This window comes from Tiliqua scincoides, chromosome 8 (genome assembly GCF_035046505.1).
Source record: "Tiliqua scincoides isolate rTilSci1 chromosome 8, rTilSci1.hap2, whole genome shotgun sequence".
Taxonomy (NCBI): Eukaryota; Metazoa; Chordata; class Lepidosauria; order Squamata; family Scincidae; genus Tiliqua; species Tiliqua scincoides.
In genome coordinates this window covers 8,692,878-8,759,214 of record NC_089828.1, presented here as the reverse complement: position 1 = coordinate 8,759,214, position 66,337 = coordinate 8,692,878, and the positions used below count along the sequence as shown (strand labels likewise).

Sequence of the window (66,337 nt, the reverse complement as noted above, 5' to 3'; positions counted from 1 at the left end):
TCTCCAGTGGCAGATGCAGGCTGCCAGTTCTGACCAAAGCCATTCCTGGAGATTTCTTTCCAGAGTGACATAATGCAGAAAATTCTTGGAGGCCCTGCGGAAAACTCCAGGGTTGCTTTCAGGAGTCACCTGGAGGCTGATATCAATTCCTAGAGACTTCAGGCCAGTCCTGAAGGATTGGCAGTGCTGGTTGTGGCTGTCAGGTTGCAACAGCCTGCAGAGCTGCCTTCACTTCCTCTTTCATTCGAGAACAGAACAGAGGTTGCAAAAGAAGTGACCACATGGAATTTCGTGAACCTTGTTGGTTCTGGCCACAGCACTCCCTGGTACTTCAGCACAGAACACCCTGGGCTGGCCTTGTGATTGCTCCTTCCTCCATGAGGCTGAGGCCCGGATTGGGTGCCCCCCAAAATGTTTGTTTTGTTTTCATGGTGGGTTTTGCTTTGCTTTCATGGTGGTGCTTGGTTTGGATGGTGAGCCTCCTTGGGTCTCCTTGCAAAGTGGAGGGAATCAAACACTTATGAATAAGAAAAGAAAGACAGTTGCGTTTTTCGGGCCCTGAGTCTGTCTTTCTGCAGGCTTGGTTGGGAGCATTTCTGGCTTGGCTGTGCTCAGTCAGCCGCACCTGCCCTGCCTGTAACGTGGATCTGGTCCCAGGTCAAATATTGTTGTGTTTGCACTTCCTGGAACCAGCCAGCCCGTTGCAAGCTTTGCAAGGAGAGGGGTGTGGTTCGCAGCTCATGGTTGGAAGCTGCACATGCACACATTTAGCTTCACCTTTTTACCAGAACCGGGAAATTATTATTCTGACCAAACTTGCTTTTCAGATTCATGAAAGGAGAAATCCTGAAAATGTGGGCAACACCCTGTCTGGTTTCCCTTCTTTCCCCATCTGGGGAGAGAGAGAGAGAGAGAGAGAGAGAGAGAGTCAAGTCTTCTCATTACAAATATATTTCATTGAACTGAATTTTGGTGACTCAGGGTTATTATTTGTGTCTGTTTTGCTTTGATTCTCCAGGTATTTTGTCCTGAAATTGTTTCCGTAGATACCATATGGTTTTTCAGAAGTCAGTGGCCTGGAGTCCAGCTTCTCTAGATTCCGAACCTGGAACTTAGGGCTGTGCTGAGATTCACGCCACCCTCCACTACATTCTCACTAAGCAGGGAGTGGCAGAAAGATTGGCAGGATCCACCCCAACACTGAATGGGGTGAAACAAGTCATGTGACAAACAGGGGGGGGCAGTTTCTTTGCTCAACCAAAGAAAGACCACTTATTTTGCATGCAGAATGTCTCAGGTTCAGTCTCTGCCAGCAATGGTAGGCAGGGCCTGGAAAGTCCTCTACTTGAGCCCCTGGCCAGAGTGTAGCTCCTGTAGCTCAGACTCCATAGCTGGTGGCTTCCTACATCAATGAGAGTTTAGAGCAGGGGTGTTCAATAGGTGGATTGCGATCTACCGGTATTTCGCGAGGCAAAATGAGTAGATCGCGGAGTGCCGACCCCCCCCTTCAGGTGCCTCTGGGAGGAAACACCGGGAGTAAGGCCCATTGTACTCAATGGGGCTTACTCCCAGGTAAGTGTGGCTAGGATTGCAGCCTCACAGCCTAATCCTAGACATGTCTACTCAGGAGTAAGTCCTGTTATACTCAGTGGGGCTCAAGGTACACCAACATACATTGTACACATAAATGTTATATGTTATGATGGCGCGAACATTGTAAAAAAAACTCTGGTAGATCTCCGGGCCTTGCTGGGTTTCAAAGTAGCTCTCGAGCCAAAAAACTGTGAGCACCCCTGGTTTAGAGGTTGGGCACATGCTTTGCATACAGAAGTCCCAGATTCATCCTTCAGGCAGACTCATCCTTTAGGCAGGAAGATCTTCATCTGAAGCCCTCCAGAGTGGCTGCCAGTCTGCCATAAGCCAGGTGGACTGGAGGGTGGTGGTGGCAGTGGTGGTCTAGCTCAGAGGTTCCTAACCTACCTTCAAAAGAACCTCCAGTGGAGGCAGCAATTTTCAACTTATTATGGCACATTGACCTCTATGGTCTTCCCTCTGGTCTTCACCTCTTGTAATATCACTTCCAGTTGATTCCTCCAAGTTCTGTAGCTCTGTTTCTAAGGCAGCTGCCTGCAGTAACTGTCAGTCCCTCTTCCCATGCCAGCTCAGTGGGACAGACTTGTTACTACAGACAGTTGCTCTAGAAACTTGGCCTTTGTGGGGGCTGCTTCTCACACACACCATCCACACAGGAAGGTGGCTGGTGCTGCGGGCAAGTTGCATGAATGAGTCCTGCTGGCCAGAGAATTTGCCAGAGGTGGCAAGAATGGCAACCTCTGCCCAGACACTGCAGCTAGTTGGGTGGGTCCTTCTACTGGACAGCTGGTTTGCCTGAAACTGGAGGAGGCCATTCCAGGGGTTCAGGTTACAGTCCCAAGCATGACAACTGTGCTTGGAGAGCAGCCCCGCTGGACTTGAGGAGACCCACTTCAGAGTCAGAGACTTTGGACCACCAGCTCTCAGTTGGCAGCTCCAGACAGAAGAGCCAGGAGAAGACATGGGGGAGAGGAGCGAGGATTGCCCAGAGACCAGCAGGGTTCTTGAGCAAGACCTCTGGGTGAGGGGTCTCTGTCTATGAGAGGGGCTCTGTGGCCCCTGAGGGAAGCTTTGAGCTTCTGCACCCTCAGACTGGTTAGAAGGGCTGGGAAAGCAGAGTAAGGGTCCAAACCTATCCAACTTTCCAGCACTGGTGCAGCCGCAATGCAGCCCCGAGGTAAGGGAACAAATTTCCCCTATCTCAAGGAAGCTCCTGTGACTGCCTCCCCACCACAGGATGCCATGTATGCCCTATTGCCATGGAAAAATGGACAGGATTCAGCCCTGAAGCTGGCAGGAGTAAGAGTGGGGAAGGACCCTTGTCGATGCACAAGCGCACTGAGACCTGCGCACCCTCATTCCCCTGCATGGATGCCCTTGCATAGCCTGGTGTCCAACTCCGCCTGAGTCACTCTAGGAAGGTCAAAGGTGGTTGTTGGAGAGGCCAAGGAGATGGCAGGAGCTGCCTGGGCAGAAGTTTGAAGGCAGGACAGAGTGATGCTCCAATGCTCAGGCTCCTCCCACTCCCCCCACTGTTCCTGTTCCTGGCCTGGTGTATTCCTTGCTTCTCGGTTGGGCCTGGCTGGCCAGAGTCCTTCTCACGGGGAGGAGGGTGGGTGGAACACACATCTTTCTGGAGAACAAATGACTGTGCGCTGCTGCAGCAGGGGCAGGCCAGGCTGAGCATCCCCTCCTATCCCACTTGCCAGTGCAGGTGCAGCTGCAGTGTGGTAAAGAGCGTTCCCTGATCTTGAGGAGGCCTCCATGACTGCCCCCCTGCTGCAGGATGCAGTGTTCACCCTGTTGGCATGGCTGCACCAGCACTGCAGCATTGAACATAAGAACATAAGAAGAGCCCTGCTGGATCAGGCCAAAGGCCCATCTAGCCCACCTTCCTGTATCTCAAATGCCACCACCACCAAATGCCCCAGGGAGCACACCAAATAATAAGAGACCTGCATCCTGGTGCCCTCCCCTGCATCTGGCAGTCAGAGGCAGCCTGCCTCTAAAATCAGGAGCTTGCACAGACCTATCATGACTTGTAACCCGTGATGAACTTTTCCTCCAGAAATTTGTCCAGTCTCCTCTTAAAGGCATCCAGGCAAGATGCCATCACCCCTTTCTGTGGCAAGGAGTTCCACAGACTACAGGCTGGGTCAAGAAATATTTTCCTTTTGTTTCCCAGCACTCGGTTTTAGTGGACTGGGTAGGGCTGGACCCTGCGAGGTAAGGTTCCTCACTTGGGAGTCTCTGCCCCCAGGAGCCTCCAGTTGGGAAAAGGGGGGAAGGGGCAAGCGTCCTGCTCCCCCCACCTCTCACTCCCTGGGCGGCTCTGCCCCCCCAAGGAGAGGGCGGGAGACGGGGGAGGGGAGTTCCCTTGGACGTCAGATGGAATCAAATGAATATTTAGCCCTGGCGCGTCCTTCCTCCTCCTCCTCCCCTCCCAGTGCAGGCTCCTTCCCACCACATGGTACTGACAGACTGTTTGAGCTGCGGGGAGAAGCCATTCGGAGCTAATTAAGCGGCCCTTCCAAGCAGGATTTGCAAGCGCCAGCCTGAGAAAAGCAACCTATTTGTCAGCGCTCGGCCGGCAGCCCCGCGTGGCTTTGACGGACAGCCGCCCGGCCGGAGTGGCAGCCGCGGCCCCACTCGGCCAATGGGGGAGCGCGGCAGGCCTCGTCGCCTCGGATTGGTCCAACCGCCCTTCGTCTCGCTCGGCCGCGCGGCTTTGCTCCTCCCCCTCCCGAGCCGCTTCACGGGTCCCACGTGGGGCGCAGAATGGAAGGGCGTCGCGGGTGTGACGTCAGAGGGGCGAGCGCAAGAGAAGCCATTTTGCGCTCAAGAGGCGCTGCTGGGAGGGGCGTGCGCGTGAACGCGCCCAGCCGGTGCAGCAGCAGCCCCGTGCAAGTCGAGCAGCAGGCAGGACCCGGGAGGCCTTCCCTCGCGCGCCCGGCAGAGGAGGCTGCCCGGACCCCGCCCGTGCGGGGCAAACGCAGGCCGCTATAGCGACCGTGGCGCCCTCGCCCTCCATCAGCCCCGCTCCGCGTGTGAGCGTGCACAGGCGCAGGGACGCGAGTGGGGGCGGGGAGGCAGTGCCTCCCGGTGTCCTGGAGAAGCTCTGCCTGCGGGGTGCACTGCCTGCCCTGCCCCCCACCCTCCGCCTTCCTGTCTCCGGGGCTGGACCGGCGCCCCGGCACTTGAGCGGCCTCCCTCTGCGGAGCCAAAAAAGTGATTCCGTTTGCCTCATCGGGGCACTTCGCAGTCGAGGCGGCCAGGCCCTGGGGGGGCCCCGCCGGCGAAGGGAGGCGCAGGCGGGAGCTTGCAACCCGCGGCCCAGGGGGCCTTGGCTGTTGCGAAACTCTTCTTGCCAAGCAGGCTGCGAGGCGCAAGTGAACCACCAAACACAGCGGAAGTTGCTTCTTGGCGGGCCAGCCTTGCGGCCCAGCTTCCCACGGGCTGCGGGCAAGCGGGGCTGGAGGCGGCCACGGAGGTGCGGGTCTAGCTTCGGCCCGGCACCTAGGGTGCAGCTGGAGCCACGGAGCCCACCTAAAGCGCCCGCCCTCGAGCAGGCCCGGCGGCTGCAGCGGTGCCTCCTGCCGAGCACGTGTCTGCAGGATGGCAGGCGCGGTGGCCAGAGCGACTTTCGCGCGTCGCTCCCTGAAGCAGTGGCGTAGCCAGAGGGGTGTAGAGCGCTGCCTGCAGGGAGCCTCGCCGCAGCGCTCAAGCGGTCCGCCTTGACTGCCCAGCGCTCCGTCCCGCACCCGCGCGGGAGGGCTCCGAGGGCGAGGCTCAAGCTGGAGCTTCGTCCCTCTAGCTACGCCACCGATCACGGGCGCACGAGGCGCTCTGGAGCCCGGGAGCGACGGCCGAGGCGGCCTCGTCTTTGCCGATACAAGGCGGCGGAGGAGACGAGCAGAGGCTTCCGGGCAGGCGGTGGCAGCCCCTCCCCCCGCGTCCAGAGTGTCGGTCGGAGGCGGCCCCTTCCCCGACCACGGCGGTGACGACCGCCAGGGGGCGCCGCGACGCCCTCCCGCCCCAGCCGGGACCAATCGGCGCGCGAGCTGCTCGGCCCCCACGTGGGAGCAACGCGCGGCGATTGGTGCGGAGCCCGCCAGCAGCGCCCTCCCCATTCAGCTTCTCGCCTGCCCGCCCGGCTGGGTCCCTCCGGTTCGGCTCCACTCACTCGGCGGCCTCCCCGGCGTGGAGCGCTCGACGCGGCCCAGGCACTCTCCGGCGACGGCGCGGAGCCCGTCGGGCAGGGAGCGCGCCCCGCTCGGGTCCCCTGCGCCTTCGAGGATCGCCTTTGAAGCGCCGCCCGCTCCAGGCTCGCCGCCTCCGCTCCGCCGCGACCCGCCTGGCTCGCCCCTTGGTGCCGGCCTGGGAAGGCTCCCCGCCTCGGTGGAGGCTCGACCGTCGCCTGGCTGGCTGGGCGCCCGCGGAGGACCGTCGGGGCCGCCGGGTCACCCGCTTGGCCCGCGAAGCTGCTCGCCCGCCGCGGAGCCGGAGGCGCCTCTCGGGGCTCGTGCTGAGCGGCGCAGCCCTCCTCGCGGCCTGCGGGGGTAGGATGCCCGGGAGGGGCGGCTTCAGCCTGCCCGCCGCCCGCCCGGGAGAAGCCCGGCCGTCGCCGCTCCCGCTGCCGCTGCGCCCGGAGGAGGAGGGAGCGGGGGAGGCGCGCCAGGTTGCTGCCGCTGCCGGCGGCGGCCACTGTCGCTGCTGCCGCTGAAGCTTCCTTTGTCCCGGCGCCGGAGGACTCCGCGGCTCCCCTCGGCCGGCCGGCCCGGCCATGTATCCCCAAGGGCGGCACCCGGTGAGTTGCGGCGGCTTCGAGCGGAGCTCGGAAGGGGCGGCGGAGCACTTCGGGCTCGAAACCAGGAACCCCTTCCCCTTCTGCCTCCCGGAGTTTCATCGCTGGAAGTACCCGGGGGGGGCTGACCCCCGCTCCGAAGACCCCCCCCCCACTGCCCCTTCCAGCCACTCGCTGTACTGGGGGTATCGGGGGCGGCGGAGAAGAAACAGTGGCCAGGAGTTCCGCCGGCCCCCCGCACCTGTTTGTTTTCTGGCTTCCCAACGGAGCTGGTTCCCTGCAGAAACTTGCGGGGGGCTGTTTAATCAGTGCCGAGGGGCGGTCTCTGGGGAGAGGGAGGGGCGTCCATTGCCGTCTGTGTGGAGCTGGGCTGGACCGAGGGCGTCCGCGTGTTTTTGTGTTCCCTCTGGAGACTTGGGGGCGGGCGGGGTTTGGGGGCTCCCCTCCTTCTGGTGGGGCGTTTCCCAGTGCCTGCTGAGGAGGGGGAGCTGGCCTGGAGCTTGAGGCTCCCCCTCACGGCTGTCTCCCCTCCAGGCGCCCCACCAGCCTGGCCAGCCAGGCTTCAAGTTCACCGTTGCGGAGTCCTGCGACCGGATTAAAGACGAGTTCCAGTTTCTGCAGGCTCAGTACCACAGGTAAGCCCCCAGCAGCTCCTCCTGATCCAGCCCAGGTGAGCGAGGGGGGGCAGCCCTTCCCAGCAGCGTCTGGTGACTCCTCCTCCTCCTCCTCTGGTTCCTTTAAGAGAGGAAGATGCCTTGGCCAGGCCAGAGAGGAGTGTGGGCCACACGCCCCCCCTTCCGTCTCTTGTTAGTTTCCTGCCAACCATCTCCTGTCTACAGCTTTTCAGTTTACAGGAAATGTAGCTCTCCTTTCCCCCCCCCCCTTCCAAGCTGTTTGCCGTCAGATCCTGGGGAGGGGTGTTAATGGGGCTGTCCAATATCTTGAGGGGGTCTAATAGCTTAACCCTACCCATGTTTTCTTGGGAAAATAAACAAAATTGTTGGTAATGGGGCTGGCCCATTTAGGGGTGGGGAATCTGAAAGTCACCATAGGCTTTCACCAATGCCTTTGTTAAGAGTGGTGGAAATGTCTTTATTTTGTGATGCTTTAATTGGCCCTCATAGAGGAGTTGGATGTGATCTTGGGCATAACCCCCTGGAGTGCATCAGTGGGGTTTACTTCCAGGTAAGCCGTTGTGATTTGCAGCCTTGCTAGATGAACCAGGCACTTTATGCTTGATGCCAGTACTGGTTGCACATCGTTTAGTCTTTCACTTGCTGCCTTGGTACTCTGTGTATGCTCAGATGCATACTTTCTAGTCATTACAGTGGGGCAGGTGCAGTAGACAGACAAAGCAGCTCATTCTTTCCCCCCCACTGCAATTAACCACCTTGATTTTGACACACTGAGGGCCCATTCCTATCCAACTTTCCAGCACCGATGCAGCTGCAATGCAGCCCCGGGGTAAGGGAACAAATGTTTTCTTACCTTGAAGCAGTCTCTGTGACTGCCTCCCCACCAAAGGATGCAGTGTACACCCCATTGGTACATCTGCACTGGAAAATTGGATAGGATTGGGCCCTAAAAGTTAGAATCCCAGAATGGGTCCAGCATTGATGAAGTTCTTTCATGGAACCCACCAACTTCATGTTTGTGTGTATAAATCCCAAATAAACTCAAGAAAATATCTTTGTTACTTGGTAAAATGTTAAAAAGCTTTCCTGAATCCAAGAGCCACCTTTCCCTCAGAATAGGTTAGAGTTTTCTAAATGGTAAATGGACAAGTGCCAGCAGTTCTAACCCCTGCACATTGCGTGGCTTGAAATCCTCAGAATTTGGGACGAGACATTGCAGATATTTGAAATTCTCTCCAGTGCCCCCGTCTCTTCTAACGAGGGCATAATTTGAGCTGTGTTCAGCCTCTGTGCTTGTTTTGAATGTTGGAGCTCATCTTGGAAAACTGTGTAGACAGAGTGCTTCTGAGCATGATCTGAATGCCTTCTGTTTTCCATTAAGCTTGTCTAACCATGTGTATGTGGAATGAGAGGGCAGGGAGGGAGGAAGGGAAGGAAAGGCAGGCTTCTTGTTCAGATGTCGGCACACTTGACCTCCCTCTCCCTCTCTTGCCATCTTTGAAAATGGCTAATTAGCACCTTGAGAGCTGGTGGGGCTGTGATGGGTGGCCTGCCTGTCTTCTCACAGTCTCCCCTCCGCTTTTCTCTTTCAGTCTCAAAGTGGAGTACGACAAGCTTGCTAGTGAAAAGACCGAGATGCAGCGCCATTACGTGATGGTAAGCGACTCTTATGGGTGATGCTTGCAGGTGCCTTTGGGTAGAGTCGAGCTTCAAAGGGGCCGGAATGGAGGGTGGTGGCCACGATGTGAATTACAGGAGGGCAGGCACTGTTTGCTTATCGCTTGTGAACTTGCTTGGCTCCTTTGGAGATCTGGAGCTTAGAGCTGAGCCCAATTTACATAGACGTGGGCCCACCTGGCAGCGGCTGGCTGTACTGCCTCCGCCCTTTGGAAAAAAGAGTGGGTTTGAGGCTTCCATCCCTGGCCACTAGCTGTCTCTCTGTCCGTCCACCCTCCTGCCACTGCCCCCCCCCCACTCTGCCCTCAGGCTTTTCTGCCGTCGGGCCAGAGAAGTTTTGTTCCCTCCGTACAGACTGCCATTACTTCTGCATCTAGAAAAGGTTCTATGTTGACATCGCAAAGCGCGGCTGTGTTTATCAGCCCGGAGAACACTTTTTCCTGCACAAAGCACTTGCGTTGTACTTTTCGCACTGGGGAAACTCTCAGCAAAAGTGCAGCATGTGAGAGGCTGGCTTTGGCGGAGGCCTGCCTGGTGGAGCCCTCACACAGCCGCTCATCCGGCTCAGTGGAGTGGCACGGAGGCCTGGTGTTGTGCAAGTGCTCACTCCCAGCGGGCTGTGGTTGCACCCTTGCTCAGGGCAGGCCTTCCTTCCTCCATCACCACAGCCATCACTGCGGTGGTTGTGGCAGTTCTGTAAATGTTCTGGGCCAAACTTATAGCTATCTGGTGTTTACTGGCTGTGAGAGGCGCTCGCTGAGGATGGGCAGGTGTGGACAGCTTAAGGCAGGGGTGTCAAACATAAGGCCCAGGGGCCGGATGTGGCCCGTGGAAGCTTCTTTTCCAGCCCTCAGGCACTGAGCAGTGCTGAGATGTTACTGCTGAAAGAGTAGCCCACATGAAAATTGGTCTCTCCCATATTTTGAATATTTTGTCAAGGTTTGAGTATTTTCTCTTTTGTTATTTGCAGCTAATGAGTTCCTAAGTAAAAAAAAAAAAAGTGTTTATTTTTGGTTATGACCTGTTTAAAGACATTGCTTCTTGACTAATGACATCACTTCCGGCCCTTAGCAGGCAACATGAATGCTATTCAGCCCTTTGTGTGAAATGAGTTTGACACCCCTGGCTTAAGGGGGGCTGCATGCTCCTTCTGCCAACAGAGGCACTGCCTCTGCTCTCCCTGGCAGCTACACATGAGTAGCATCAGCCCCCTGGCCTTTGGGCTCCAGATAGGAAACCTCACATCATTGTGCCCGGTGGAGTTTGGGCAGTTGAGGACTTGTGGTGTTGAAGGTGTGATGCTCCTCACGGACCCTGCTGGCTTGCTGTCAATGAAAGGAGCAGGTCTTTTTTAGCTCAAGACAGATCCCTAAGTTTGACACCCTTCAGTGAGAAGAAAGCCTCACAGTATGCTTCTGTCAACTCTGGCAACCCCTGCTAATTGGGTAAGAGGCACTTTTTCAAGTGGGTGCTCCTCTTTTTAGCAGGGGGAGAGTAACTGGCCCACCTCACCCCAGCACTGTCTGTTCTAGTGGCTGTCTGCTGGCATTCATTTGCATCTTTTTAGATTGTGAGCCCTTTTGGGACAGGGAGCCATTTAGTTATTTGATTTTTCTCTGTAAACCGCTTTGTGAACTTTTAGTTGAAAAGCGGTATATAAATACTGTTGATTGATTGATTGGCATGGATAGATTGGATGAACTCTAGCAAATCATGCTTGTGTACTCAGGCAGAAGTCCTGCTATGTGAACCGGGGCTTATTCTCAGGTCAGAGTGCATGGGGTGCTCTGTGTGTTGTGTGGGAAAGCTGCAGCCATGCCAGCCACCTGTGATCTGTGCAATGCCTGTCCCTGCAGACACATGTGCAGCAATGGCAAACGTGGCACTTTTTCTGAGTATTTGAAGGCCTAATGATTCTTGTCAGAACCTGACAAGCCTGCCAGCAGCGTTTGAGCCCACCTTTTAGAAGATGGCTTGTTCACCCAGTACCTGCTGTCAGTAGGTCTTGAGCCGGGTCTCCAGGGTCCCGGGCACTCCAGTCCTGTTACTCAGAATTGCTGGCAGGGAAGGACCATAAGTGTGTGGGGAGGGGAGCACCTGCCTTGCATGCAGATTGTTCTGTGCTCAGTCTCCCCCCATCTCCGGGCAGTGCTCTCTGCTTGAGACCCTGCGGAGCAGCTGCCAGTCGGAGGGTGTCATGCAGGGCCCCAATGGTGTGAGACAGAGGATGGAGCCATTGCTCAGTGGCAGAGGCCCTGTGGTGTCCCAGATTCAGCCCCGTCAGTATCTCCAGGCTGGGCTGGGACAGGTCCAGTCAGTGAGGAACTCGAGGACCCCAGGGTTTGGATCTGGCGGAAAGTATTGCATGTATTTGTCTATTTGTGAAAGTGGGAGGTCTCTTGCGTGCCTGTTAAAGGAGAGGCCAATGCCGCATCTCTCAGGCCTGGTGTTGAGCACCATGCAGTGGCAGTTGAAGCACCTGTCTGGGCCATTGCGTGTCCAGGAGACGTGGCACGGATAGGTCACGACCAGCTCTCACCTAGAATGCTTTCAAAGAGAAGGTGGGATTGTGGAAGCGTGACTGTCCTGTGGAAAATCTGTCAAGCAGCTCAAGGATGCCTCAGCTGCTGCGGAGCCTTCACAAGTGGAGTGTTGATCCCCCTGGAAGTCAGGCCTGCGTCGTGGATGGGAACTGCCAGGTGTTTCTTGTGCAATTACTGAAGAGCTTTCCCCATTTTTGTCTTTCAGTACTACGAAATGTCTTATGGGTTGAACATAGAAATGCACAAACAGGTGAGTGACCTGAGCAAAGCGGCATCGTCCAAGTGCTTGTGTGTCCGCCTCCTTTTCTTCCTTGAGGAAGGAGCACTTACCCTGCACTTGCTTGGGTGAATGGTGAGAACCTGCTTCAGGAGAGTATTGCCCACAAACTGGGGCCGTGTTGGCAGCGCTGCCTGCTTGGACTGGACTCACTGTCCCACGATGTGTGTGCCTGCCTGGGACCACGGAGCTGGAACTGTCAGCAGCTTCAGTCTTCTGGTTGATTCTGACAGCCCTTTTTTCTTTTAAAAGTTTGTGCCTTGCTTTTCTTCCCAAAGAAAAACCAAAGTATCTTGAGTTGTAATGAAACAGAATCGCAGGATCAGCCAAAGAGGCCCCCAACACTTGATTCTTGGCGTGTGATGGCATTTGAGGGCTCTGGGCATTGACACGTGGCACTTGTGGCTTTTGTGGATACTTGTGTTTGGCGGCAGCCTCCTCTTCCGCTGCATGGTGCTGGCCGCTGCCACTTGGGTGCCACCACCATCCTTCCACGTCTTGCATGGACAAGGCCAAATCATCCTCTGCTTCTCCAACCAGGCCGAGCCATTTTGTACTGTGCAGCCTGCAGTGCTACTTCCAGCAGGTGACTTGTGAGTGTTGAGTTGGTCGTCCCAAATCTGGCAGGCTTTTTGATCTGGGGATGCTGCCCCACAGGGCATTGTTTGGGTGTGTAGAGAAGGCTCCAAGGACGGGCAGTTCTGTGGGGGAGGTAACAGGTGCCTTGTCCTGTTGGAAGTTTGCAGGGCTTTTTCACTCTCCTGTGTGCAGTGAGGTGAATTTTGTCCCCTTCTGCCAGATTTGGGCCTCTCCTGCCTGTTCCCAGGCCGTGGTACTGAGCTACTTGGCCCTTTCTGGCCCTACAAGGCCCTCTGCCTTGGCCCTTTCCAAGAAAGGCTTGCAAGGAGTTAACCCTTGGGATGTGGCAGCCTGCCTGGGGAGAGGATCTGGTTACAGTTGCAGCTCCACCTGTTTGTCTGGTGAAGAGGCACCTTCTGCCTTCCCTAATGACTACCTCGCCCCAGGGGCAAGACAAGCTGAGCTCTTTTCTCCATGATGAGCTTCCAATGAAGGGAGGAGGCAGCTCCAGCTGGGGCATGTGAGAGCCGCGAAGCGTCAAGGAATGAAGATGTTGTTGAGATCAGACCTGCTGAGTGGTTGTGCTGCATCTTCCTGGCTGGCTTCACCCCCTCTGAGCCATTCTCTGCATGGCCTGCTAGCTAGGTCTGGCTCTGGAATGGGGATGGCTGTGCTGCCTGCAGAGGGGGCTCCCTGGCTCTCCTCCCCCCTCTTAAGCAAGCCTGGCTAAAGAGGGAAGCCTGTGAACATGGCCCAAGGGAGGAGGGCGCTGTTGGGGCGTTGGCGAAGCAGCATTGAGACTGTGGTTCTTGTGGCTGCTCCTTGTAAGTAGCTTTCTAAGCAGGTACACAGTACCCAAGCATGGGGTCTCTTGGTCATGAAAAAGGCCCTGCTCTTTCCTGCTTCTGCTCTAGGGGGACCTTCCTCTTTCGGAACAAAACGGGGCTTTCAGAACGGGGTCTGTGACTTGCTTTAATGCCCTGGGTTCATTTGCCCTTGGAGAGAGTTTAAATTATGTGGTGCAACTTGGTGCTTTGGGGAGCTGTTAGGGCCAACAGACAGAGCCGAGGCCTGTTGGCTTGGCTCAGTGCAGGTGGGTGTTTGTTGCTTTCAGCATTCACTGTTGATTGACCAGAATCTCTCCTTCTTTCCCCTCTGAGGCTGAATATTGTCATATGAAGATAATTAAGAGTCCGGACGGACGTTGCAGAAGGGCTGCGTCCCTTTAAGTGTGCAGCCCTAAAGTGTGCAGAAAATGTGTGTTGTATAGCATTGCTTGTCGGTTAGCTGTGGCTTGCTCCCGCTCTCTGTGCCGGGAGTGTAATGTCTGAACTGGCTTGAGTGTTCTCTTGATCATATTCTTCAAATATGTTAGAACCAGGAAACCTGCCAGAGAAGCAGTTGGCCCTCTGGATGGTGAGGGAGGGAAAGGGGAAATAAAAGGAGACTTCAAGATGGCAGAGAAATTGAATGACTTCTTTGCACTGTCTGCATGGCAGATGACCTCGGGCAGATACTGCTGCCCGAACGGCCCCTCCTGACCAAGGAATTAAGTCAGATAGAGGTTAAAAGTGAAGATGTTTCAGACCTCATTGATAAATTAAAGATCAATAAGTCACCTGGCCCTGATGGCATCCACCCAAGAGTTATTAAGGAATTGAAGAATGGAGTTGCTGATCTCTTGACTAAAATATGCAACTTGTCCCTCAAAACGGCCACAGTGCCAGAGGACTGGAGGATAGCTAATGTCATGCCGATCTTTAAAAAGGGAAAGAGGGGGGACCCGGGAAACTATAGGCCAGTCAGCCTAACATCTATACCAGGTAAGATGGTGGAACGCTTCATCAAAGATAGAATCTCAAAGCACATAGACGAACAGGCCTTGCTGAGGGAGAATCAGCATGGCTTCTGTAAGGGTAAATCTTGCCTCACAAGCCTTTTAGAATTTTTTGTAAAGGTCAACAGGCATGTGGATGCAGGAGAACCCGTGGACATTATATATCTGGACTTTCAGAAGGCGTTCAACACGGTCCCTCAACAAAGGCTACTGAAAAACTCCACAGTCAGGAAATTAGAGGGCAGGTCCTCTCCTGGTTTGGAAACTGGTTGAAGACCAGGAAGCAGAGAGTGGGTGTCAGTGGGCAATTTTCACAATGGAGAGAGGTGAAAAGTGGTGTGCCCTAAGGATCTGTCCTGGGACCGGTGCTCTTCAGCCTCTTCATAAATGACCTGGAGACAGGGGTGAGCAGCGAGGTGGCTAAGTTTGCAGATGACACCAAACTTTTCTGAGTGGTGAAGACCAGAAGTGATTGTGAGGAGCTCCAGAAGGATCTCTTCAAACTGGCAGAATGGGCAGCAAAATGGCAGATGCGTTTCAATGTAAGTAAGTGTAAAGTCATGCACATTGGGGCAAAAAATCAAAACTTCACATAGAGGCTGATGGGTTCTGAGCTGTCTGTGACAGATCAGGAGAGAGATCTTGGGGTGGTGGTGGACAGGTCGATGAAAGTGTCAACCCAATGTGCGGCAGCTGTAAAGAAGGCCAATTCTATGCTTGGGATCATTAGAAAAGGTATTGAGAACAAAACGGCTAATATTATAATGCCATTGTACAAATCGATGGTAAGGCCACACCTGGAGTATTGTGTCCAGTTCTGGTCACCACATCTCAAAAAGAACATAGTGGAAACTGAAAAGGTGCAAAAGAGAGCGACTAAAATGATTACAGGGCTGGGGCACCTTCCTTATGAGGAAAGGCTACGGCGTTTGGGCCTCTTCAGCCTTTACTCAGGGTGTGGTCGGTCTGTGGAACTCCTTGCCACAGGATGTGGTGATGGCATCTGACCTGGATACCTTTAAAAGGGGATTGGACAAGTTTCTGGAGGAAAAATCCATTACGGGTTACAAGCCATGATGTGTTTGTGCAACCTCCTGATTTTAGAAATGGGCTGTGTCAGATGCAAGGGAGGGCACCAGGATGAGGTCTCTTGTTACCTGGTGTGCTCCCTTGGGCATTTGGTGGGGCCGCTGTGAGATACAGGAAGCTGGACTAGATGGGCCTGTGGCCTGTTCCAGTGGGGCTGTTCTTATGTTCTTATTGATCAGATGCCAGGGTTCAAGTGGGAAAAACAGTGAGACTTTTGTGTTTTAATTGCCCTGTTGCAGTGTGTGTTGGTGGGTGTTATCCTGCTTGTGAATCTGAGAAAGAGAGAGAGAGGTGCTGTTTTACTTCACTGCTAGAGGGGAGCAACTCCTTCCTGAAGCTGCAGTGTAAGAACATTGAAGGAAGCATCAATCTGGCCTTGCTTGTGAGTGAGCCTTTGTGGGTGGGGGTTTGTCTTGGAGTGGACTAAGGAAGGGGGTAGGCAGGTGTCTTGGAAGGGCTGGGGGAGAGAGGGTATTGTCTTTTGGCTTTCATGGGCAGATTGATGTTGCTTGTTGGATAACAGGAGAACCAGTCCCCCCCCCCATGTGTAGTTCAGTCCCTAGCAGCCCCTCCAGGTATGGGTGGGGAAGACCCCCATTAGAGAGTCACTGTGAGCTAGTGCAAGCAATACAGAACTCAGGAGGAGGGACCCCATGCTCTTGTACGTCTGGACTGCCGAAACGTTGAGGCATATCTCATTATAGCGCACGCTTAAAAAAAAAAATCAGTTTCCAGTCCTGGTGATTGGGCTTGGTGTGGTTCACTGAGAGGGGGACCCTCCTTCACGGAAGCTCCTGGTGAGGCTTGGGGATTCTGCTCCTCCAGCAGCTGGAGCACTGGGTTCCAATGCAGTTCGTTGTAGCTTCCACTGCCCAGCCAAACACGGCCACTTGGGGTGGTCTGCCTTGACCAAAGGTACCCAGGGATTGTGTGGAAGAGTGACCAAGGAAGTAAGTGCTCTGCACTTGCTTGGAGAGTTGTGAGGCCTGGAGAGCTGGGAGTTAGTGGTCAGAACTTTCTTAGCAAGCAGCTATGCTTGGCTCTAGGATTTGGAGTCAGCTCTGCTGGTGTGAGGCTGGGTGTGCTTCCAGGCACTCTTAAGAAACCTTCCAAGTACTCAAGGTGCCTCCAGGCGCTTGGCCCATTCACAAGCCTCCCCCCATCCCACATCTGTGGACTGTCCCAGCTTGGGGATCTCCTTTGTCGCTTGCAGCTCAGCACATTTGCCTTGTGCTGTTGGTAAATCCTTAATAACCAGTTTTGTGCACGCACACACATAGCCCTCCCCGAATTAAATTGAATTTAATTCTCATCAGTTGCACTCTCCCTGCTTGCTAATCGTGATTTGCAGCCACAAATAGCTTTCAACGCGCCGTTGAGAGTCTGGCTGAAGAGAGCACTTGAGCAAGTGCTAGACAGCTGGAAGTGCCCCTGATTGTTTCCCGAGTGAGAACCACGATGCTCAAGGACCTTATTTTCATCTGCTCAGAGAGACAATATTCTGCTTTCAACAAATGCTGAAACACTTGGGGAGGTGGCCTTATTCCTCCCTCTCCTGGCCCTGGAAGACTTGTTGGGGAGCGGGAGGAGGAAGGTAGTGAGGCAGTAGCAGCAGCCTCCTGTTCTTGCTTGTATGAAGAAATCCAGCAACATTATGCAAGTCTCCAAAGAGATGCCATTTCCGAAGGAGCGAGGGGAGGCATGCGTTCCATTGTGCCTCTCGCAGGCCTGTTCGGCTGCTGTAGACCTTCATAGGCCGATGTCTCAGTCTGGCAGCAGCTCTCGGAGCCTCAGGCAGGGGAAGTCTTTCCTCTTCCCTAGTCTGCTGTGGGGGTCTGAACTCTGGGCCTTGCAGATGCAAACAGGTGCTGCAGCCTTGCCGTTAAGGTCAGCCTGGACGCTTTCCTCCCCAGGTGATGCTCATGGTCTCTTCTTGGTCCTCTTCTCATGTGGTTTTGATCCAGTGTTAATTTGCAGCGCAGAGCTGGTTGGCGGCCCCGGAAGTCAGCAGAATGACTGGCCTTGGCATGGGTAATAAGATTTTACAGCCAGTTGTGGTCAGGCAAAGGAGCAATTTGCATAGTGTTCTAATGGGGATTAGGTGGTTGGGGTTGCCATGGAAACTGAAGGGTGATGAATTGAGGTTGGCTAGTGGCTGTCAGGGTGAGAGCTGGGGGGAGCGTGGTGCGGGGTGCTGCTGCCGTGATGGGTGGGTCTCCTACCTCTGACCTCCATTCACTGTTCCGTCCAGGCACTCAGGTGTTTGTTAAACCTTCGTCAGGGCTCCGAATGTTTCCTTTGCCAAATATTTTTAAGGGGGGTAGCGCATTGCATGTCAAACAGGAAGTGCAACTTGGGCCTTGTGTGATGTTTCAGGAAACAAACTGTCCTCTTGTTTCTTTTTCTGTGGTCTTTTTTTTTCCTTTTTTTGACAGACCATGTTGCAGTCTGTTATGTTTTTAAACTTGGCATGAAGGTTTGCTTCCAAAATCCTTGCCAAAAATAAGTGGATGTTTCAGAGTTCAGGACCTCATGAAAGGTCTTTTGTTGTGTCTGCCAGCCCCAACAGGGCTGTCAGAACATGAAGATCCTAGACGGAGATCCTCCTCCAGATCTCGCCCTCCGTGCTTCAGTGGGCAGTGCCCTGGCTTTGTCACACCACCCATAAAGAAGCTCACCAGAGGCCAAGTTTGTTTTTTTGATGCCAGGTGAAGACCCTCCTTTGGCTCCCCTTGTCTAGGTTTCTGTCTTTAATTGCTGCTGTTCTTAAGAGTGTTTGTGTGACAGAGGGGCATTGATCTGCATATTGCAGTTATGGGGCTGTGGTGGTTGTAGTGTTCTCTTGCCAGGGAGGTCAGGACTGTGGTCTTCAGTGCATGGCTTCTGCTCTTTCCTGCCCAGAGGAGAGGAGGGAGCATGGTTGGAGTGGGTGTATCACCACTGGAATAGCTTGAGCTTACAAAAGTGAGTGCACCTGTCTGTGGGGAGGAATGCATTTTGACCTGTGAAATGGCTTTGACTTGGTTTGAGTTACTGAAAACGAGCTGCTCTGAATTATCTGGACGTTGCGAGGAGTCCTGCAGCGTTTGATCCTCCTCTAGTGTGTGCTTTTGACCAGCCTCCATTGTTCGTCGCGTTTCTGGAATGATGGTCTAACCTTGTTTAAGTTGGAACACAAACTGTTTTAACAGCTGCCCTGCTCTTAGAGAGACTGTCTGCGAAGTCTTCTGAAAGCAGGGGCCCCATGTGCTCTTGTGTTCTGTGTTTTGAACGGAACACCACCATGGGAGAGGTCTCTTGTGCCCCCAGTTCTGGAATCCCGACTCCCTTCACTCTCTCTCCAGTGTTGCCCCACTCGTTTCCCTAAGTGATCTGATCCTTTTGGGTCAGACGGACACTGGGTGGTCTCTGCCAGTAACATGCAGACTTCCAGGATTCTGAATTCTGTAGAGAGCACAAAGGCTTGGTGTGAACACACACACAAGCGTGGGATGCGTGCTTTCGGCACATGTAGGTTAGATCAGGGGTGCCCGAACCCCGGCTCTGGGGCCACTTGTGGCCCTCGAGGACTCTCAGTGCGGCCCACTGAGAGCCCCCAGTGTCCAATGAGCTCTGGCCCTCTGGAGACTTGCTGGAGCCCACAGTGGCAGTGATGCAACTGCTCTTAGCATGACAGCCAACTGTTCGACCTCTCGTGTGAGCTGTGGGACAAGGGCTCCCTCCACTGCTTGCTGTTTCATGTCTGTGATGCAGCAGTGGCAGCAAAGGAAAGGCTGGCCTTGCTTTGTGCAAGGCCTCTTATAGGCCATGAGCGATTGCAAGACCTTCATTCATTCATATAAATTCCATCTCTAATGTATTCATTTAATTCTTTTTTCCTGGCCCCCGACACAGTGTCAGAGAGATGATGTGGCCCTCCTGCTAAAATGTTTGGACACCGCTGGGTTAGATGCTTGCAATGTGCCTTCCATGGATATTCAGAGGGAAAAATCCCTCTGGTACCAGGTGCTGGAGACAAACCTGAAGGCAGGGCTGTGTATGAGAGTTCCTGAGGCAGTGGTTGTCAAGCATTTAGCACTCACTTTTAGAATGAGAATCTGTCAGGACCCACCAGAAGTGATGTCATGACCGGAATTGAGGGCCCATCTGGCAGGATTCTGTGGGGTGGGGTGGGGTGGGTGTTGTGCTGTATTGTTCTGCTGCGAGTCTTTACCAAGAATATTTTGTCAAGAGCTTCCCATTTGCCCCAAATTGTATGGACTTGTCTGGGATGGACACAGCCCTATTTCATCCCATTCTTTCTCTCTGGATTTTTATTTAAAAATTTTTGGTCTGCTTGGCAAAGCAGCTCACAATAAGGCACAGCAGAAAGCAAGCGGACAGGACTACTAATTAAAAGGCAGCATCAGCTGCAGCTGTGCCGTAGCTGAATAAAGCTGACCCACTACCAGGCATCGCTGCCTTCTGGAAGCTGGACAGAGAAGCCAGGCATTCTTAGCATGTCTTCTGACGGATTGCAGGGTTGGGGCCCAGCAGGCCTTTGCTCGGAAGGCTCCGTTACCTTGTGGAAGTGGGCTGTGCCTCTGACGGCGGGGCAGTTGGGGGTGACAGCTGGAGCCTGCGGAAGGCCCTGCACTTTCCAGAGGGCAGCCATGCTTGGCTGCCTGCTTGTCGGAGTTGTTGTGCAGCTCTGTGGGTGTGGGTGCTAAAGGCTATGCTGTGTGCAGAGACAGTCCCAGAATGCACATGGGGAGCCCACACAGAATGTGGTGTGTGTTGAGCTTCTGGGCTCCGGGGCAGGCAGCTGGGCATGAGGGTACTTTCCTTGCCTCCGCTTTGGGCTGATGTGAACTGTGTTGTGTGTCACTGAAGCAATTGTGAGCTGTGCCCAAGAATTCCTGTTTTTGAAGTGGTGTTTGAGTTTTCTGCCCAACAGTAACTGAAATGTCCTTCTCTCCCTTTTAGACAGAGATTGCTAAAAGGCTGAACACGATTCTAGCGCAGATCATGCCTTTCCTGTCACAAGAGGTAAGAAACTGTTTGAATGCTGCGTGACTGTTTCAGTAGAAGAAAAACCAGCCAGACACTGAATGGTTGTGTTGAATCTTCTGATTCAGGTGGCATCTCGGCTTAGCAGACATCCAGCCTCAAAGGAATGTCTTGGGGGGGGTTTAAAGCCCTACGGCAGGGGTGCTCAATAAGTCGATCCCGATCTACCAGTCGATCGCCAGGCAAAATGAGTCGATCGCAGACTTCTCTCCAGTCCAAGCATTCCTGGGAGTGAGCCCCGCCCTGGGAGTGAACTCCTGTCCACGCATCCCTGGGAGTGAGCCCCGTTGACTCTCCCGGGGATGACTTACCTTTCCCCTGTTTTTGCACTGGAATGTATGGAGATCTCCCCCCCCCCAACTTCCATTTGTTGGTTCTGTGTGCAAGCAGTTTTGCACTGGTCTTGCTGTGATGTCTATACAGAGATCTTCCCTCCCCCACACCTTTCCCCTGCTTTTGCACTGGTATGTATGGAGATCTGCTCTCCCCCCCCCACTTGTATTGGAATCGAGGAAGATCTGGTGAGGAGGTAGATGTGGTGTCAGCAGTGGCCCCTTTAAGGGTAAGGCCTGGGCATCCAGCAGAGTGTGCTGCACAGCTGCAGCCACTTGAAGGCAATAGGGCCCTCAGGGATATAAGAGCACCTGAGGCAGGAAGGGCTCCACTTATTTATGTGAGTCAGCTTTTTCCTACATGAAGATCTTTAAGTCCAAGTACTGTTCCACCATGACTGATGAACATTTGGAAGTGTGCTTGAAGCTGGCTGTCAGCAGCTACTGTCCGGGCTATGCATCCTTGGCTGATTCACTTCAGTGCAAGTCATCAAAGTAAACTCAAGTAATTACAAAAAATGTTTATAGTTAATTATGTTGTGTGGTGCAATATTGGCTCATGCGGTTATGCAAGGTATACCAACATACATTGTACACATAAATGTTATATGTTATGATGGCGCGAACATTGTAAAAAAACTCTGGTAGATCTCCGGGCCTTGCTGGGTTTCAAAGTAGCTCTCGAGCCATAAAACTGTGAGCACCCCTGCCCTACGGGTTCGAACTTATCTCCTTGAAGTCCTGCAGTGTGCTAGAGGAGTGTTTGCTATTTTTCCCCCATGTGGTGTCTTCTGCTGCTGCTGCCTCCCCCGAAGGACCTGTAGGTTTTAGCCCCCCTGACTATTCCTCCTGGAAGTTTGTGGATCACTGTCTCTCCTTCCTTCCTTCAGATGCATCTGTCATTTTTAACGACTTGGTCCCAGGGGAGGGTTGGTCTCAGAACCTGTTGCAGTTTGAGGGGGCAGAAGAAGAGATTTATGGGTCGCGTTGGGATGGCATCAGTGAAGGGCACAGTAGATATTCCTCCTAGAGGCCAAAGAAAAGATGCATTATTGTGCCCCCCCCCGGAGAAATCCCAGAAGAGAAGTTCCTTGGGGCAGTTACCAAGAGATAAGAAATGTGATGTATAAGCGAGGTGTTGAACTACTGAGTGTCCACATTTCTTTTGGCTTTGATGTGCCTTCAGGGGCACAAACTTAAACTGGTTTCAGACTGGTTTCATTAACATGTCTTCCCTGCAAGGACCTCTGGGAATTGTGGCTTTGTGAGCTTGCTGGGAAATGTTCTCTAGAATACCCGAGATGCCCCACAAGGTTGCAGTTTCCAGAATGCCTTGGACAGAAACTGTGCTGGCCAAACTGGCCCACATTTGTATTGCTGGGGTGGTTTTGTTAAGGAAGGGATCTGAACCCGTCCCCTCTTCTGTGTGTCTTCACAGCACCAGCAGCAAGTGGCTCAGGCTGTTGAGCGAGCCAAGCAGGTCACAATGACGGAGCTGAACGCCATCATCGGGGTACGTGGAGTTCCCAATCTGCCTCTCACCGTGTGTACCCCTTTATTCCTACCATTTACCATAAGCAGAGACAGACCTGCCCTGCAAGGGCTTCTGAGAAGGGCAGCTCTTGCAGACACATGCTAGCTGACAGACCCCGGGGTTTTCCCCTCACCTGGGGGTGGGTAGCGATGCCGTGCTTTTCAGCAAAAAGGGACTTGGCTTGCAAAATAAACCAAACCGTGCTTTCTTGGCTCCAGAGGGCTGGCAGCCTTCAGAGTTGCACAGACGAGCCACCAGAAAAGATGCTTGGCCGAATAAGGGCCAGAGTTCCTCCAGTGGCCAAGAGTTGTTCACCTGCCTAAATTCAGCCGGCAGCATTGCAGCAGTTTCAGGGAACTTGGGGAAGTTTTGCTTAAAATTCTCCAGAATTCTGGAATCTCTGGGTCCCCTCCCCCCAAGCACTAAAACGCTGAGAAAGAATTGCCAGCCCTTCTGGCCTTGCTGAAGTCAAGCCTGTCTCTGTTTTCTTGTTGAATTGAAACGTATCACAGAATTGGGGTTGTTTAACAAGTTGACGTTGGATCTCTTTGCTCTCTCGAGGTGCCTCAGATCCACCAGCCCAGTTCAGTCCACCTGCTGCTCTGAGCAGGCAGAAAGTGCTCCTGGCTGGAAACAAGTGGTGCTGGAGGGAGAAGGGGGGGGAGTGGTGCTGAGGGTGCTGCCATTGCTGCAACTGAGTGAACAGGGAGGGGTGAGGAAGGACCGGTCTTTGGTCCTCCCCACTTCTTCTGCTCACTCAACTGCAAGCAAGGAGGAGGTGATAGTGACACCTTTGCACTAGAGGGACTTGAATATCCAGAAAATTACCATATCTAGCAACCCTTTGGGCAAGGCCATTATTGTCTTTGACCATCTGATGAACATTTTGCAGATTTCTCTGTGTGGAGGACAGGGGTCAGCACAGGCCCTGCTATGCAAGAGGGAGTGAAATAGCACTCTCTTTGCGTCGCAGGATGCCTGCTTATCCATTCTAACTGTGCATGCCTTAGTCTGGATCACTGTGTTAATCATGGATGTTTTTTTGACTTGTTCTCACTTTCTGTTGATGTTGCAAGAATGAACGGATCCAGTAACCTTTCTCGAACAGTTTCCTTAGTCTTCTGCTTCAGAATTTTATTTAGGAGGATTTTGTGTTTCCAAAAGTCCAATATATGCCTTTCCTACTTGTGATTGTGGTACTTAGAAAATGAGCTTGGATAGTTTCCACATGATGACAGACTCTAAATCATCACCTTTGCTGCAGCACCCTCTTTTTGGACCCCCCCTTGCCTCATTGAACAAGAGACAGGTGCCTCTTTAAGAACTTGCACCCCCTCTTGCATGTTCTCTATCTGTCTCCCCCCCCCAATGAGGGAATCAAACCATGAAAATTGCCACTGCGACATGAAATGTAGCTCTTCAGATGACTCTCTGTGAATGGCTTTTGAGTCGGGGTCATGTTACTGTGCAGATCAAAGCGTTGCTTGTGTGCCTTGCCATTTGTGCAGACAAAGGAATGCAACTCCATCTGGGAACACTTTGCAGGATGCAGGAATGCGCCTTGTTCCTTCGGCTGGGTCCGCTCTTCAACTTCCACATGCCCTCGCAATTAACGCAGCCTGCAGCTCCTTGTTCATGCAGAGGGGTCCTTTGGCTTAGCACAGGCTTTGTATGTCCTCCTGGAGAGTCCAGGCTCCTTGTCCTCACCCCTGCTTCTGGACTATGGGAAGACTGCCAGAGTCGAGCCCTCTTTCCAAGCTGTCCGTCTCAGCTGCAGAGGACATGATTTCCTCCCAGCGAAGCAGAGTCCAGAACTGCAAACCTTAGGAAAGAGTCACCAGACAATCCTCCCTTTCATCTTCCATTTGATTTGGCGGTACAGCAAGAGGGCACCCTACAACATCCTTTTCTTGAGCATGGGTCACCACCAGTCCCTTGGAATTGAAAACAAAGGGGCTGCTTTGGGCCTGGGGACCCAGAGAGCAGAACTGCCTTCCAGATTCACCTTGGAGCCTGGGATACCCGTTTTTCCATAGGACATCATCAAGCTTATTGCAAGAAGTCGGCTGTGTGATGCAAGCATTCTGTGCAAGCTGGCCATGTGGTCGTTCCATGACCTGTGCATTGGCAGGCAATATTGGAGCAGTCTGGGCCACCCTCTAAGCACCTGGCAAGTAACTGGTTTCTTCTAGTCTAGGCACTGACTTCTGCTCTCAAACTGTCTTGGTGGGAAGACTTTGTCACATGACCTTTTGTGGCTGGCTGGACCATGTCTGACCTGCAGAAAGGAAGATGGTGATTGGCTTGATGGTTTCTCTTTCAGTTGCATTTGGGAAGCTACCAGGCAGCTCAGAGCTGCCAGAGGCAGATATTGGAATTCAATTAAGGTGAATGAGTGAGGCCTGCGACCTCATCTTCAAGGTAATTGCTTCCTCGATGAGATGGAGTGTGACCCTCTTCCAGCACAGAGCCAGCCAGGGGTCTCCAGAGCCTGCAGAAAGACTCTTGCAAAGCGGGTTTGAAAGGACTCACATGGATCTTTTCATGTTCTGGGTGTGTGTGTGCTGAGCTTCGCAGCTGGTCTGCGTGGAATGAAAGGAAATTACTTCCCTGGGCTGGGGCACCTTCCTTATGAGGAAAGGCTACCGCGTTTGGGCCTCTTCAGCCTAGAAAAGAGGCGCCTGAAGAGGGACATGATTGAAACATGCAAAATTATGCAGGGGATGGACAGAGTGGATAGAGAGATGCTCTTTACACTCTCACATAACACCAGAACCAGGGGACATCCACTAAAATGGAGTGTTGGGAGAGTTAGAACAGACAAAAGAAAATATTTCTTTACTCAGTGTGTGGTTGGTCTGTGGAACTCCATGCCACAGGATATGGTGATGGCATATGGCCTGGACGCCTTCAAAAGGAGATTGGACAAGTTTCTGGAGGAAAAATCCATTACGGGTTACAAGCCATGATGTGTATGTGCAACCTCCTGATTTTAGAAATGGGCTATGTCAGAATGCCAGATGCAAGGGAGGGCACCAGGATGAGGTCTCTTGTTATCTGGTGCGCTCCCTGGGGCATTTGGTGGGCCGCTGTGAGATACAGGAAGCGGACTAGATGGGCCTATGGCCTGATCCAGTGGGGCTGTTCTTATGTTCTTATGAAATCCACGGCAGGTAAATAAAGGAAGTGACCCAAAACTGTCTAGGGGGTGGCAGGCAATCTGGACAGAATCTTGGATAATCCCACTACTTTTTCCCAGATTTTATTGATCCTCTGAAAATCATTAGCCCACCTTACATTTCTGCCTCCATTTAGAGGCACCCAAGCATGAAAACACTGTTTGAAACATTTTAAAATAGAAAAGCATAAAATCAAGCAGATGACGATGGCTGGCAAGCAAAATGGAATGTGGGCACAAGACAACGCGTACTGTGCAGCCAGCCCAAAGGCTTGCCAGGTCTTCAGTATGCCACCCCAAGTGTCTTCAGGAAAGGCACCTTGTGAATTTCCTGAGGCAGGGAGTTCCGAGGCCTTGTTCCACGTCCTTTGTCAACCTGCAAAGGGGTCCCCTCATGTGATCAATAAAAATAAACGTGTCAATATCTTGAACTGCTGCCTGGCTCATGGGTGTTTGCGCTGTCTGACAGTGGGTCTTCAGGGCTTCTGATGGGGCTGTTCCCAACCCTGTCTTGAGAGGCTGCCGGGGACTGAACCTGCATGCAGTGGGGGGGGGCAGCCCTTGCACTGAATGGCATCCCTATGGCAGGGGGCAGTCATGTAGAGAGCCTGTGCTGAATGAAGCCATTGTAGTCCCTCCATCTATGCAGAGCCTTTCGACTGAGTGCTGCCAGAAAATTGCCAGACCCATCTTTGCACTCACCAGGGCTGCTCACCTGCTTCATTAACAAAAAGGAAATTGAGGGTGATTTTCCAAGGATGTTGGATCCCGATCCTGAATACAATGTCACTGGAGAGGATGGGAAGGCGGTTTGTGCTGATCACAGACTGCTGTTTCTGTGTTGTGATCCTGGGTTTGATGCCTTTGCCCTTGGGCTGGTGGCATTCCTTGTGTGGACAGCTTCTTGGCTGCTGCCCTGCCTTGCCCCCTCTGCAATGCAATATTCAGACTGGGGGGGGAGGGGGCCGCAGCATGGCAGTGGTTTGTCGACCCCGGTCAATCTCTGGTGGGGTTTTGGCTACTGGCTTGCCTTGACTGAGGCACCTGAACTTCTGTCCAAAGACTGGGGCTTCTCTGGGAGAAGTGATTGAACCTGCCTTCCACAAAGCTCTCCTTTAGGCTAGTTGGACCCCTCTGGGTGGTGTTGGGGGAAATCATGATCTGGGTACTAGTTTTTTTTTCTGTTGCCATGTTTTTTTCTTGGGGTACTGGCAGTTTACTGAGCCCTTGTCTGAAATAAGTGGTGGAATTCTTGCCTCCCACTCTGGAGCTCTTAGAATCCTGTGACATGTTTGCTTGATTTGCAGCTTCATTGTCTCCCTTCTTTCCCCCCCACAAATAAATTACAGTAGTGCTGACTTGCATGCCCATGGTTGTCTCCCCTACCCCTACCTAGGGGTCTGAATCTGCCCCTGCTTTGTGCAAGAGTGGGACTGGAAGTTGACCTGGATGTTGCCTTTCCCTTGGAGAACTGACTTAATAGTTTGACCCTGCTGAGCTTGATTTCGGGAGCTGTTGAAAGAGATGGGGCCGACTTCAAGGCCAGGCTGCAGAGGTTTCTGCAGGGTGTCTGTCCCCATCTCCCCTCCATGTGCCCTACTTAAAATGGGCAAATAGGTCCCATGCAATGCCTTCTCCACCTTGCATTTTTGAGAACGTATGCATTGTAAAGGGGGCAGGGCAGTGGTGGGGGAGGGGGGAAAGAGAGAGACCCTTGCGCCTCCTTGAAAGGGAAATAGCCAGGAAAAAAGGACCACAGTTTGAAACTGGTTGACCACATTTGGGAATAAAAGTCAATTCTTACAGTGGAGGCAGGCAGAAACTAGGGTGGGATCTACCGGCAGATCTTCGGGTGACTTCCTAGACTTTCAGAGGGGTCTCTTCTGGCCCTAGCTGGAGGAATTGAACATCTGCATGCAAAGCAGCCTCTACCACTGTGCTTCAGTCCTCTGTATGTCCCTTCTGCAGTCCTTCTTACCTGCTATGGTGTTTGGGGATCTGTAGCTGAAGTGTATCTACCTGTGACCAGGCACCTAGCATCGCCAAGGCTGCAAGGCAAGACGCTGGAGTCATGGACCGGTTGATCAGGGCTGCTCCCCCAGCCAGTTCTCTAGGCCATGGCAGGAACATGCCATGCCTCCTTCTCTTCTCCCCCCCCCCCCCCACTCTCTCTTGCTTCAGGCTTCTGTGAAACTGAGCCCTGGATCCTGTTTGCAGCTCTGGAACTGATTATGAGACCTGACTAAATTTAATGCAAGTGGCAAACTCCTAAGTGGTGAACCATTAAATCGGTTAACAAAGCCGTGAAGCAGGATGTACGTAATCCAATTAGAACCTCTTGACGCACCGAGAGATGTCTCTGCCAGGCTGCCTGGGTGACTGGATGCTGCTGGAACCCCCCCTCCCTGGCTGATGCCTGGCTGCCCCTGCTGGCTCTTTCCTCTCCTTGCCTCGATGCCCCGCCTGGCTCTGAACGACTGGCCTTGAGTCTAGAGGCTGATGGGTCTCTGCCAGATGGAGGCGGTGGGGCATAGCCAGTCAGGCTTTCTCTGTGTTGGAGGTTATCCTTCATCAGCCAGAACGGAGCTTTCTTAATTCAGTGCAAATGTGCCGTAGCGACTGGTTTTCTGCCGGAGGGCAAACTCGCTGAGTGGAAATTGGATGTGTCTCTCTTCCTTAAGAGTAGCTGCTCAATCCTGATTTGGATTGAGTCCAGGAGAGCTGACCCCTTTCTCCTGTGTTAATTCCTCACCCCACCCCACCCCAAGTTTTAGAGAAGGAAGCTTCCAATCCTGCGCTCCACAGCCAATGGCAGCTCCCTCCCCACACCCTCCTTTCCACAGCTGCTCTTTGGAGAAGCAAGTCAGGAGTTCCAGTCTTTGAATAATGATCCAGGCTGCTTCTCGTTTGTTTTGAGGTGAAAGTGCTCAGGGCCCCCACCCCAGACCCCCCAGACTAACCCTCACATTTCAGTGAGGGCCTGAGGTTGAAGGAGTCACTTGCCTAGTGCCCCCCCCCCCCACAGATTTGAACAAGGATTTCTTGGTGGATCGTGTGGGGGTCACAATAGCTCCCAGTGGAACTGGGGGCTGGTTTGTTGTGGTTGTCCTTTGGGTGCGGTGCAGACACTAACTGGGCTGTGTGCTCTTTACCCCTCCCCCTGCCCTGACCATGATCCTACGGTGTGCTATGCAAGGCAACTGATCCCAGTTAAGTGATCTTGTATAATCCGATGAGAGGATGGGGGGAGGGGAGGAAGGGATACCAGTGTTCTCCGTTTCAGGCTGCCATCATGCTGCCGGCACCTGCTTGTTCCTTGCTTTGAACATGTGCGTGTGTCCCTCCTGTGCAGTGTGCCTTTAGGGGCACACGCCCAAAATGGGCAACTGTCCCATGTTGGTCAGTGGGCATAGTTCATGTCCTCTATGTACCATGTTTAACGGGGGGGCAGGGAGACGTGGACAGACTGGACTTGACTTACTGTGTCCAACTGGACTTACTGCGCATTGAAGTGGATTTACACTCTTTCCCCCCCCCCCCCCGTGGCAGTCATTCTGCTCAACAGACACTGGAAGAGGAGAACTCTGTTTTCAGCACCCTGATTGAGGCAGCAGGGGTGGTGTGAACAGGTGACCTGATGCTATCTTGACTAGGTGCCTGTGATGGTTTGCTGCCTTTCACCTCTTCATCAGAAGGAGTCACCGGGTGTGAGGCCCCCCAGTCGTAGCTGAGTGATGCTTCCTGGTGCCCATGAGTGCTGGGGGGGGGGGGTCCCTTGCTGCTGTTAAGAGTCAAACTGTTAAGAGTAAGCAGTGGGATTGTGCTTGGTGTGTTGGATCTGCCTGCGCTTTCTTACCACTGGCTTTTTTGCAGCAGCTCCAGGCCCAGCATCTTTCTCACACTGCTCATGGGCCCCCCGTGCAGCTGCCTCCTCACCCATCAGGACTGCAGCCGCCTGGGATCCCGCCAGTCACAGGGACCAGCTCAGGGCTGTTGGCACTTGGAGCTCTCAGCAGCCAGGCCCACTTGACTGTGAAGGATGAAAAGAACCACCACGACCTGGATCATCGAGGTGAGGAAGTGGCCGAGCCGGGGGCACCTCAGCGCCGCCTTCTGAGTGAGCGAGATCCTCCTAAAGTTTAAGATGGTCCCTGAAAGTGCCTGAAGGGGCGGTATTAGCACAGCAGTGTGTGTATGGGGGGGGGCATTTTTATTTGTCTTCATCTCTCCAAAGTGTGGTGGGATCCTCTGCTACCTGTAAAATGGAATTTCCACTATTTTACTACTTTAATTACTATAAACACAGGGTGTTGCAAGATAATGCACATATACTTTATAGTGTCAAATTTATTATGTTAGAATTTGCACACATGCAGTACAGTTCTGTCCTCTGTATCCACAGATTTAAGTCATTGCAGGTTCTGAACCCATGGTGGAGGGCTGAACCTGAGGTCCTGGACGTGACCAGTGGTGTTCTTTGGTAGCATTTGGGAGGCTTTCTGAGGCCTGGAGAGGCCACATCAGCCTCTATGGGCCTCTGAAAGGCCTCCGGAGGTGCTGGAATGTTACTTCCGGTTTTTACGAACCTGGGCCTCAGAACACCTCTGAATGCAATATCTGGTCACATCCGAAAGTTCTATGGACCAGGTCCACAGATTTATTTATCTTTGGGTTTCAGTATCTGTGAGATATCTGGGAATGGATTGCCAGTGGATACTGAGGTCCAACTGTACATGCTGCATGCGGAAGCAGTTGCTTGACCCACTTAATTGTTAGTGAATCAGGCCAAGTGCTGGAAATGGTTCCTGTTGGCATTTATGCATCACTGGCATAGTTGATGAAGGGTCTTGTAGTTGTCCATCACCGTGTTTGTGTGTGTGTGTGTGTGTGTGTGTGCTGGGATGGCTCCACATGTCTCTTAAACTGCTTTCCTTAGAAGTTTGAGAGTTGCAGGTTTTCTGCAGTGGTGTGTGTGTGATAAAGCTCAACAAAATGTGCATTTTTTTTTTGAGACACTATGTTCTTATGCTGCTTGTGAAATGAGAACCTGGGTTGAAAAGGCTTCTCTCCTCTTCCTAAAGCAGGAGCTCTGCTTGCTTCAGTTCAAAGACCCACTACTGGCCATCACTGTCCACACTTGTCACAAAGATGGTCTGGACAGGAAGGCCTCGGCTAGAAAGCAACTCTTGTGGGGAGAGGTGGCCTTTCTGACCACCTGCTGCTGACTCCCAAACCATTCCTGAGCGTCTTCCAAGAAGACCCTGCCTGAAGCCAGCAGGGAGAGAAAGTCTGTTTCTAGGCTTGGGCAGCAGAGCGTAAACAGTGTGCATCCTGGGAGTGTGGGTTTGCCTTTGTCCCTCCCATGTTCCAGTGCATTTTTTCCTTGCAGCAACTTGTTTTGTCATGTAATTGTTGGCAAAGAAAGTGAGCTGTTATCTGGGCCAAGAGAACAAAAATAAAAAGGGCAGCAGGGCTTTCATCGAGCCAAACCAGAAGTCCCTGTGTGTAGAAAACTGCTAGACTGATGTTCTATTTTAAGACTCTTTTTCTCTCCCTCCTCCCTCCCCCCCCCCGCACCCTGCCCAACCTCCAATTTCCTTTTTGTGTTCCCTGGAACTTGGCTGCCACCATCCCTGTGACTTGGGCTTTGTCTGGAAAGATCGTGACTCCAGCACAGTAAGTCCCGGGCTTGTCCTCTTTTGGTTTCACCGCATTTGTTTTGTGTTTTATCAAAGCTGGCACTTGATTCTCCTGCATTGGACAAAGGAAGTCCTAAAAACTCCAAAGTAGTTCCGGGTGTTGCATTCTGACAGGGCCGGCATTAGGAGCTGTGGGGCCCAATGCAAAACCTTTTTCGGGGGAGGGGAGCTACTAACCAGGATCAGCAGCAAGGCACCAGCAGTGGCGTCATGACCAATTGTTTCCAGGGGGGCAATTTCAGGCCAGTCAGACCCTGGGGGCAGCTGGGCGGGAGCCCCGTCCAGCAGCAATGCTCCACTCTCCTTGGCAAGGAAGATTCTGTGCAGGAGTGTCAGCTACTCACCGTCCCTCCAGGTGCAGGGCCCAGTTTGGTCAAAATTGTCCTAAGGCAGACCCTTTGTTCAGTTCATGTTGTTTTGGATTTAGCTGCGTTTGGGGCACCCGTTGCTCTTCCTTGCCATTTGGCTTTTCCTGGTGTTCAGCCTTGGTAGCTCAAGCTGTGCCTGAGTGGTGGATGGGGATGTGGAGGTGGGAGAAGCTCATCAGCAATGATTAGGAAAACTCTCCCTTCGGGCAGTTAATTAACCATTGTGAGGATGGTGGTCTGGCTCTCCTCCCCCACCTCTGCCTGATCCTTGATGAGCACTGCTGGTTCTTCAGTGGGCAGAGTTCCACCTGGCTCTGGGCGTGAACAGCAGCCTGTCCCCCCTCCCATCATGGCGGCTTGCTTTGGAGCGGCATCTGCTTGAAGGGAGGCTCTGGGTGCCAAATCATTGGCTCTCTTCTCTGTGTGGCACAAAGACCAGCAAATGGCCTTTTGAGAGTTAGATGCAAATGGGAGGAGAAGGCTGTCTTGGTGGGGGGGGGGGGAGAGACTGGCGTGTGCACCTGCTCCAGGACAGCTACTGGCCCTTTCATTGAGAGCCCCAGCCAGGGGGGCTGAGGGCAAAACAAGAAACGCCAAGTTTTGGAGAACGCTTTGCATTTGGCCAGAGCGGCGGCGGTGGCAGCAGCTGCCTTCTGGATGCTTTCCTGTTTCCCAGCTGAGCTGCAGCAGCAGCAATATTTGAAAAGCCCAGCAGAGGAGTTTATTTGGAGACCAGTTAGAATTGATGCCCCCGAAGGCTGAGTGTGATTCTCCAGGAGCTCCAAGCCCCCTTTCAGTGCAGCTGGCAGAGCAGAAAGGAAGGGCTGGTGGTGGCCATTGGGGCTCGTTTGGAGGGCAGGGAAACACGCACTGCTTGACTTCTATTCAGCCGAGGAAGAAAGGGAGGCTTAGGAGAGCTTTTCCTTTGCAGAGGGATTTGGGAGGCAGTGGGGGGAAGAGAGATGAGGTTTCTCATCTTCTGTGGCGAAACAAACCAGCAGTAATTTCTTCTGGAGCTGGTCGAAGCCAACAGGCTGGCAGCTGCATGAGAGCCTCTCTCTGGGCAAGACAGTAATTGAGGAAGACTGGAAGGAGCCTGGAGTGTTTCCTTGGCCTTGGTAGGCCCAGCAAGTCCCTACCTCTGGCCTTGGACCTCCAGGCTTGAGAATCATTCAGCCCCCTCCCCTCACACGATGGCCCTCTTGTACGGAGGTTGCCCTCTTGTAATCTTTCTACCTTCCCCTTTTAAGAATTAAGGCTAAAGGAGCACAGATCTTTCCTGGTTCCTTGGTCTGAGCATGCCTCGCTCTCTTTTCCTGGGAAGCCAAAGCCGTGAACATCTTGTTACTGTTGATCATTCATAATGATTTGTTTTGAACAGCAAAAATAAAGTGTTTGTGAAACCATGAACATTCCATCAGACGAAGCCCCAGTGCCAGTTCCCCCCTCCCATTACTGTCTGAGATGTCTCAAAAACCTCACACTGGCTCAGTGGGCTCCCCTGAGGACCCCCCTTGCAGTGCCACAAAAACTCTGACACACCAGGGGTCAATCCCAGAGGTGGTCCTCTTTGGTGCTGGCCCAGAACAGCCTTGGGAACAGACCCACTGCCCAGGAAATGGCTGCTTGTCCTTGGACTCATGGCCAGAAGGTGATGCATTCAGACATCAGATGAAATCCCATTTGGTCTCTCGCTGCCAGGAAGCTTTGGAGAATCTTCCCTGGGTTGAGTCGGAAGCTGTTTGTGTTGGCAAAAATTGATTATATTCTTATTATTAATAGTCAATTCAGTTTTCAGTCTAGCTTATTGATTTGTCCCTGAAACTGGTCCTTGGCTCTATGGAGAGTCCTTTCAGGAGGTCTCTTCTGATGATGCAGTAGTTGGTACCTTACAATTTTTGCCCTGTTACGCTAAATGCCATTTTTTTTTCCTGGGGTGGTGGTTGTCCATTCAGTTCTGTTACCTCCTGCTAGAATTGTAGGCTGTAGACATGCAGGGAGGAAGAGTCCCGCCTGGGCACTATGTGTATAGCTTTCCAGCACTCTGACGGATGCCTGTTTGATTGTTTCAGGGTGTCTTTCACTGTTGCTGCGTTTTATTCAGTGGGAAATGTGAAGTGCAGGACATGGTTCTTGTGCAAGAGGCAGTTCCTGTTCCCATTTTGAAGAGGAAATGTACCCGAGATCCCTCAGGGCTGAGTGGAATAGGAACCTGACGAAAGCCCATCCTCAAACTTCTACCATGCCCTGCCCATTGGTTGCTGTTATGTAGGCCTTCTGCAACTGGGGCACGCCCAACTTCCCTTTCTTTTTGCCATCCCAGAATAATTCCATCTCCCCGCCGGAGAGCCTAAGAGCCAGTGAGAAGCACAGAAGCTCCACCGACTACAGCATTGACTCCAAGAAGCGGAAAGCGGAAGAGAAAGATGGCCTGAGCCGATATGTGAGTTCATGGCCAGCCCCTGACCCAGTGCAAGGCGGGGGGGGAGGAGCTTGTGCTTGGAAGCAAAGTGGAGGACAGATGGAGGAGGCCACAGTCAGGTGCTGAGTTTGAACCTGGAGTTTTAATGTCCGGCTGCAGAACTGGAGTTCCAACTGCAGCTCCAGCCTTGGAGCAAAGGCGAAGAGAGATTCTGGACAAAAGTGCTCTTGCCAAATTTTGAACCTGGAAACCTCCTGTCCAGACATGGCGGTTTGTCACTGGGGCCATGGAATTTCACCTGCAGTTCCAAATGTTGTGTATGCTGTGGGGAGAGGAGGGGAATCTCCTTCAGGGTGCTGTTGACCCAGGGCAGGAAGGCCCTTTGCTGGGGCATGTATGTGCCTTGCCATCGATTCCAGCAGAGTCACGGGGGCTTCTCTTTTCAGGACAGTGACGGCGACAAGAGCGATGATCTGGTGGTGGACGTCTCTAATGAGGTAGGCTGGCTGTTGCTGTGTCTCTCCACTCTCCACTCCCCACTCGCTCCTGGCCATGGCACAAAATTCCAGAAAAGTCCCACATTTGAGAAACGAAGACAGTTACAGCACGTGGAAAGGAAGCAAGTGTGTCTGATTTCTTTTGGTTGCATGATCTACAACATCTGAGCTGCTTCCTTGTGGTCTCTGTGCAGTCCCAGAGATGGGACCAGAACCTTCTAAGGCCGTGTTTCTCCATGTTTGTCCTCCACTGTACCACTTCACATGGCTCACCTATTTGAAGTACCTCCGGAAGTAACTGGTGATGACATCATCACCAGTTACTTCTGGGTTTGGAGGCCAGCTGTGATGGAACAAACACCAGTAAGAAGCTCAGGGTGGATAAGAGGGCTTTTTCAAGCACAGAAAAGCATGCTTATAGCTCTGCCTGCCAAGCTGAGCCTCCTACCACAGCTTGCTCTGTCGCACTTCTGGTCTTGGTGCCCGGCGGCAGGTGTCCAAGGGTCCTGCAAGTGCCACCAGACACTGCCTCAGGCGTTACTGGTGGTACCCATACCACAGGTTGAGAAACATTGTTCTGCGGGTTTGCCAAAGAGCTAACGCTTGTGTGCGTGTGTCCCTCCACAAAGGCAGTGTATCCCTTGAGCTCACCCCATCCTGCTCACAGCTCCCATCTGTTTCCCAGGATCCTGCTACGCCTCGGGTGAGCCCTGCCCAATCCCCTCCTGAAAACGGACTAGACAAAGCCCGGGGACTGAAGAAGGATGCCCCCAACAGCCCTGCCTCTGTCGCCTCATCCAGCAGCACCCCCTCGTCCAAGACGAAAGAGCTCGGCCACGTAAGTGACAGCAGGCCTAGGCTCTGGGGAGGCAAACAGCTGCTGCTGCCTTCAGGGTGCTTACCAGTGGCAGACTTTGGAGCTTAGTTTGGGAAAGCACAAAAAGTGTGTCACCCAGAAAGAGGCCTGTGGTGAAGGGGGTGACTGTTCACCCTGATAGGATCACTGGTCCTGGTGTGGCACTGCTGTTCTGGATCGTTGGTTTTCCACCGCCTAGCCGGAGCAGCTGGACACTGTGTCCCCACTGAGAAGTGTCTGGCAGGCTACTTAGAGCAAGTGCTGGTTGACTCCTTGGCATCCAGGAAGAGCGTCCTTCATACACAAATCAAAATGGATGTTGATATTCTGTGCTCATGAAAAATGATACACAGTTGATGCTAGAATTTGAAGCCTCCCATCGTGCTTTGACATTAGTTGAGTGTTCCTCGATCCCATTTTAAGCGTGACTGGTTTGGTATTTGTGACATACGTACACTTCATTTTTTTTTTTCTTTTGGTTTTGTGAATTTCCACAGTGCTAAATAATGTGGAACAAGCACCGGCTTCCTTGGCCATCCTTCACGGCAACACTTTTATTCAAAAAAATGAAGTGACATAAAAATCCCAACGCTGCTTTTTTAAACTTAATTTTCTGAAATGAGCATCGTCCTAGAGAAGGCAAATCTCAGAATTTGACTCCCAAGAGGGAAGGCCCCAGTTTGTGTCGTTCCTGATAAACCCCCCAAGGAACTTTGCTTGAGAATTCCGTAATTCTGATCTCCCCAATTTTTTTGCACTAGAACGATAAATCTTCCACCCCAGGGCTGAAGTCCAACACCCCCACACCAAGGAACGATGCACCCACTCCTGGGACCAGCACGACCCCAGGGCTGCGACCGATGCCAGGCAAGCCGCCTGGCATGGACCCCATGGGTATGTAGCTCCCGTTGAAGAGATGCTTGGCACACACAGTTTGGGCTGAGGGTCACTGCTGTCTTGGTTTGCTCGATCCAAAGCCCAGCATAGGGAGAGATCATCCCCCTGTGGGGTGACAAGGGTGCCTCGAGGAACCCCGTCAGAAGTGAATGCAGCACCTCCCTGTCTCTTCTGTCGCACACCTTTTGCCTCTAAGAACTTGTAGGGTCTGGCCCTCTGATGGTCCTTCTCTTCCCAGCATCTGCACTGAGGACTCCCATCTCCATCGCTGGCTCTTATGCCACCCCCTTTGCCATGATGGGGCACCATGAAATGAATGGCTCCCTCACCAGCCCTGGGGCCTACGCGGGTCTCCACAGCATTCCTCCACAGATGACAGCTGCAGCTGCTGCAGCCGCCGCTGCATATGGCCGGTCTCCAATGGTGAGCTTTGGAGCTGTACGTAGCCCTTTTTAGCTCCTCTTTTTAACTTGGGGAGGGAGGGAGCAGCACAAGCTCCTCGTTCTGCTGGCAACAGCCACCTCTAGGCTTCACAGCAGATAGTGCTGGAAGGTCTGCAAGCGGTGGGAGAACTGCCCCGAAGCCCCAATTATGTGTTCCTTCTCTAGTCCTGGCAAGTTCAGGGTTTGCACCCTGTCTGTTCTGGAGTGGTCTTTGGAGCCAGCCAGATCCTCCAGACCCACGTTAGGCCCACTGCATTGTAGGGCTGGTGGGGGCAGACCTCCTTCAAACCTGTCCGCACCGTATGCGGAACGCGGCTCCCAGCACCCAGAGGAGACATGGTGGCAGCAGATCCCGAGGCTCCTGCAGTGCCCTGAGACAGGAGTGGGGGCAGGGGCGTGGAAAGGGGGAGCGCTGCAAGCTGGGAGTGCCTGCCCGGGCCAGACCTGCCCAGGACTCACCACGCTTTGCATTGGCTTTGCTGGAGTCTGTGAAACATCTGAGGGGGGCTGCTGAGGTCTTTCCTCTGTTTCCAGGTTGGTTTTGATCCCCACCCGCCAATGAGGGCCCCAGTCCTCCCCACCAGCTTGGCGTCCATTCCTGGTGGCAAACCGTAAGTCGCTCTCTTTGTACCTTCTTCTCCCAAAACGTACTGCTCATTCTTTGGGCAGGGGGGATCTCCCCACCTCTGATAATGTCAGTGGTAGCCGTGGAACCGTGTGTGCTGCCTTGGCCGTCCCGTGCCCCCATGCAGCAGATCTTCCCAACTGCAGAGGAGCATTGCATGGCTTCCAAAGTCAGGATCAATGTTGCTTCCCAGAATAACAAGAGATATATCCACAATGGGACTGTGGTGAGGGTGCTCCGAAGGGGTGGCCTTTATGGATTGTGCGCACTGAACGCATGGCACTCCTGCTACCTCTGGCAAGACCTGGGAAGTTCTCCCCATAGCATGTGAGGGAGGCCTGAGAGCGCACTGGGTCTTGTCCTTGCGTCCTTCACCCGCCAGGGATGGTGACCTCCTTGTTGCCCTCTCTGCAGTGCATACTCCTTTCACGTGAGCGCTGACGGGCAGATGCAGCCCGTCCCGTTTCCTCATGACGCTCTTGCTGGCCCAGGCATCCCCCGGCACGCCCGCCAGATCAACACACTGAGCCACGGCGAAGTGGTGTGCGCAGTGACTATTAGCGACCCCACCAGACATGTGTACACCGGGGGGAAGGGATGCGTAAAGATCTGGGACATCAGCCAGCCAGGAACGAAGAGTCCCATCTCGCAGCTAGATTGCCTGGTAAGTGTGACGGTGGCCGCCTCAGCCCACTTCTGACCCAAGGCGACCACTGGTGGTCTGCTTCCATGGTTCCTAACTGCCTAGAAGCCAGACACGGGTTAATGGATGACTCTTGCCAGGGGTCTGTTCAGACCTGCTGGCCTCTAGGCCATGTTCAGGAGAACAGCCGCCACTGAAAACGTAGCCTCACCCCCTTGCGCTCAGCTGGAAGTGTCCTCCCAAAGGCACATTATTATCCCATCCTAAAAACAACCCTTCAGAGTAGGCAAAACCACATCCTGGTAGAGCAAAGATTTGGACAGGGGAGGGGGAAGTGCCTGCCTCCCAACCAACCTGTTGCCCCTGCTTTCTTATAGAACCTGACCACAAGGCCCTCGGATGTTAAGTTACCTATAAAGAAGCTCCTCCTGTTCTCTATAGGTCAGTCTGTGCTCTGCCACCCCCAAGTGTGTTTTGGGACAAGCCAGCTGTGTGTCTGAGCAACCAGAGCCCTCGCTTCATTTTCCCCTCCCCCCCACTTCTTTGGCCAAGAGAATAATCCATATGTCTGGAATTGTAAGCCATTCAGGTGCTGCGGGGCTGGATGCCAAGACCTTCACTGGTGGGCGAGTGGCTGACACTTGTGCCTTCCTGCCTCCAGAACAGGGATAACTACATCCGCTCCTGCAAGCTCCTCCCAGACGGGCGCACTTTAATTGTGGGCGGAGAAGCCAGCACGCTCACCATCTGGGACCTGGCCTCCCCCACCCCACGGATCAAGGCGGAGCTGACCTCCTCTGCCCCTGCCTGCTACGCCCTGGCCATCAGCCCAGACGCCAAGGTCTGCTTCTCTTGTTGCAGCGACGGCAACATTGCCGTCTGGGATCTCCATAACCAGACGCTGGTCAGGTGAGCTACTCTAAAGTTGCAGTGGGGTGTGTGTGTTGGGAAAGGTTTTACTGACTGTCTGCTGGCCCACTAGGATGGTGCAAGAAGCGCCAGCCAAATTTGAGGGGGAGGAGAAGGTGCATCAGATAACCTCTTGGAATGTCATAGTGAGCCAAAGCTTGAGGAATGCTCTTTGCATGTACTGTTCTCCGGCCCAAGAGAAGTGGGAGCGAGCACAAGCCTTTGATTGTAGACCTGCTTGTGGCAGTTCATGGCTGCCAGGTGCAGTTTTTCTCCCATATGTTTGGGTCAGAGTTCCTCACCCTCAGTGGTCTTGATGATGGAGGTGCTGGTGGGGCAGCAAAGAGAAAAGGGTCCTCCACGTGCAAGCAGAAGGGGATTGAATTCTTGTGTCCTTTGCATCAAGAACTGAAGCCTTGAAGTGTTGCTTTCAGGCAGTTCCAAGGTCACACGGATGGCGCCAGCTGCATAGATATATCCCACGATGGCACTAAACTGTGGACAGGTGGCCTGGACAACACTGTCCGGTCCTGGGACCTCCGGGAAGGCAGGCAGCTTCAGCAGCATGACTTCACCTCCCAGGTAAGCCTTGGGGCTCTCCCTTGGAGACTCACTCCCCCCCCCCCAACCTTACCTGACATTGAAAAGTATCTGGGAGCGGAGAGAATGAGGAGGCTTGTGGGCCACGACCCAGGCAGTCTGGCAGCACTCTCTCGTTCTTTGGGGCAGCCTTGTGGATCCACTACAGGCACTGTCCTTCACACACCCCATATCAAGGGTGGTGGTGCTGCCTTTCACTGCCTTCTCCTGGCACCTCCACTGGTCATGGCAGTCCTGGCTCTGCTTTAGAACCCACCCTCTTTCTGCGGTCTCTTTGTCACGCCTCTGCTGGCAGTGGCAGCGTTGGAGCAACTGAAGTGCTGACCTCCTTCCTGGGGGCTGCTCCTGCCAGCTGGAAGCCTTTCCCCCTTTGGACTTGACCCATGTTGTGTCGGGCCACTTCCTGCACATTCTGCAGAAAGCAAGTGGTGCCCGGTGGGAGTGGGCTGCTGGGGGCACGCGCAGTGCTTCAAAAGCTGCTGCTGCGCACGGAGGCTTGGCTGGACGCTCTGTGCCTGGAAGAGGCTCCAAGCAGGCTTTTGGGCCTTTTAAGGGGCATCAGCTGCCTTCCCCACCCCCAGTACTTGGCTTGGGGCTCCAGGGACTGGTTGGGTTTGTTCAGAGGTGGAGCTTCCTTTCTCCCCGCAGATCTTCTCGCTGGGGTACTGCCCCACGGGGGAGTGGCTTGCCGTGGGCATGGAGAGCAGCAACGTGGAGGTGCTGCACCACACCAAACCCGACAAGTACCAGCTACACCTGCACGAGAGCTGCGTACTGTCGCTGAAGTTTGCCTACTGTGGTGAGTGGAGGCCAGCCGGCCAGGTGGGAGGCTCTGGGAAAGGGGGTCAGTGTTGGAGCATGTGCCTTGTGTGCTGGAGGGGCTGGGCTTGGACTCTGGTAGCCGTGGGGTGAAGGGCCTGAAGATTGGGAAGGGCTCCTCCTAGAAACCTGGGGAAGGGCTGCTGGTCAGAGCAGGTGGACCTCAGTCTCTCTAGGCAGGTGGCAAACCTACTCCACACTAAGTGGGAAAGGTGGCTGGTTGGCCCTGTGGAGGGTGTCCAGGGTGGGAAAAGTGAATGCCTAGTTTGCTCCTGGGCCTTCTCTAGGGGGAATCCTAGCTGAGGGTTGGGATCCAACAGGCCCCTGACTTCCAGAGTTTCTGTGGCTTTTTGGGCATTTGAAGGGGCAGCAGCTGCCCCCTCCACTGTAGTTCTCGTGCTTGCAAAGACTAGGTGGTGATTTCGGGTTGGGTTTTCCGGTCAGGATTAGAAAAAGTTCCTTTGGGTCAGCGCTTGTCTCAATTTTGGATCTTGTCTCAATTTTGGCTCTTCTGGGGAAACCGGCCCACTGATTATTTGTGGCTTTTAGGGAAGTGGTTTGTAAGCACTGGGAAGGACAACCTCCTCAATGCCTGGAGGACCCCATATGGAGCAAGCATATTTCAGGTAAGGCGCACCATCTGAATTGAAACCGGGAGGTCCTGGGTGGGGGGGGGGAGGGTTCTACGGTTCTCTCCCTGGAAGGGTTGTGAGTCTGTTTGCACAACTGTGGTGGACTCGCTGATAAGAGGAAGCTCATTGTGACCCCTCACAAACTGCCTGAATGATGCTTGATTTTGGAGTAGGACTCAGGGCTGAAATGGAGGTGTCTGGAAAGCATGGCATGATGCCCCTCCCCCGAGTGTGAGTGAGGAGGCTTTCTCTTCCACTGAGTACTGGATGACACTCCACACAGACCTGAGAAGGAAAAGGGGGCTGGGGAAAGAGGGCTGGCAGAAGAGGGATCCCCCTCCCCTCTTTTGGTGGTTGTACAAGTGACCAGAAGATGCTTCCTCCTGGGGGCCCTCAATTTCCTGGTGATCCTTACAGGTAGCTGGGGATGAATGAGCCAACGGCAGCCAGCCTCCTCTCTTGATGCTGGTCTGTCTGTAGGAAGAGAGGACCAAAAATTCAAATGCTGCTGAAATAAATTGAACTTTTCTTGTCTGGTTGTTGTTGTTGCTTCAGTCAAAAGAATCATCCTCCGTCTTAAGTTGTGACATTTCGGCTGACAACAAATACATCGTCACAGGCTCTGGGGACAAGAAAGCCACTGTCTACGAGGTAATCTACTGAACCAGCTGCCCGGTGGTTGCATTCAAATGAGCCCTTGTGGTCTGACAAGGCAGGACTGCAGTGGGTGGAAACAAAGTGCGGAGAGTCTTCCCAGATTCCTCTGGGTGGAGTGAGGCGGCCTCTGAGAATCTTCTGTTGTGTTCTTGGAGCAATTCTGAGGATTGAGACCTCGGAGCTTGGTCCAGCTGCAAGGGATTTTCCAAAGGTCTTCTCAGCCCTACACTGGTTTGAGTTTTTTCTGGTTTCTCACTTCTTGGTTCTCATGCCTGTGAAGCAACCATCAAGGACATACTTTCAGAAGAGACCCCTGGCGGTTCTTGTTGCGCTTTCCAAAAGACTTGTGGGAAATGTGTATATAGTGGATGAGTTTACTAGGGTGTATTTTTTCTTTTTCTTTTGTCTGCTGTAACTGTATTCCACCGGGGTTTTACATTTGTGGTGGTGGCCATCCTTCCTCCCCCCCCCACCCCCAAGTGTTCATTTTTGGGGAATGTGCTGCTTTCCAGCAGCGGGAGCCCAGCTGAGGCGAAGCCGTCCTCCAGTGAGCTGTTCTACTGTCGTTCATGTGAATCCTCCACGGTGGTGTTCTTGAACACTGAGTGGACTGGATCTTTGGATCTTCAGCTGCCTGATGGCAACGTCGACACAACAATTGTGTTCTTCTATAGACTTTTTTTTGTAAAAATTGGTGCATTTGAAGCAAGTGGAGTCCACATGGTGGACCTTTGACCACACCCTCCATCGCAACCTCCAGGCCTGAACACCGAGGAAGGACATCAGGAAAGCAAAGTTTAACCAATACGCTCAGGGAGCCAAGAAGAAGATAATAACTTGTGTGAGAATTTTCTTTGGTTTTTTGTTTTTTACTCCAATGAAAGTAAAGTAATAGAGATAACATTTAAATACAGGTTGTTGGTTTTTAAGTTTACTAACAAATATGGTTTCTGTCTGACGGGGGCGGGTGGCGTTTGGACAGGTGGATGTTGCTTTGACACTCTTCTTTCTTTCAGCCTGTGGGGTGGGCAGGCGGGGAGGGAGAGAGACCACATCCTCTGTCCTTTTTGTACTAAAGGAGTAAACAAAACCCGGGAAATCTACGTATTTGTGTAGCAGAAGGTCTCGCCCTGTGATGTAGCATATGGAAGAGAATTTTTATACCACATTTTTATGAATTATTTTTTAATTTTTTTGATTTTGATCTGGTAAAAAAAAGCCTATGGCTTAACAGTGGAAAATAAAACTTAGCTGTTTTTATTAAAGGCCACGTTGGTGCATAAAGGAAGACAAGAGTTCAGACCTTTTCTCTTGCTAGATTCGCCGTTCCAAGTTTTGAGGGGTTGTTGTTTCCAGGTGGGGGTTGAGACGACAGGTCAAAAGAGAGAACTTCCTGAGGTTACTGCAGAGATCCGTGCCATGTGCTTGCTATTTAAAGAGCAGCCATCTCTTATGCCGGGTTGGTTCAAAGTGTGCATTTACGTGGCTCCCCTCGCCACATGGCAACAGTTGGCTGCGTCCATGCACCAGGATTTGTTGTGCCTGGACCTAGCTCTGCTGACAAAGCGTGGTTTGCAAACTGCAGATTTGCACCCTCACCATGGTTTGCCATTATGTGTGAACTGAGAAAGCCGGGCTGGATTTTGTGTAGGATAAGCATATCCTGGAACATATGAGGGTTTGCCATCACGCTTGCATCCAGGAGGGAGGGTGGTTCTCCCCGTCCCGTTTGAAGTGAATGGGCAGCCAGAAGTGCTCCTGGAGGTTGCATGAGACCTTGGGTGGGGCAGCGAGGTGTTACACTCTTGTTGCAACGCAGTGTCCTGAGTGGAGGGATGCCACGTGGGGAGGAGTTTGTTCCTTGGAAGTGTTGTGCTGCCAGCTTTATCGTTGCTTCAGCCTGTGTGACCCCTGCAGCATTGCTGTCGGCGAAGGAGTTGGGGCAGGAGGGGTGGACCATCTTCCTTTTTTAAAAAATTCATTATCCCAACCCTGCAGATATGTGGTTGCTGACACGGGCTTCGGTTGTGGAGGCTCCGTTCGCCTTGAGCGCCTCACCTTGGTGGTTTTCTGGCATATTGCCTTGAGCGGAGTTGACATTTTCTCACGCATTGCCCTGCAGAAAGGTTGTGTTTTTTTTTTCTCAAGGTGGAGGGAAATCCAGAAAAGTGGTATGAAATTCTGGATCCCAAAGCTGCCGCATTTATGAGCTGAGCCTAAATGTCTCAGGGCCCAAACTCAGGATTAGGTCCTGAGACATATAAAATCATGCATGGGGTGGGCAGAGTGGATAGAGGGAAGTTCTTTTCCCTCTCGCGCAAGACCATGACCAGGAGGCATTCATAAAGTTGCCTGGCAGGAAAATTAGCACAAATAAAAGGAGACATTTCTCTACCCAGCATGTAATTTGTGGAACCCCTTGCCACAGGATGTTGTGATGGCACCTGAAGGCCTAGATCCTTTGAAAAGAGGATTGGACAGAAATATGGAGGAAAAGCCCATCACATGAGGTTGCATGACTGTATGCAGTCTCTGGGTATTAGAGGTAGCCTGTCCCTGAATGCCGGGTGCAAGAGACTGGCTAACAGGATGCAGGTTTCTTGGGGTCTTGAGTGCTTCCTGAGGCATCTGGTGGGCCGCAGTGAGATACAGGAAGCTGAACTAGATGGACCCTGGGCCTGATCTAGCAGGACAATTCATCTGCGTATTGGACTTGGGTCATAATTCAGTTGCCACCCCTAGTAGCCCCCCCTTCTTAAACAATACTGTAGCGGGGGAGAAGAGAAGAGGCAGGGGGACAGGTAACTAGATGAGGAGCTGTCTTGTAGCCCTCATCCTGACCTCATCCTCATCCAGGATGTGCTGAGTGGTCTCTGGTGCTTTTCCTGCATGTTCAAGGGTTGTTACCATCTTTCACTTATGGTCAAAAGTCTCTAGCAAAACGTGTACAGCTGTTAAATAGCTCTGTGTGTGTGTGTGTGTGTGTGTGTGTGTGTGTGTGTGTGTGTGTGTGAGTGAGAGAGAGAGAGAGAGACCATGCAAAATAAGAAAAATGTAATGAAACTGCAGTGAAAATGGCTTCATCTTCTTGTCAGATGTTCTCTGATCTTGAGGTGGAGGCCCCCTGGCAGCTGTTGAGCGCTTTCCTTGAGCTATGGACATGCATAGACTCCTAGAGACAGGTGATGTGATGTATGTGACAGAAACTGCAGTGGACCACTTTTCCAATAACTGTTTGCTGCAGTAAATGGTAACGTGCCCATTTTGGACCTGATTTGAAGTAGACCCGAACAAGATGTGGATCCAGGCAACCCCTGCAAGTTAGAGACTCTGGTCAGAAAACCCCAGAGTCTAAACACCAAGCGATGAAAATGGATTTGCTGTGTGGTGTGTGGCTCCTTCTGCCAGGGCTCTGCAAGCCTTTCCTGTTTTGGGGTTGATTAATCTTGGCTATAACCTTTCTAAGAGGTGCTGACCAGGCAGAGTGGCGCATTTGTATGGATGATCTAAGGCCGTGTTCCGTTTACTGCCCTTTCAAAGGCTCCTCTGTGCCTTATTGCAGCTTTTGAAAACTCAGACTGCACTAATCCTTTTTCATTGTGTATTAAGAACCCTTAAAAGATGCTTTCAGCTTAGCTATTTTGGGAAGAAGGGGGTGGGTTAATGCAACTCTGAAGTAAGGGTGCAAAACATCTATTTGTACTGGATAGCTTGTGATTTGGTGGATTTGCTTGCAGGTTCCAAGGTATATGAGCAGCACTGTGAGCCCGCTCCCTCCTTGATTGCTTTCTGCTCATCTTAAAAATGACAAGAAGTTGAACCGGGAAAGGCAGAGCTCTCATATGCGTCATTCAAGCCTAGTATTTGATTCCAAAAAGCTGATGGGGGCGGGAATTGATTTAGTGCACACCCAGAGGCAGACTGTCCCAGAAGCAATCCCTGGTACCTCTTGTTAAAAGGAAAGGAATCCAATCCACATTCCAGAATCTGTCAAATCTTGGGCTGTTGGCTAACAGCAAGCCAACCAAGAGATGCAAAGCTCTGAAATACGCCACACATGCTCTTATTAGCGGTGCGCCACTCATTGCTGCTCCAGTTCTGCCAAGGGTCTCGTGACCCCTTGCTGGGTGGGTTGTTACCATGTACCAGCTGCAGCTTTGACAGTGGGAAAGAGCTCTGACTTGTGGCCCATTTGCCAAGCCAACTATCACCTACTAGCCCTGCCTCATAGCCCACCAGCCTCTGAATGTATCTCCCGTTTCACACCTCCTTGGGACTGCCAAAACCAGCAGGCCTGGTGTTGGGGCAGCAGGACCCAGCATCCCTTCCCTCCTCCTTTTAAGGGTTGGCACGAAAAAGCTCTGCTCCTGTCAATAATTGCTCATTGCCAAAATGCAGCATCTGGGAACAGAGTTTCAACTGAGGACAGACAGAAGGCCATGTATTTAGAACTGCTCTGTGAGAGTGCACTGGCCCCCACTCCTGTCAGTAGGAGCCTCCAGCTGCAGGAGATGGAGGGCAGGAAGTTTTGGCATCCTGCATTAGCCCTTCCATGGCAAAAAGGCATAGGGCCAGAGGGCGTCAGAGAGGGACCCAAAAGTTGAAGGGTTAAACCGGTGGGAGAAGGCATGCGCAACCCAGCCCAGAAATGCTCCTTGCCTGGGCCACTGGAGGTGACAGTGGCCTTCTGTCACTGGCTTTCTGCATTCTTTCCAATCTGCAGGAGCCACCTTACTTTTTGGAGGGGGTGAGGGAAGAAGGCAGGGAGTCTCGCCATGCTGAGCGATGCAATTCACAGCTCCCACCTTTCTGCCTTTCTGGGTGCAGGAGCCTTTGAATGTAATGCAGCCAAGTCTTCATCTCTACAGGCCATGCAGATCTCTGCTTGCTGCCTGCAGGGATGGAGAAGTTCTGTGCACCCCCTTTTACCTACCATACGCTCAGTGGCACCTTCATGCCTCCTGCTTCGCTGCAGCTCCCCGAACAGATGGCAGGAGGCGGCCTGGAGAGAGCCTTCAGCTGCCGCTAGCTCTTGCTGAGTGTAAAATTGTGTTGGCCTGCCTCCCCTCCATCCCTTCATCTGTTCTGCTGCTGTAGCCCACCAGTTTTAATTACTGTAATTGAGTTATAATGAACGATTGTGCGCTGCCATTGTCTGCAGCCACACACAGAAATACTCCCTGCCTGACATGCTCCTTCTTGCAAACTCTTGGGCTGAAGACTGGCAAGACTTTGCAGTGGCAGGGCTAAAACAGTGCTTCTCTGGGCACTCGGGCTGAGCAAGGTGCCTGTCCCTATCTGGAGGCTGGGAGCTGCATTTGCTGAAGCCCCCTTGGACATGGGGGGTAATTCAGCACAATCTTAAATGGATAACCTTTACTCGGTTTTTAGCCCATGCGGAAGTGTGAGGGTCCTTCCACCACCAGCCCAAGCAGGATTTGACACCCTGCTTAGGAGTAAATGTTCTCTGACTTGTCCCATGTGCAGTTACAGCATTATTTTTTGAACTTTATATTCTTGAATCCCAGAAACAGTCCATGTAATCCACCTGCCTGGATCCTTTGTCACTCTGTGACAGCCATAGGAAGGAAAGATTTCAGGACAGGATGCTGTACCAACAAAAGACTAATCCAACGGTTCCCAAACAGTGGGTCATGATACAATTTTTGGTGGTTTGTGAAACTGACAGGGCAGGGTATGTGCATCAAGCTGCTACCGGGGGGGGGGGAGCAATATCTGTTATGGCCATACCTCTTGGCATTTATAAAACAGGCAGTGGTTCCCAAACGGTGGGTTAGGGCCCACTAGTGGGTCACAACCTGATTTTTGGTGCATTGTGTAAGGGTGGTGGAATGATCAGATAACTAATTGCCTCAAGCCTTGAAGCTATTAAAAATCAGATAGCTGCTAATTACCCTACAGAGAGCTGAGCTCCTGCAGTTTGCAAGCATATGTAAGTATAGGGAGATAAATGTCTGAGTGTCTTTTTTTCTGGTTATTACTTGTAAATAAATATTATTTCTTTCTATATCTCCTTCTTAAAAAATTCTGGTAAACCTAGGTGGGGCCTGCCAGAATGTCATTTTAAAAAGTGGGTCCTCTTGCTAAAAAGTTTGGGAACCTCTGAAGAATTTGGGAACAGCTGGACTAATTCATTCATGCTGCAGACCCAAAGTGGCACAGCTTGCCTGGAGTGTGCCACTTCAGGTTCAGAGTGATAAGAGGAAGGGTTGCTTGTATGTATTGTGTTTTTAAGATTGCTTCCTCTTGGCATGTTTTTCCTTTGTGGGCACAGACTTTGAATGCTCCCTGTGGGAATAAAACATGCACCACCCTTTGCCCAGCAGCCTGAAGTGGCCCCCCTCATTCTGCAGATATACAAAGTGGCATGCAAGAAAAGATATGGGTGTTGGGGGGACAGACAGCTGTCATCGTCGCTGCCAGTTTGTACTTGTTTGCGTCCTTAGAGAGCTGATATGGACTTGCAGGGTCAATTTTATTCTTGTTGGACTCTTCATCCATCATGTGGAACCACGTGCCAATTACTGGTTTGGGGTCAGTGGAGCCATACCCAACACAGTGGCTCTGTGGCACAGTCAGTTTCCTATTGCCTCCTATCAGCCATAGGCAGGAATAACCTGCCTGTCCCAGGGTGTGTCTGCTTCCGTGTTAACTGCAGCCCAGAGCCTTGAGAGCAGGAGACTGCAGAACTGCTGAGCAGAGTTGCCGAAAGTCAACCTCCTCAAAGGTGGCTCCTTGTGTTTATGTCACAGGTGATTAAAGGGCGGCTGAGAGAGGAAGGAGTCCCAGGAGGCTGGTCAGGGCAGAGGATGTTTTTGTTGCTTGCAGTTGTGCTGGCTGTTGTTAGCTCAGCAAGCTGTTCGGTAGTCAAGCAGCGGATCTCAATAAATCTTCTACTTGCCCACATAATAAGGGAAAATGGTGGGCGGAATGGGCAGAATGTCTAGGGGTTAGTGACAGCACTCTCTCCTACTCCCGCTCCATCAGGCAAGTGAGTAGATGACCCCTTGAGAGTCATCAGCTGCTTCTGCCAGGGGGGCCTGAGCTAATGTGCTTATGATAACCTATGGGGGGGACCAGGGATTTCACGGAGCCTATTTGAGAGGACGTGCTTTAAAATAATCAAAGGGGGTTTCCCCACTGCCTAGGGGGCAGCTTTGTCTCTTCAGGTGTCCCTTTTGGCCTGTGGGTCTGGCTTCCTTCCCACCATTGAGGGCAAGCAGGGCGGTCTCAGCACTTATCAAGACTGAGCACTCTTCGGCCAGCAGGGATCACGCTGCACATTTCTCTGAGGCGGACAAGGAAGAGCAGCCTGCACTTGACTGTGGGGTTTGGAGGGGGGGGGGGTGACTAAAATCAGCCAGGGCCCTTTGTGCCTCTTTTGGCCTTTTGAAATTTCAAGCAGTGTTGAGGAAGGAGTGCTGGTCTATTTTCTTCAAAGGACTTCCATTTTAGAAAAAGCAAAAATATTTTATTTGCTTCCCTGAATCTGAGCAAAGCCTTTAAATATTTCAACACAAAATGGGTCTGGTATTCCTTTCTTGGGTCTTACTGGCTTCAAAAAGAATATTTATGAGGCTGCCTTCTTCTGGTTCAGAATGGCTGCCTGCCTAGCGCAGACTTCTTTCAGAGGTAGCCTCTGCAAGGACCTGTGCAGAAAAGGGGGTTTCTTATCGCATCCCCGAAGGTCTGGAGAAGCAAGAAGATTTTGCAGCTTTTTCAAAAAAGTGTCTCCTAACCTCTCCTGCTCCAAGCACTGGAGTCCACTGTTGCAAATGGCTGGCCCTGGTGGCTGCTGTTTGGAACAGCAAGCAGGGCCCGAACCAGTAACCAATGAGGCTTCCCTTGGCACGTGAGTTCCCAGGGGCCCAATCACCAAGTGGATGGTGCAATTTTTGAGAACCTGTTGATGAATTGTAAGTCAGCCTGGTTATATATCAGCTCTTCCAATTCACCCTGTTCTCGTAAAAGCCGCAAGGATCTCTCTGACTTTGCTCATTAGCCATGCTGGCACCCTCCTGAACTTAGCCAAGCCCTTCTTCCTTTGTGGTATACACTTCTGCTGGCCTTCCACTACTGTTGTTTTAAACGCATGCTGGAGAGAGTGGACTCTTCTTTACCTTTCAACTTCCTTCTAACTAGCTTCCTCATTTGAGGTAAGTCTGCCCTTCCAAAGTCGAGGGTTTTGGTGTCAGATTTGCTTGGCACTCTTCCTCCTACACGCATGGCAAAACAGACGGTAGCATGGTCACTTTTCCCCAATGGTTAACATCGACATCTCTAACCAGGTCCTGAGTACCACACAATATTAAATCCAGAGTCACCTGTCCTCTAGTGGGCTCCATGACTAGCTGCTCTAAGGCACAGTCATTTAGCACGTCAAGAAATCCAATCTCTTTCATCTCTGACCAGGACACGAATTGACCCACTTGATATAAGGATAATTGAAGTTCTCCATGATTACAGCGCTGTCTCTCCTTGATACTTCCTTGCTCCGTTTGCTAATTTCAAGGTTCCCTTCAGGTTTTTGGTCTGGAGGACGATAGTACGCCCCCAGTATTACATTGCTCCTTGAGCCTGTAATTTAACCCACAGCAATTCTATGGTGGAGTCAGATCTGCCTTCAATCTCTTATTTTGCTGGATGCTACTCCTTCTTTAACATAGATGGCTACCCTGCCTCCAACACACCCCACCCTGTCCCTCCTATAGAGTTTATAGCCTGGGATTGTGGTAGCCCACTGTTTCTCCACATTCCACCCGGTTTCTGTAATGCCCACTCTATCAGTGTTTTCCCTGGGCCCCAAACATTCCAGTTCTCCCACCTTCGTGTGGAGACTTCAGGTATTTGCATAAAAGCACTTGTATATGGAGTCCCCCAAGATGGCTGCATATTTGCTCTTTATCCCTTCAGCCTCTCATTCGGGTGGACCCTTCCCATCATGCTTCAACTCCCAATTCCTGTTCTGTCACTACTTTGTTGTTCTCTAACTTCCCCATCCTCATTCCATAGGGCTGAGGAGTCCTGAACCGGATGCCTCTCGGCTCCTGTGGCGTTTCCTTCAAGGGCCAAGAAGTCAGAATGAAGTGGAGGCAAACTGAAATTATATATTAAATTTAAAATGGTCCGAGCCCACCTTTCTGTCTAACACAGCAGATTTCAAACTCTCAGGGAGTTTGAAAACTGCTCTAAGTCCTTGGGGGGCGGGCAGCGGGGGTGGGGAGAGGCAGCGACGCGATCCCCAGGATCGCGTCACTCAGAGGGCTGCAGGGGCTTGATGACTTACCGGAGCCTCCTGCAGCCTCCTGGAGGTGCAGGGAGCCCTGTGCAACTGTCTGCAGGGCTCCCCACAGCTTCCAAAGTGAAAGTGGAGCAATCACGCTCTTCCTCCGCAAAACCGGAAGTGGAACGCGATTGCTCCACTTTTGCTTCAGCTTCAGGGAGCCCTGAAGAAGGTAGCACAGGGCTCCCCGCACCCCCAAGAGGCTGCAGGAGGCTGTGGTAAGTCCAGCCAAGCTGCTGCAGCCCCGTGAGCGATGTGATCCTGGGGATCGCATTGCTGCCTCCTCCCTGCTTCCTTGCTGCCCCTGCCTCTTAATGGGGCAGAGGGCAGGGCCCTCAGGTTGGGGTGTCGTGACGCCCCAGTTTGAAAACCCCTGGTCGAACAACTTGCCTTTCCGGGCAACTGAGAACATGCAAACATGAATATATAATAAGCATAGTCAGGCTTTTTCTTTTTGAAGGCAGCAGGAACTGGTGGAAGGTTTAAGGTTCAACCAAGTGTTTACTCCTTAGTAGTTCTTAAAACTCTGCTGCAGCATCGGTGGCCTGGGCTGTTCTGAGTGCTCGAACCAGAAACGAGCTGCTTGCAAAATCCACTTGCAGCCCATGTCTGCCAGTCCGTGCACTGTAAAAGCAGGTCTCTGGGTTACTGTCATCCTCACTGGCTCAGCCAGCTGGATTGTGCTGTGCTGGGATTATTTACAGCCTCCAGATTATAGGGGAAGTGCTGACTTAACTCTCACTGAGGTCTCTGGTAGGATGAAGAATTTGAGACACCACTCCTTTCTTTAAAAAAGGGGGTTCAAAGAAGGCTAGTGATCAAAGCTGGGCAAGTCAAAGCAGAAAACGGGGCATGGACAGCAGGCAGTGCAAAATCAGGAGAAAGAGACGTCTGCACAAGGCAGAGAAGCCTGCGGCTGATCAGGCTCTGGGCCATGAGTGTGTCTGGCACTCTGGGGGGGGGGGGAGGCGTCAGGAGGGCAAAAACTGGGGAGCCGGACAGAAGGCAACTCCCTGCAGGAGAGGGGGTGTCAGAAGAGGGGCTCAAGAGGGCAAGCTCAGAATTGCAGTTTAAGTAGCCCAGGATGCAACCTGTAGGGGCTCTGTGGCACACGTGCTCTTAATGCCCAGGAAAGGGGGGGGGAGCTAAAGTGATGCTGAGAAAGGTCAGCTTGGAACTGCTTCAAAAACGAGGCCTCTGCTGTGGTGGGACAAGTCAGAGGCCCAGAAGGAGGAAGAGCCTCTGATGGCCACAGTTCCCCTTGTGGTCACTCTGGTCCATTTTGTCACACAGTTGTGCTCAGGGACAGGTTGCTTGTTTGCTGGACCTTCCATTGTGCCGGTGACACCCTCAATCCTCTCAGCTGTTGAAAATAAAAATGAGGAAACCAAGAGTTCTGCCCCTTGCCTCCTTTGCAGAGGCGAGTGGTTTTGTGGTGTGCAACTGTGGTTGGGGAAAGTCGGCCGAGTATCTCTTGCAAGCAGCTATCGGTGGGAAAATGATAAGAGCAAAGGCAAACCAAGCGCTGACTGATGGGAGCGCAGGCCGTTGGCTGATGGTGTCTCTGTTCCTCATTAGCCAAAGCCTTGACCTTCACCCTGCCTGGCCTGTTAGCTGGGAGGCAGAATCCCAGAACAACTCATTTGGCCAACATATTGGCCCAGTAATCCATAAACATTGATTCGTTGTTTGCAGAGTAATTTAAATGTCACTTATAAACCCTAGGCAGCTCTGGAGCAACCATAAAACTGCAGACACGCAAGAACTCTGGTGGGTGGTGGGAGAGCTCTCTCTCTCTCCCTCCCCATCCTCTTAACGATCAACCAGGCCAAAGTTTCCTGCCATGATAAAGAGGAGAGAGATTTTGTGTTGCTCTCTGAACCTGAAAACCATTCTCAACCGGGGGGGGGGGGATCTGACTTGCATGCAAAACATTTCTGAGGATCAAAACTTGCCCCCTCCTATCCTCTCATGGGCAAAGGCAGTTTTCAGGCCATTCTTGGGGCCAGCGAAGCAATTCTTGCTGGCAGCCCCCCCCCCCCATTTCCCAGGGCCAGATAGCAGAGAAGATGCTGGCTGGAGAGCGCTGGGTTCCCCTTGCTGCTGGCTGACTCCCAGTCGGCTTCTCTTCCTGTTGAATGCTGCGCTGCACCACTGACCTGCAATTGCTTCCTTACACAGGCCTTGGTCAGACCCACCCACGGCTCCTTGGCTTCATCATGGCCGTGGGATTAGGTGCTAGGTGCAAGCCACCCTCAGTGGTGCTCACTGGAAGGGCAGGATGTCCAAAATGCATGTTCTCTTGTGAAGCTTTCTGTGTCCTGGAAGGGCTCAGTTGAAAGCCCAGCGTAAGAAAAGCCTTGTGATGACTTGATGGGAAAGATCCCACTGTCTGTCCCTGGGAGCTGCAGGGCAACACCAAGACAGACCTCCAGACATCAATGGAATGTGAAAATGCCCACAAATAAGGAATGTGATTTAACTGTCCACGCTAAAATGATGCAAACAACTTTTGTGCCTTTCTTTCCACAAGATGAGAAAATGGCCTGGGCTGGCATTGCTGTTATTGGCATTGCTGGCTCAGCTGTTTCAGGCAGGAGCTGCTGGGAAGGGTCACTCTTCTCTTCCTAAGACCCTGGGGAGTTGCTGCTCAAAGGAGGGCTTCAAAAGAATCTTGTTGCAGTCAGTTATAGTGCTGCTAATGCCTGCAGCCAGGTCAGTGGGGGGGAAGAGGTGGCAGGTGGCACACAAGCAGTGCAAGCTGGATTTTGCAGGGAAGGGGAATGGGGGGGTGGCGTTCTTGACAAGTCTCTGACCCTCTAAAACCCAACTGGAGAAACTGAGAGAGCCAAGTCTCAAGCTGAAAGATCTGGCAGCCATATTTTGGAACCCACTTTGGGGCAAGGGATGGAGAAGAAGTCAGAGAAGATTAAATAAACAGACAGGGGCAGCTCATCTGGAACAAAACCAAGTCTGTGGTCGCTCCGCCCAGCTCTGCAGTAGTGACTTTACCACTTTTTTTGTGGTTTTTGTTGCCATCCCTGAGTGGCACAGGCCCAAGGCCAATGGGGCATGCGCTGCATCCTGCAGTTGGGTGGCAGGCACAAAGGCCTCCTCGAGATAAGGAAATGTTGATTCCCTTACCTTGGAGCTGCATTGCCTTTACCTCACTGCATTGCGCCCACAGGGTTAAAGTTCCACCACTTCCTTTTATGTGCTGCAAGAATGAAAAGCTCTCAAGGAGAAACAACTGTAATGTTGTTGGTTCTTTTTTTTTGGGGGGGGGGGCAATTCTTTTAAGTGTGTTCAGAGCAAGAACATAAAATCACAGGAATGTAACCCTAGTTAATTGTTACAGGAAGGTGCTGAACACCTCAAAATGGGGTCTCGGCCCCATTGCTGTTGCCCTTTGCTCGTTCTTCAAGGAATGTAGAGTTGGCAATGGGCTGGAGGCCTCGGGGCCCCTGGACTTGCAGGTGAGGCTGCTGGATTGCAGGTGAGACTTGCAGATTTCGTGCCACCCTCCCACTTTCTCTCCCTCCGATTCTCTCCCTGCATTTTGGCACCAGATGTGTGAAGCAGACAGTCAAGAAAGGCACTAATCTGTTAAAAGCAAGGCCCCTGTGCTGGGCCAGAGCCCAGATGTAATTAACATTTTTGAGCACTGGCTTGCATAGCACGGAGCCCAAATAGGCACCCGCTGGCTTCCCGCCGTTGCTGACAACCGCTTCCTCCAGCAGATTTGCCTGGCAGCAGCCAGTTTGGTCAGAAACCAGAGAAGATCAGCACATGTTCAAACGAGAGGACAGGAAGGCAGAGATGAGACTGCAGCCTGGGCTTCAGCTGGAAAGTGCACCCTTCAGAACATGAAGAGGAAGAGGAAATGCAGGGGGCTGTGCCCAGTTTCTGCCCCCTGTGCCCCTGATCTGGGATGGAAAATCTGATTTGGATTGTAATTTGCATAGCATGTCTCATGATTTCATTTAATCTGCACAATCCTCTTATGGAGCAGAACAGCATAAGTTATCACAGGGAATGTGGCTGTTTAGGAGCTGCAAATCCACCTCCCAGTCCATCCAGGCCAAACACTTATTAACTCTTTACAGAACCCTCTCATGGCAACCTAGTGTGGGCATGGCCAGATTCCTCTCCCTTCCCAGCTGTCAGAGTAGCAAGGGGAATTCTGCAACAAAAGGCAGCATCTCCCCAATCTTGAATGGTTCTCTTCGAGGTGTTGGAGGCTCGGACAACCAGAACCCTGGCCTCTTCCATGTTCTGTTGTCATCCCCCCACCACACACACTGCTACCTGAACATTTTTTGGCCACTGAGAACATTCAGTCTGAAGCAAGCTGTTTGGGGCGAGGAGGGGGTCGTGTCGCTTTGGGTGACATGAGGATGAATTTTATCAGGGGATACAAGGTTTCTTTTGGGCCTGTTCCTAAAGGGGGAGAGGATGAAACACAGCAAGGAGGATGGTGACAAGGGTGACAGGAGGCAAAACGACAGGGAGAGGGTGGTGACAGCCAGAAAAGTCTTTGGAGCCCAGGTCTATCTGCCCATGCAGCACAGACAGCTCAATACAGTAACATGAAAAAACAAACGTGTTCCCAAGTCTCTCTAAAATCTTTTGAAATATAGAAAAACGTTGCAGAAAATTAGTATCATTGTATTTAGGCTCACACTAGAATGGAAAGCTTTTGCACCAAAACTTCCTTCTGCAGCAGCTGCAATCCTGCAGCTGTGTCCCTGAGCTCCTATACACTCTTCCTGGCCAGTGGAGCCACATCCCTGAGCTACAGTAGCAGGCTAGTTTCCTTCCAGATCTGACACTGCGCTAAGGAGTGCCACGTATGCATTCCTCAGCTCAGCAGATACAGCTTGCGGCAACAGCAGCAGTGCACCCAGCATCCCACGCAGGCAGCAAGTTCAGGTGCGATAGGAAAATATAAGATCTCAGGACATTTGTGGGCTCCCTTCTTTGGCTCCTGGGCCTCCTTTTTGACCCTGGGCCTGCATACAATTACCCACTTTACTGCCCTGACTGTGGGAGTAAATTCCCCCAGAGCTCATCTGGCTGACTTCAGAATAAACCTGCCCTGAACCACCCTTCTGGGGTTGGTGGCAGTGCCAGGGTGTTCTCTGGTGGTGCAAGTGAAAGGTCCTTAGTGCTGTTGGCTACGCCCAGGAACGCTTCATCAGGGAAGTCTGATGACTGGGTTGCCTCCCTCTCTTGCCCAATCCCATCCCTGCCTCCAGGGTTTCTCCAGGCTGGCTTCCTGGGTTCAACAAAGATTCTTGCAGAAGTAGCTGGCCTAGTGCAGATGGAGCCGCAGGAACCAAAGCTCTGAAGTTCTGTGCAAAGTATCTCCACATGGTTATAGAGGGATGCTGTCCCTTTCCAGAGTCAGCCTCCAGACTCATGTCTGTGTCACCCAGACAGAGGATCTTCCCTGGACCCTCCCTTAATTGGTAATTGTCCATTGGCTTTTATGGAAAGGGGTAAGAAAACACAAGCAAGCAAGCAAGCAACACACTTTCTAAATGATTGTTGTGATCAAATGGCAGAAAGTATTAAAAATCCCTACTTCAATATCCTTTATCCTTTAAGGTTCTTTATAATTCAATAAACACGATTTTGAAATCCTCAGCAAACGGCAGTGGACTCTGCCATTCTGGGCCTCGCTTCTAATGCACACTCTTGCTAAGCCCTGCCGGCTTACAGCTCTTTAATCTTTTCGAACACATGTTGAGCAGAATAAAAAGCAATTTTGTTTAGGAAACGGAAGGTCCTGTTCAGCGAGAGGAATCCACGCCTCCTGCCTCCCCCTCCCCCAGTCACTTTCTGCAATCCAGGGTGCTTCCCCCCCCTCCTCTGGACACAAGAGAAGAAAAACTTCTTTTGGTCTCCCCTCCCCTGAATCTGCACATTCCAACAATTTCTGTTTTCAAAGAAGACAATCTCAGATCTTGGCTTCTTTGGGATCAAAGCTAATCTGGATGTAATTCCCCTACCTCACCTTCTGCCCTTGGCAACCCATAAATGCAGATTAAAGGGTTATATAAATGTAATTTTCTAATTAATCATTTTCAGATCCAGCCACTGCATTTCTGGAGCAAGGCAAATGTAGCTAAAGATAAGGCATTAACTCATCCTGGGCAGAGATCTGAGTGTGGAGCTGCCCCACCACCGCAGCTTTAGTATGACCTCAGCTCACTTCCGGGGGGGGGGGGGGGGGACGGGACGACGACTCTTGGAGAGGTCCCTGAGCCATTTTCCCAGGGAGATGGTTGCAGGTATTTGTAGAGCAGGCAAGGAACTTCCAGGCAGACTCAGATGCAGGCCTGTGAAAACCTGCAGGACCAGCTCTTACTGCCTGGACCACCCAGGCTGAGTTCTCCATGCCCAGGGCTTCCTGGAGCCCCAAGAGACACTAACTTGCAAGACAGGGGCAAAGCTTGATGTTCTTGGCTGGGCAGTGGCGTCATTAGGGTTCAGCGTCACCCAGTGCGGGATGCCAGCACGTCACCCCCCCCATGCAGTGGGCGGGGCAACACCCCAGGTGGTGGGTGTGGTGATGTACCATCACTCCGCCCCCACTGGTTTTTTGGATGTACCTTTTGATAGAACAAAGAACACATGCTGCATGAAATTACGCATGGATTGATATATAACATGATGAAATTATTCCTCCAAACTGTGATTTTAGTCACTAGTGGTGTCACACCCCCCCCCCAAGGGTGTCAACTTACTAACACCTTATTGCAGCAGTTCTCAAACTTTTAGCACTGGGACCACTTTTTAGAATGATAATCTGTCCATGACCCACCAGAAGTGATGTCATGGTGGAAGTGACATCATCAGGCAAATTAAAATAAATAAGTATAAATCATTAAAGTAAAACAAATAATTAAATAAGCAGAAGCCAGCCCTGTTCCACCAAGTGAATTTCCTCTGTAGCCTGCCTGCAATAACACCCCCCCCTCCAAAACTAGTAAGGTTTTCAGCCCTACCCAGTGCCCAGTTCAATTTAAGAGCTTCTGTTTAAACCAGATCACTGTCAGGATCCACCTGGCTTTGCAAGTCTCAAAAAAGTTCATCTTATAAGCTGAAGCCTCTGTTTTGATCCTTTTTAGTGGGGGGGGGGGGGGGAGGCTGCCTTCTGGAGCACTTTTTAGCTCCAGGTGCATAGGATCAGGACCATTCTGGTAGCCTTGCACTCTCCTTCACCTGATCTTCCAAGGCATGTTTGCTTACTCATGGGTAAACAAGACCATGAGGCTTAGTTTTGCTTTCCATAGGGCTTAATACATTCATCTGCTTGGAGGGAGGGACTTCCTTCTCAGGTGTTTTTGGGGGCTGCATTCATTGGATCAGGACCATTATGGTGTGGTTGGATTCCTCTCAGCCTGCCCTTTCCAATGAACTAAGGCAAGTTTGCCTACTCGCGAGTAAATACGCAATATGGCTCACTTTCTATAGGGCTCCATGCATTTTTTGTTCTCTGGTTTTTTGGCCATAACTTTTGATAGAAAGGAGATATTTCACTCTGGGTTTTTGCATTGCCTTCTGCTCAAAATTCCACATCCAACGGTATATAATATGATGGGGTTACTCATAACCACCGTGATTTTAGCATATCACCCCCCCAGTGCGCGTCACCCCCCAATGCGTGTCACCCCCCCAATGCGTGTCACCCGGTGTGGCCCACACCCCCTAGCGACACTACTGTGGCTGGGGCTTGCTCAGAAGTAGTTCCGTAGAGCAAGTCAGGTTCCACCTTGCTGCTGGGGATGGACCCTTTCCTTGCCAGCTCCAGTCATGCAGAGCTGCCTTTGCCCGAGCCAGACCCTGGGCCCATCTAGCTGCAGGTTAACTTCTCGGAGTAGCAGCATCTCGCCAGGGCTTCTTTCCCAGCCTTGCAATCTCAGACGCCAGCAGAGATTGAACCCAGACCTGCTCCTCGATGAAGCTCTGCATTCCATTGAGCTGTGGCTCCTGCCTGAGTTCAAAATTGGGGTGTCAGCATGACCAGTCAGGGGAGAACACATGGTTAGCAACTGTTTGTCTTATGTTCTAGGTGTGGCTGTTCAGAAATTGACCTGAGAGGGTTGGCTGCATCAAGAGGGAGGGCTGCAGCCTGCTCTGCCTTGGGGTGGGGGCATGTTCATGATGCATGAGGGTGCTCTGGAATGCTTGGGGAGGCAAGGAGTTGATGGAAACACTTTCCAGCCAACAGGCACAGGGCTGGACTTTGAGCTTCAGGAACAGCCCACCTTGTGACCCCACAAGCTGCCTGTGCCTTTGCAGACCAAGATCTCACCTTTTCTTCTGTGAACACCTGCTCTGTCTCTTTAAGAGCAAAACAGGAAGGACTGCAGCAGTTGGCCTATTTTTCTTTCAGGTATCTTCTAATTGTGCTAATTAACTCCAAGGTAGATTTTTGCACTCAAGCCTCCCTTTTCTGTCTTCAAATGCCAAAACAAATCTTGCCATAATTACCAGCAATCCTTTTCATTACTGGCTGCCTAATTATCCTATTAATAGCTCATCCTAAGAGAGCGTATTGCTTGGCAGGCAAATATTTGTTTTTAAATTAGCAAACACAAAAGACAAACCGCCCTGTTTGCTGAAGGATTTTTTGAAATGCAAAATGGTTCATATTTACAGAGGGTGAAGAACATAATCCTGGAAAAACCAAATACTTTAATCTGTTGGAAGCATTTTTTGTCTCCTTTGAGGACTTGTGATGAGAGGGAAGAATGAAGAGCCAGAAAAGGAGAGCAGCTGATGGGAGGAAAGACCTATTTGTGTACCTCCCAAGAACCATTTCTGATGTTTGTGGGCATTTGAATCCATTTTGATGCTGGGGGTGTGTGGGGTGGGAAGAGGCCAAATGCAACAAAGGGGAACTGAGAAAAGACGATCAAGCCAATTAAAAATATCTGAACAGGGCAAAAAATGAATCAAATGGCTTCTAAGTGCTCCTCCCAGCTAGTTAATTCTAATGTGGAAACCCACAAGGTCTTTTGAAGGATTGCACTGGACTTACTAGTGGTGTAAAGATTTGGAGACTCCTCAAAAATTGTAGGAAGGAACATCTTATGCATTCCGCTGTGAGGTGCAGGAAGCTAGACTAGATGGGCCTATGGCCTGATCCAGTAGGGCTGTTCTTATGTTAACCCCCCTGCCTCCAGATCAACCCCCCTGAGATCCTGGGCGCCAGCCTGACTGTCCTCAGTCCATCCCAGCCACACAAGGACCCCCTGCTGAAACTGCCCCCTTGCTCCATATTGCATGGAATTTGTGGGCATTCATAAAGCAAAACATCATACTAGGGTGTGTTGGCTTAGTTTAAAAAGTTTCCACATTGTTGTTCTTCTAGAAGGGCCTGTGAAGGGCAGTATACAAAATAAAAAGGGACAACCATCAGTAACAATCAACTAAGTCAACAGCAGCAACTAGCCCTGCTTAACTAAGGCTGCAGTCCTATGCACACTTACCTGAGAGTAAGTCCCATGGAACTCAATTGAACATACTTCTGCATAGACTTATGTAGGATTGTGCAGCAAGAGAATGAAATTGGTTCTCAAACTTTTAACACTGCAACCCACTTTTTAGAATAAGAATTTGTCAGGATCTGCCGGAAGTGATGTCATGACCAGAAGTGACATCATAAATCAGGAAAAAATTTTAACAATCTGCGGCTTTAATGCTACCCACACTTAGCCAAGAGTAAGTTCCATTTACTTTCATTGTTAAAAGCATATACATAGTTTTAAAAGGACAGATGTGTCACACTTCCCCAAATGCCATCACATACCGCAATCCTTGTTGGCATCCTTCAGTCTTGGAAGACTATGGTATCGCACTCTGAATAGTGTTCTGGAACAGAGCGTCCTCTCCAGTGCACGAAGCCTGGGTCAAGTAGATATGGAGGATAGACTGTTACCCATGCAGCAAATCCCCCCTCTCCACGTCGCTGAAATGGTCCAATGGAAGGCAGAGGCCAATACGGTTGGTTCCAGCGGCGTCGCAGGAGTTGCCAGAATGTGACTGTGTTCAGCCATGAACTGCCTCAGGGACTCCGGCTCTGGATTTTGCCTCGAGGTTGACTCCTGAAGCCTTTTCCACAACTGGATGCAGCCACAAGGCAGTGGAGGTTTGGGATCAGAGTTTTCCTTCTCTCAGATGAGCTGCCTTCCCAGGCTGACGAGTCCCATCTACCCGGTGGCTGTTTAGTCGCCTCTTACAACAAGTACAGCCAAACTGAGGGCCTATTCTTATCCCCAGCCCTCAGGGGAACCGCAATAGCATCAAGTCTAATATACTAAAAATAAAATTGAAATGAATGGGGACCCACCTGAAATTGGCTTGCAACCCAGTATCATCAAATGTTTTCCTGAACAGCCAGGTGTTGACCAGTCACTTTAAAGCCTTGCAGAATGGGTGTCTGCTGAGCTTCCTAGGAGAGGGTATACCAAAGGGCTGGCACTGCACCATAAAGGTCCTGCCGCTTGTAGATGCCCATTACACTTTGGAGAGACTGGGCACCAGAGGCAGGGTCTCTGATGACAATCTGAGTGTATGGGGCAGGTAGTCCTTCAAGCACCCAGGTTCCAAACTGCTTCAGGATTTAAAGGTCCCAAACAGCACTTTGAATTGAAACCAGAAATGCGCAGTGCCAACGAAGCAATGAAGCAGATGTGTCATACACTCACTGCAAGTTGCCCTGGTCAAAAGTGGAGCTAGAGGGGGGTGGCACGGTAAATATGGCACACTCTGCAATGGGCTGTGTAAGTGGCTCCTCACCCTCTGCCCTGAACGGCTCCGATGCTGAGGGGGAGGGGCCACTTACACGGCCTGTTGCGGAGCGTGATGTACTTAACGTCCTGCCCCCAGCTCCGCTTCTGGTCCCAGTTAAACCTCAAGGTACCCATTTGTGAGTTAAACCTCACTGTGCACCCAATAAGGCTTGGTGCTGTCTTCAAGGGCAGCCCCACAGAGAGCGCACTACTATAATCCCAGGTGTGCAAAGAGCCTTGAAGCAATGCACCCAATAGGCACAAAACATGAGAGAGGAAAGCAAGCCATGTGGAAGGGCAGGAGGTGGTTGCACAAGCAGGAATCCAGGCTTCGCCTGTGAAAGTCATGGTCCTGAGCTGGTGCTGAAGCCCAGAGGGCAGGTTTTTCAAGAGGCAGACTGATCCTCAGCCAGATTTACACCCTGGGGGCTCTGGTCAGGTTCTGGAGCAGGTAGGTAGAGACAGCAGGATCATGGCAGGCACAAGTCCAAGTGTAGCATAGCAAGCAGAGATTCAGGGGTGGGGCAGAAGAAGGCTGGGCTCAGACTTGATGATTCTCAAAGACGGCAGCTGAGAGGAAGGTGAGGCCCCTGAGCCTATTTGTGCAAGGAACACATGGACCAGAAACAGACACACAGGACACCTTGCAAGGAATGAGACCACGTCAAGGGGAGCCACTCAGCAGAGGGCCCAGGAACCTCAAACACAGAACAGCTCAGCCAGCAGGTGCCTGAATCGGAGGCCGGAAGCCACCCCAGGATGTGCTCAGCCTCCTCTAAAGCCCTGTGCCTGTTCTGGCTGCTCCCTGTTCAACTTGACAGCTGTGGGGGGGACGGGACTGGGCCACTCATGCATATGGTTTTCAGCGTTCAGTGGGCAGTGTTCCATTGCAAGTCAGGCCACAGGCAAAACGCAGAAGCCATTAGCCAGAAAAGTTCATTATTTCTTGTGTCAATGCGGGTTTTGGTGTCTGCAGCAGAGACCTGATCAGCAGCAGCATCTCAGCACTGTGGAAGCACAATTTGTAATTTGCCAAGCCAGGAACAAAATACTTCTGGAGGGAAGGCGGGAGGATCAAAATGGGGAAAACCTGAGGTCATCTCCTTGGCTCCCAGCTTTGTGGGTCATGGTTAGAAAGTGCTTGTCAACACATCTAGGCTGGAAATGTATAAGGTTTGTCATTCAGGCGGCACAGATTCTTCTCACATTTCAGGCTGGAAATAGCCAGGCATTGAATGAGACCATCCAAATACAAGGCTGGGGTGTGACTGCAGACTCAGTCCTGATCTTGCTTTGGTGTGGTTTTTTCCCCTCCAGAATGAGTCACATGCAAGATCCCAGCCAATCAGGGAGGAGTTCGGTAGTGATGGGTCATATAGTGTGCTGTGTGGTGGACGGCACCCAACTATGCAATGAGGCAGTCTGAGGATGGGAGGAACTGGGGGTGGGGACCGCACTCAGGAGCAGGAAAACCTTTTTGCCTGGTGGAGCATGAAAAAAATCTAAAGCAAAAAGTTTTGTGTTTGTTTTGCTGCTGCCAAAAACATTTGCAAAAGACAGTGAATTATTGGGGGGGGGGGCATTTCTGTTTGAAGCCGTTGAATGCTGTGCTCTGAAGAGAAATGACCCTGTGGACAAAAAGAGCTGATGTGATCCTGTGATTTGGACACCACAGCAGGCTCTGGAAGACAGAGGCTCAAGCCCACTCTCAGAAACAAAACTCCCTGGGCGACCGTGGTCAGTCAAGCACCAGAGTCAGAAGAGCCTGACTGCTGGATCAGGCCCAAGAGAGCCCACCTTTTCCAGCCCTCTGCTTCCCACGGTGGCCCAGCAGCTGCCTCTGGGAAGCCAAATGCACAAACAGGAGAGGAGGCCTCCTTCTCCCCAGCCACTGCTCCCCTGCAGCCGGGATGCAGAGACACGATGCTATTGAGCTTGGAGGCACAGCAGAGCTGTTGGGACCAGGAGCCGTGGCGAGATGTGACCCTCCTGCAAGAGCTCACCCAGCCCCTTCTGAAGCCACCCAAGCCTAGAGGCCATCATTGCCACATCTGGATGCAACACATTCCACCCACAGATGAACCCACCCACAAATTTCACCTGCTTCAAGAATAAGAAGAGCCTCCCTTGTCCATCCTAAACCTCCTGCCAAATGGTTTCAATGAACAACCCCCAGTTTGCGAGAGAGGGAGAAATTTTTTTCCCCTCTCAACACCATCTGTTATTTCATGTCTCAATCATGCATCCTTAATCACCCTTTTTCCAAGCTGAAAAGCCGCAAACATTGTAGCCTTTCCTCATAAGGATGGTGCTCCAGACCTCTGGGCATGTTCGTTGCCCTCTCCTGCACCTTTCTTTGGGCTCTGTAGTGTCCAGCTTGAGGTGTGGTGATCAGAAACGTACACAGGGATCCAAATGCCATGGCTGCACCATTGTCTTGTATAGGGCCAAGTTCTGACATTATTTGTCTTCAGTACACTGCTGCCCCCTGGGTCAACGTTTCCATCAAGCTTTCCACCATCACCCCACAGATCTTTCCTGGTTTGTCTCTGGCATCTCTGATTCCACCAATGTCTATGTGACATCCTCTCAACTTGTCCTACCTCACAGGGTTGTTCTGAGGAAAATAGCCATGTGTGTTGAGTCTCTTGGAGGAAGGATGGGATTCAAATTATTATTATTATTATTATTATTATTATTATTATTATTATTATTATTATTATTATTATTATCAACAACAACAACAACAACAACAACAACAACAACAACAACAACAACAACAACATTTATATTCACCAAAAGTTCACAAAGTGGTTTACAGAGAAAAATCAAACAATGAATGGCTCCCTGTCCCAAAAGGGCTCACAATCTAAAAAGATGCAAAAGAACACCAGCAGGCAGCCACTAGAAAAGACACTGCTGGGGTGAGGAGGGCCAGTTACTCTCCCCTTGCTAAAAAGAGGAGCACCCACTTGAAAAAGTGCCACTTATCCATTTAACAGGGATTAGCAAATGTAATTCAAAGGTGTGTAGGTTATTTTATTTGTGCTTCAGCCTCCCTCTAAGGAACTCATAGTGATGTCCTGGAAGTTGATAACTTTTTTTGCCTTAGAACGACCCTGTGAGGAAGGATAAGGCTGAGAGAGGGTCCCCGAGCCAGACTTAAGTATGGCTGAATGGGAGACTCCAGCTTTCCTTGGCCAACCACAACACTCCAACCCTAGCATCACTCTGGGGCTCAGTTGCATTTGACCTCAGAGTGTACTGAACATCCTTACTGCAGAGGTGCCAGCACACCCTGGTCACTCCATCTTCAATTCCAGGCTGGCACTGGAGAGCCAGGGGTGGGGGGCAGTGAAGCCTAGGAGGATGGGTCGCCTTTCCGGCGAGTGAAGTCTTTTCAGTAACTGAAACCCTCCTTGAAATATTGATCGAGGGAACAAAATCCCTTCCTCCTGGCCTGGGGAAGGCAGCCTTTCCACACTGATGCTCCTGGAACAGACTGTCACCCAGGAAACATTGTCAAGGGCAAGAGCTCTCCTGAAGAAGAATGTTCCATCCATTGACCTGTGACGGGGAACTTTGTAGGCTGGCCAGGAGTCTGGCTTGTGGGACATGGAGCCAGGGGATGTGATACCAGGTGAAGGAGGCAAGCAACACACCAGGCTCTGCAGACTCTCTTAGTCTGCCTTACTCTGAGGTTTTCCTTATGAAGAACAGATGGGGAAAGAAAGGGAGTCAGGGACACTCTGTCATCCCAGGAATAGCATTGCTTCTTATCACAGAATGGAGACGTTTGTGTCTTTGTGATGTTGGTAGCCATTATGCCAGTCTCCACCCTCATCTCATAGCTATTTGCAGTCATATCAACCAACCAGCCCCCCTCACACTCAGTGGCATAGCTAGAGGGGGTGCAAAGCGCTAAGTTTTGCAGGGAGCATCACACAGCATGCAGGGAGCTTGCAGTTTTATAGGGAGCTTGCATAGCATGCAAGTGGCCCCTCCCCCAGCTTATGCCTCCCAATTGCTCCCCCACCTCAAATGGCTCTGAGGGGGGGGAGGGACCACTCACATGCTGCGATGAGGCTCCCTACAAAATTTAGTGTTTTGCACCCCCTCTAGCTATGCCACTGCTCATATTAAAGCTTGGTTCCAGCTGTAGACTGGGAACACAAGTGTGTGGGGTAGGGGGAAGATGGCAGGAGGGCCTAGATTGCAGCAGCAGGCACTGCAGACCACCAGTGCACATTGAGTGCAATCTCTGAATAGAGGGTGCCTGTGTATGGGCTGCTCCACATGACCAGAAACGACGCTTTAGTCAGAGGCTGATTCCTTGGAGGTGTGTCTATGTGCACATAGTGTGGCTTGGGTGTGGCTCTTGCATCTACATCTTGCACTACATCTCCCTCTGCCCACATGTGCTCATCTGTCCCATTTGTCACTGAAAAGGGCTTATGGAACAAGGCAAAGGCTGCTATACTTGGCAGGTCTGGAAGCCCAGGATCAGGTATGAGTCGAAGCCTGCACAGGTGAGCAAGACCCAGCACTGTCACTACATCCAAATTCTTGTCACCATTGGTGGTGGTGGTGCTGGAACAGGAACATCATTGGTGGTGTTCAGGAACAGGAACACCATTGGTGGTGGTGGTGCTGGAACAGGAAGAAACCAGGGGAAGCACTGATGCATGTGGGCATTGAGCAGAGGAGACACCCAGCTAAGCTATCAGTTGCTCCCCCAGCCTAGAGGCCAGGCACAGGAACACAGCCTGCCAAAGGCAGACTCTTTCTGCCACCAGGTCAAGCACTTTGAACCTGGAGCTTTCAAGGGGGGCCCTCGGGGCTCCTCAATAAGAAGCTCAGGCATGGCAGACAGACGTTCTGGAAGCCAGACAAGGGGATCCACTCTTGCTGGCCTAGAGCTGCAGGACGCGTTTTGGCTCTGCTTCAGGCCATCTTCTCAATCCACACACAGCAACACTGAAGCCCAGCAAAGCTGGCCAGTGCTCCAGAGTCAGGCCCTGCTGGACTCCTCTG

General features: G+C 51.9%; 1 protein-coding gene across 7 annotated transcripts; it reads left to right on the top strand.

Annotated features, from left to right (window-relative positions):
• The first annotated feature begins 5,785 nt into the window (after positions 1-5,785).
• Positions 5,786-42,108, top strand: TLE3 (TLE family member 3, transcriptional corepressor). 7 transcript variants are annotated; one of them, XM_066636630.1, is made up of 20 exons: positions 5,786-6,400; positions 6,932-7,032; positions 8,625-8,688; positions 11,458-11,502; positions 20,000-20,062; positions 21,854-21,958; positions 29,001-29,199; positions 30,787-30,803; positions 33,518-33,637; positions 34,063-34,113; positions 34,799-34,951; positions 35,731-35,863; positions 36,105-36,304; positions 36,844-36,920; positions 37,349-37,598; positions 38,239-38,486; positions 38,921-39,068; positions 39,735-39,885; positions 40,455-40,531; positions 41,093-42,108. In XM_066636630.1, the coding sequence occupies exons 1-20, from the start codon at positions 6,377-6,379 to the stop codon at positions 41,198-41,200; spliced, it is 2,334 nt and encodes a 777-aa protein (XP_066492727.1). In that variant the 5' UTR covers positions 5,786-6,376; the 3' UTR covers positions 41,201-42,108. The 7 variants fall into 7 exon arrangements, with proteins under 7 accessions (XP_066492727.1, XP_066492732.1, XP_066492731.1 ...); XM_066636635.1 differs by having other exon boundaries at positions 5,787-6,400; positions 21,854-21,928; positions 29,004-29,199; positions 36,105-36,289; XM_066636634.1 differs by having other exon boundaries at positions 5,787-6,400; positions 21,854-21,928; positions 29,004-29,199.
• Positions 42,109-66,337: the final 24,229 nt, after the last annotated feature.

Excerpts from the sequence above, each read along its gene's own strand:
- TLE3 (XM_066636630.1), top strand. The coding sequence starts at position 6,377 with ATGTATCCCCAAGGGCGGCACCCG. Across the intron at positions 34,952-35,730 it reads AGACGAAAGAGCTCGGCCAC|AACGATAAATCTTCCACCCC; the intron begins GTAAGTGACAGC and ends TTTTTGCACTAG. Across the intron at positions 39,069-39,734 it reads AGCATGACTTCACCTCCCAG|ATCTTCTCGCTGGGGTACTG; the intron begins GTAAGCCTTGGG and ends TTCTCCCCGCAG.